This window comes from Phocoena sinus, chromosome 1 (assembly GCF_008692025.1).
Source record: "Phocoena sinus isolate mPhoSin1 chromosome 1, mPhoSin1.pri, whole genome shotgun sequence".
Classification (NCBI taxonomy): Eukaryota; Metazoa; Chordata; class Mammalia; order Artiodactyla; family Phocoenidae; genus Phocoena; species Phocoena sinus.
This window is the reverse complement of record NC_045763.1, coordinates 38,369,388-38,438,344: the sequence shown is the minus strand read 5'-3', so window position 1 is coordinate 38,438,344 and position 68,957 is coordinate 38,369,388. Positions and strand designations below refer to the sequence as shown.

Genomic DNA, 68,957 nt, shown 5'->3' with positions numbered 1-68,957 from the left:
AAGCCTGTCTTGCCCTGAAATTCTTACCTTTTTAATTCTGACTCACTTCTATACAGATTATAAATTAAATTCTAGAAACTCAATGTAGTTTAAATAGGAAAAATGTAATGAATATATTTGGCAATCTATTGGAAGATAGAAAAGGAACGTGGAGAACTGAACTTCATCACCACACTAAATAACACGACAAGCCCAGGGTTGGAGAAAGGCCCAAATTCTTTATTTGCGTGTTTCTTTGCAGCTGAATAAAATCTTTTGACTATGTTTAATTACCATAGCAATGATGAGAAACTCATATATAGAACATGCTAACAAAAAGCTACCTTTAAGTCAAAGGAGAGGAAAAGGAAGGAAATGGACTCTAATTTCTTTCCTAACTTGGCGTCAATTCTACTTTTAATTCTGAAACTATTATTTTCAAGACTGTCAATATAAGAGGCTAGTATTGAAGCTCTAAGTAGCCAAGAATTTATGCTCCAAATTTAAAAAGACGTTCAGTAAAACCCAGGAGCCACAAGTTCTGCAGGTAGAAGTGCAGGCTTGTACAACTACTGTGGAAGAAGGTGAGGACCCATGGCCAAAAACATCTGAGGGCAGAGCCTGCAAGACTCGCAATGGCCAGCCTCCAAGAATCTGGTCTGGTAGTACTCACTAGACTCTGACAGAGGCAGAGGAGAAAGCATGCTCTCACTTTATTTAGTTACTGAAAATTCATACCACCCTTTCCTTCTGATGATAGAAGAGGGAGAAGAACATCCCTCCTCCCCCGCAAGGTCAAAGCTTCCCTCTTCCACAGAGTCACTCTATCAGGTGTGCCTGATCTCTCCTGTTGTCTCAACTTCTCCCTCTCTACTAGCTCTTTCTCACCAGCATTTAAAACATGCTTAACCCCAATAAAGATGTTAAAAAAAAAAAAGCTTAACTCTCTCCTATCTCAAAAACAAAATGTCCTTTGACTTCTTATCTCCTCCCCTTCAAACTTCTAGAAAGAGTAGTCTGTCTCCCCTTCCTTATCTCTCACTCCTCCTATCTTCTGCCCCTTCCACTCTTCTGAAGTGATTCTGGCCAAGGTCACCAATGGCCTACAAGACCTTAACTCCAAGGGATATGTTTCTACCCTATCTTACCAGACAAAGCTGGCCACTCCTTCCTCTCAAAGATTCTCTGCTTTTGACTTCCATGACACCACTCTCCCAGTATTTTGCCTTTCTGGGACCTCATGCTCAGTGCCCTAGTGCACTCTTCTTCCTCTGCCCAATCCCTTTAAAAGTCAGTGTTCCTCAGGGCTCAGCCCTAAGCTCTTCTAACTGTACGTTCACATGGACACTCCAATACACTTTGTAGGTCAAACAAACTCTATGCCAATCACCCCAAATCTATTTCCAGTCCATAACTCCCTCCTAGGTACCACACCCACATCCGCAAACCCAGACATCCTACAGGACTTAAAATTGATTGTGTCTAAGGCTAAAGTCTTCATCTCCAGAGCTGCACTGACTTTTGTGGTCCTGAAGCATTTTTGCCTTTGGGGACCCTTCCTCCACAGCTTTCAAACAGGCTGTTCCCTCTATCTAGAAAACTTCCTGTTCTCTTCACCTGGCAAACTCCTCGCATCCTTCAGAACTCAACCTAATCAGCATGTCCCTCAGATTCGGGTCTCCACCAGCCTCCAGACTGTTAGGCCCCCTGTTTGCATACACCCACCACATCCGCACTTATGTCATATAGTTCTATAGGACAACAAAATGAATCCGGAATGAAAACAGTCCCGAAGGACTACACACCACTTTTTAAAGCTCAAGAAAACGATTAAACAATGTATTACTTACTGAATTATATATATATGGTAAAACTATCACAAAAAGCAAGGGATGATGAATATAATTCAGGATAGTGGCTACCTCTGGGAATGAGAAAAGGGATTATGAATTTGATGATGTTCTAGTCCCGGATGGTGGGTTCACAAGTGTTTGTTTTATATTTTATATACATTATACATATGTGTTTTTGTATTCATCAAATACTATGTGAAAATGTTTTTAAGTGTTTGCTGAATGCACAGATAACTAACCTCCACTACACATTCCCATCAACATACTCCCATTTTTCCTTCAAAATGTCCCTGTAAAGTAAAAACACAATCCTGTGTCTCCTCTACTCTCAATACTACACTTCTTCTGACACCAGATGTGTGGGTTTTCCATACATGAAGCAAATCTTCGGCTCCATGTAGGTGCCCTACAACTTAATTCCAACACTATCTTCCAGGAGAAAGCATCAGATCCTAAAAGGGTTCAGTCCCACGTGACTGCCTTCCCCAGTGCTTCAGATGCAAATCTCAAGTCCAGGTGGTTACCTGTGCTTCTGACCACAAGCTATAAATCAAATGTTCCCACAACCCCCTCCTTGGGTTCGATTAATTCGCTAGGTGGCTCACAGAACTCAGATAGTTTACTTACTAGATTACTGATTTATCACAAAGGATATTAAAAGATATGAATGAATAGCCAGATGAAGAGACACACAGAGGGAGGTCTGGAAGGGTGGTGAGCACAGAAACTTCTGTCCCAGGGGAGTTTCGGGTGTGCCCCTTCCCGACTTCCAGCTCACCAAGTCAACAACCAGGAAGTTCTCCAAACCCTCCCATACCTTTTGGGTTTGTAAAGAGTAGGACCGATTAAACATTGGCCATTGGTGGTTTGGTTCCCCTGGCAACCAGCCCCAAAGTTAAGTGCTTTACAAAGTCATCTCATTAGCAAATTCAGGTGTGGCTGAAAGGGGTTTGTTAGGAATAACAGAAGACACTTTTATCACTCTTATCACAATCCAAGGGTTTTTGGAGATGGTGTCACTCTGTCCCTCAGAGAGTTTGGAGGAAAAAGCTTTGGATGGAGCTAGGCAGATCTGACAACTCTGTAACTTTGAGCAAATTACTTAACTTCTCTGAGACTCAGCTTCCTCATCTTAAAAAATGAGAGTTACATGAAATAATGCACAGAACCTGCCACTTGATGATTACCTTTGATTTTACTAGAGGATACACGTGAAAGCTGTAGGACTCTGGTACTTCTTAGAAGCCATATGCAGAGTCAGAGACAGTTCTCTGACAGGTTTCAACACCCTGCCATAGCCTTCACTCTCCTGCACCCTCTTGTCCTCAGCAACCTGAGCCACCTGAGATCTGGTGCTCAACTAAATATGAACAAGGGGAATTCCAAGTCAGGCACACAATCTCTAAGGAAAGAGGTCAGGCCTTTTCCAGGTCCCAGAAGCTGTGGGCAGGCCCAAAGCCCCCACTAAAGCATCTGCTGGCTACTGTGTGAGGACCGAGGGAGCCTCCCTAGACAAAACAGGGCACACAAAGACATTGGCAGGTTGCAGTTAGGGCTTACATGTTGACTGCTGTCCAGACACGGTGGTCGATTCGTTAGGTGAGTCAAAGGTTTCCGAAAAGGAGACAGAAAACACTCCTGGCTCTGAGTCTCACTGCTGGATTTCCGTTTCTTAGGAGTCTAGGAGAGAGAATTGGGGAAGGTGAAGTCTGGGAGATATAGAGTTCACCACAATGGCAACTAACATTTCAAATGCTTAAGTGCCAGGCACTGTGCTAAACTCTTCACATGTACAATATTATCGTGTATCATCTTCACAGTAATCCTAAAATACACGTTTATATCCTGATTTAACAGGTGAGAAAACTGGAGCTTAATGAGGTTAAAGAACTTGCCTAATCTGAAGGGCACTAGTAGAGGTAAATGAAGTGGACCTGTGAAGGGCAAGTCCATCAGTAGCACAGAGTCATGCTGCCCGCAAATCTTCACTCTAAAAGCCCCAAGGAATACTGAGTGACCCTTTGCTTCCCTCCCTGAGTTTACCAATGGAGGGCAAGAGTTCAGCTGCTCCCAACTCCCAGGCCTCTGAGACCACTCTCAACCAGCCACACCATAGCAGTGAGAACACCAGCACTGAAAGCATTTTCTGAAGCAACCAGTAGCAGACAGCACCAAGTTCTGCCCCAAGTTCAAGTCTGAGACCCATGTAAGTGGCAAGGGGCAGCCAATGTGTCTCCCTCACAGGTAGAGGAGCCGCCTGCACACCAGCAGTACAACTACAGAGTAAGCCCCACTGAGCCATCAGGCAAGAACCCACTTGCACCAGGTTGCCAAGGTATTTGAAGCTAAGGCATACCTGAAACAGAAACACCAGGCCACTTCCGCTCTCTCTACAGGCTTTTATTCACTCACTAACCCCGCCCAAAAATGCCTTTGAGAAGTTCCTTAGCTAATCTCTTCCTCCAAAGTTCCAGTGGCCAAACACTGCTTCTTGGATTGCTCTCTGAAGTACATACTACATCTTCCTACCGATTTTGGTTACACAGGTCCTGCCCACAGCCAGCCCCAGAAAGCCTCCAAGGCAGAGCCCAGTCCAAAGTCGAACATAGTGCCCTTGAGTATTTGCAGGGACTGGAGGGGCATTACCCCTCCAATCTAGGCCCAAGGGAGCTCAGACTCTAAGGTAGGCCCAGTACACTCTACTGTTCTGTGACATTGGGCAGGTGACAAAGAGCGGGCTGCTAGTTGCTGTTGGGGAACCCCCTTTTTTTCCCAAGGGAGCCAAAAGCCCAACCCAATCAGCTCTCTGCTTTGGAATGCCCCTTCCTAACCAGGAAGATTGAGGCATATTAGCTTCTAATGAGCACCTTGAGAACAAAGATTTTATTTATGTGGTTCAATGCCTGACACATAGCAAGCACTCATTGAAGTTTACTGAAAGAGGCTTCTGGAGGTGACGGGGTTCACTCCATGTAACCCCAGAAACCAGGTCTAGGGTTCCTTTCTGCCTCAACAGCCTGCACCCCCACCTTCCCTATCCCCTTGAGGGCAGAGGACTCACCACTGCTTCAGGCCGCCAGTCTTCCTCATCACAGGGTCCGCCTTCCGGTTTTCTCTTGGCCAGCTGACTGGGAGCTAAGCTCCTCCTCTGTAAGGAGAGGACGGAAAGTGAGCCCATTAGACACCGCCATAGCGCTAGCCACAGCCTCCCCTAGGCCCATATTTACCATTCTGGGCCCAGGAACATAAAATGTCAAGTACCCATCAGCCAAAGGTCAAAGGCACCCAACAGCTGAGAACGCAGAACCAGCCTGGTAAAGAGCGGGCTGCTACATTACTGAGAGCATGGGCTAATTAAAGAGGGAGCATGGATGGAGGAATTACAGCCAGGGGCTGAGGTCTGGGCCCAAACTGTGAAAGTGTCGGTCTCCAGTTAGCCGAGGCAGCCGAGGCAGAAGAGAAGGCCAAAAAGGAAATACCCAAGCAGAAATGAGTAGAGGTCTGGGATGGGGCAAAGAGGCAAGGTAGACTGCCAGACTGAGCAGAGTGGAGTCGAGATAATGTTCCCAGGTGGACGTGAAGGCAGAGGGTAGCTGCGGGGTGGAAAGGGTAATCACAGGCCAGGAGAGAGGCTACAGCGGTGAAAATTCGAGGCCTGGGGAGGGCGAGTCCGGAGGAGTGCGGATGCCGGACTGAGGGAGGCCGAGCAGGGGTCCAGTCAGGACAAGTAGAAGACCCGGCCTTGGGAGGGTAATCCCAGGCGAGGCTGGAAAGAGCGGCAAGGATGCTCAATCCCAATCACTCCCCCTCAACCTCCCTCTTCCCAAAGCGCGCGTTAACAGCCGCCAGGACTCCCAGGTCCCGCCAGGCCCGGTCAATCGAACCTCCCGCGGTGCCGCCACCGCACCATCCATTGGCTGCGTTCGATGACTTCGGCGCTCGCGACCCAAGGACGGGGGCAGGCCTAGCGCTGTGGTCGCTGAGAGGCCTGGACTCTGGAACTGGGTAGGCTAAACGGACGAGCGAGGAGGAGGGACTTAAGCGGTAGGGCGGGGCCTGCAGTGGCGGGAGCCGTTGGGCGAAGTGGGAGGGGCGAGCGCGCCCGCCGGGTTTTTGCACCCGCGGGCAGGACCCCGGCTCCGGTCCACTGCCGTTTGCGGGAGGCCGGTGAGCTGCCTCTGATGATAACTGTTACTATTTGCCTGGGGTGGGGCAGGGGATAATTTCTTACTGATTTTTTAATTATTTATTAAATTTTTAAGATAATTGCAGATTCACATGCAATTGTAAGAAATAATACAGAAAGCTCCCATGTACCCTTTACCCTTTATTCCATTTCCCCTAATGGTAACATTTTGCAGAACTATAGTATGACATCAAGACCAGGTTATTGACAAAAATGCAGTCAAGATACTGAACATTTCCATCACCTCCTGAGAATCTCTCATGTTGCCCTTTCATAGCCACACCCATTTCCTTCCCCTTCTCACTTCTACCCCTTCCTTAATCCCTGGTAACTAGTAATCTATTCTTCATTTCTATAGCTTTGTCATTTCAAGAATGTTATATAGGGCTTCCCTGGTCGGCTAGGCCGGTGAGCCATGGCTGCTGAGCCTGTGCATCCGGTCCGGAGCCTGTGCTCCGCAACGGGAGAGGCCACAACAGTGAGAGGCCCGCATACCGCAAAAAAAAAAAGTTATATAAATGGAATCATATAATAGTTACTTTCTAAAATTGGATTTTTTCACTCAGCATGATTCTACAGAGATTCATCTAGATTGTTGAGCATATGTATATCAATATGTTTCTTACTGTTGCTAAATGGTATTCTGTGGTGTGGATGTACTTCAGTTTATTTAGCTAGTCCTTAGCTAGAAGGACATCTAGGTTGTTTCCAGCGTTGGCTATTATGAACTGCTACAAGCATTCATTTGCAGATTTTTGTGTAAACATAAGTCTTTATTCTCTGGGATAAATACCCAGGAGTGCAATTGCTAGGCTATAGAGTATTTGTATGTTTAGTTTTTTTGTTTGTTTTTTTGTTATATGCTGGCCTCTCACTGTTGTGGCCTCTCCCGTTGCAGAGCGCAGGCTCCGGACGCGGACGCGCAGGCTCAGCGGCCATGGCGCACGGGCCCAGCCGCTCCACAGCATGTGGGATCTTCCCGGACCGGGGCATGAACCCGTGTCTCCTGCATCGACAGGCGGACTCTCAACCACTGCGCCACCAGGGAAGCCCTGTATGTTTAGTTTTTTTTTAAAAAAACTCACAAATTGTTTTCCAGAGTGGCTGTATCATTTTACATTCCCACCAGCAATGTTTGAGTGATCCAGTTTTTCCGCATCCTCACAAATTTGGTGTTGTCACTATTTTTTACTTTAGCTGTTCTGATAAGTGTCAAGTAATATATTATTGTGATTTTAACTTATATTCCTCTAGTTGCTAATGACATTGAACTTTTTTTTTTTTTTTTTGGCCGCGCTGTGTCTTTTTTGCTGCACGTGGGCATTCTCTAGTTGCAGCGTGTGGGCATTCTCTAGTTGCGGTGAGTGGGGGCTCGTTTTCGTTTTGGTATGTGGACTTTTCATTGCGGTGGCTTCTCTTGTTGTGGCACGCAGGCTCTAGGGTGCACGAGCTTCAGTAGTTGTGGTGCGCAGGCTCAGTAGTTGTGGCCCACGGGCTTAGTTGCTCTGCGGCATCTTCCTGGACCAGGGATCGAACCTGTATCCCCTGTGTTGGCAGGCTGATCCTTGACCACTGTGCCACCAGGGAAGTCCCCAGTTTTTCCTTTTTATGGATCATGATTTTGGTGTCAACTCTAAGAACACTTGACCTGGGAATTCCCTGATGGTCCAATGGTTAGGACTTCGTGCTCTCACTGCAGGGACCCGGGTTCCATGCCTGGTCAGGGAACTAAGATCCTGCAAGGTGCGTGGCGTGGCCAAAAAAAAAGGGTTTAAAATTTAAAAAATTACACTTGACCTAACCCTAGATCCCAAAGATTTTCTCCTATGTTTTTTCATAAAAGTTTTATGTTTTGCATTCAAATATGTGATCCATTTTGAGTTAATTTTTGTATAATGTGTTATATTTAGGTAGAGACTCATTGTTTTGCCTATCGATGTTCAATTGCTCTAGCACCATGTAAAAAAACGATTAAAGAAGATAATTTAGGTGATACAAACTTAATTTAACACTTCATGAAGCAGACAATAGCCATTCAGAAAACTGCTAAATGGAACAAAAGACAGGAAACTTATAGGATAAAGAATAATGAACAGAAAGAGAAAAATAGAAAATATCTGATTGACTGGGGCCACATAGTCAACCCCATTTGGGGTGAGAAGGAACAGGAAATAAGTATAGAGCCCAGAGCTGGCTTGACATTTGGGGATTGACTGATGATATAGTGTGTTTCTGTTGAAGTGGAGCATCTATGGGGACATGAAGGTTATCTAAATTTCTGTATCACCACGAGCAGGAGTGGCTCCATTTGGGCCCAGACATTTATTTCAACAACCATTTTTTGAAAAGGCTATCTCTCCTTCATTGAATTGCTCTTGTACGTCTGTCAAAAATCAACTGGGCATATTTGTGAGTACATTTCTGGGATCTCTGTTCTGTTTCATTGATCTATGTGTCTATTCCTCCACCAGTACTACACAAGTCTTTTTTTTATATAAATTTATTTTCTTTATGTATTTATTTATGGCTGTGTTGGGTCTTCCTTGCTGCATGTGGGCTTTCTCTAGTTGTGGTGAGCGGGGACTACTCTTCATTGTGGTGTGCGGGCTTCTCATTGCAGTGGCTTCTCTTGTTGTGGAGCACGGGCTCTAGGCACACGGGCTTCAGTGGTTATGGCACACGGGCTCAGTGGTTGTGGCTCACGGGCTCTAGAGCACAGGCTCAGTAGTCGTGGCACACAGGCTTAGTTGCTCCGCAGCATGTGGAATCTTCCTGGACCAGGGCTTGAACCTGTGTCCCCTGCATTGGCAGGCGGATTCTTAACCACTGCACCAGGGAAGCCCCTACACAGTCTTGATAACTGTAGGTATTTGTCTTGAAATTGGGTAGACTGATCCCTCCCACTTTATTTTCTTTTTCAAATTTGTTTTAGCTATTCTAGTTCCTTTGCCTCTCTGTATAAATTTGAGAATAATCTTATCTATGTTTACAAAAAACTCTTGCTGTGATTTTGATAGGAATTTCATTAAACCTGTTTATCAATTTGGAAAGAATTGACATGTTTACTGTGTTGAATCTGCCAATCTGTGAACACAGTATGTCTCTCCATTTATTTAGATTTTGTTTTATTTCATTCACCAGCATTGGGTAGGTTTCAGTATACAAATCCTGTATAGTACATGTAGGTTTTTTTGGTTTTTTTTTTTTTGCGGTACGCGGGCCTCTCACCGCCGCGGCCTCTCCCGTTGCGGAGCACAGGCTCCGGACGGGCAGGCTCAGCGGCCATGGCTCACGGGCCCAGCCGCTCCGCGGCATGCGGGATCCTCCCGGACCGGGGCACGAGCCCGTGTCCCCTGCATCGGCAGGCGGACTCTCAACCACTGCGCCACCAGGGAAGCCCCATGTATGCCTTTTATTTACTTTTCTTGCCTTGTTGCACTGGGTAGAACTTCCCGCACTATGTTGAATAAGAGTGACAAAAGAAGACATCCTGTCTTGTTCCCAATCATAGGGGGAAAACATTGTCTTTCACCATTATGTATAGCGTTAGCAGTAGGTTTTTTGTTGATGTTCATTAACAAATTGAGGAGTTCCCCTCTATTCCTATTTTTCTGGGAAGTTTTATCATGAATAGCTGTTGAATTTTGTCAAAAGCTTTTTCTGTATCAGTTGATAAGATCATGTGAGTTTGCTTCTTTAGCCTGCTAATATGGTGGATTACATTAATTGCTTTTTGAGTATTGAACTGGCTTTGCATCCCTGAAATAAACCCTGGATGGTTATAGTATATGATTATTTTTATAGATTGTTGAATTCTATCTGCTAATATTTTGTTAAGAATTTTTGAATCTAAATTCATGAGGGATATTAATCTATAGTTTCTTTTTTTGTACTGTTTTGTCTGGTTTTGGTATCAGGGTAATACTAACTTCATAAAATGAATTAGGAAGTGTTTCCTTCTCTTCTATTTTCTGGAAGCTATTGTGTAGAATTGGTATTAATTTTTCTTTAAATGTTTGGTGGAATTCTCTAGTGAAATCATCTATGCCTGGAGATTTCTTTTATGGGATTTTTAAAAGTAGGAATTCAATTTCCTTAATAGTTATAGAACTATTCAAATTATCTATTTCATATTGGATAAGTTGTGGTAGTTTGTATTTTTTTTTTGAGGAATTGGTCCATTTTGTTCCAGTTGTTAAATTTATGTGTGTAGAGCTTATAGTGTTCCCCTACTATTTTTTTTGATGTCTGAGCATCTGTAGTGATATTCCTTATTTCATCCATAATATTAGTAATTTGTGTCTTCTCTCTTTTTTCTTGGCAGTCTTACGAAAGATTTATTAGATTGATCTTTTCAAAGAATCAGCTCTTTGTTTCACTGATTTTCTCTACTGCTTTTGTTCTTACTGTGTTTTCTTAGATTTTACATTTGTCTCTTTGGCACCCATTAATCACAGGGACAAACTAATGATTAAAGTTGTTTACATCTCCCTTGCAACCTAGCTTTTGCAGGCATGTGAAAATCATATTACAGACTGTTCAACCAATCCCAAGTCTATATGCCAACCACTTCCTTTATTTAACCCTCATACTCCAAGCCAATATTTTCCCTGCCCTAAATCACCCAGGGCCAAGTGCCAGATGAACAGGGACAAACTAATGATTAAAGTTGTTTACATCTCCCTTGCAACCTAGCTTTTGCAGGCATGTGAAAATCATATTACAGACTGTTCAACCAATCCCAAGTCTATATGCCAACCACTTCCTTTATTTAACCCTCATACTCCAAGCCAATATTTTCCCTGCCCTAAATCACCCAGGGCCAAGTGCCAGATGACCAGGGACAGACCAAAGCCCACTAGAATTATTCAAATTAGCCAATCCTAAACTGTTTTCCTGCCCTGCTGTGTCTTTCCTGTGGAAACCCCAATAAAGATTGTGCCCCTCACTCCTTTCTGCCTCCTGACCAATACTGGTGCTTCCCCCATGGTCTTGCATAGTGTGCTATGCCTCCCCTTTGTAGGGGAACTGTGAGTAGTAACATTAAACTTTTCTTTCAGTGGCATTAACTTCTCTCTATCATCATTCAGTCAGTGATCAACTGAGACCTGTTAATCAGTTTTCAATTTCATTGATTTCTGCTCTTGTCTTCATTTTTTCCTTCCTTTTGCTTGCTTTGGGTTTATTTTGCTCTTCTTTTTCTAGATTCTTGAGGTAGGAGATTACGTTATTGATTTGACATTTTTCTTCTTTTTTAACATATGCTACAAAATTTCCTCTCCACACTGCTGTAGCTGTGTCCCACAAATTTTGTTGTATTTTCATTTTCATCCAGTTCAATGTATTTTTTCCCTTGAAACTTCCTCTTTGACCAATGGATTATTTAGAAGTGTATTCTTTAGTTCCAAGTATTAAGAAATTTTCTTGTTATCTTTCTGTTATTGATGTGTAGTGATTCCATTGTGGCTAGAGAACACACTCTATATGATTTCAACTCTTTTTGGTTGTTGTTGAGATTTGTTTTATTATTGAGGATATGCTCTATCTTGGTATATGTTCAGTGAGCACTCAAAAAGAATGTGTATTCTGCTGTTGTTTGGTGGAGTGTTATGTAATATTCATTAGATTTGTTAGTTGATGGTGTTATTGTAGATGTCTATATTTTTGCTGGTTGTGTGTCGAGTTGTTCTTTTAATTGCTGTGAGAAGGATACTGAGGTCTCCAACTATAACTGTGGCTATGTTAGGGCTTAATGCTTAAGTCTGCCATTTTGTTTTGTTTTGCTTTCTGTTTGTTCTCTGTTTTTCATTTCTCTGTTTCCTTTTGCCTGCATTACTTGCTCCCTATGGGAACATTTTTAGCATTTCATTTTGATTTATTTATAGTGCTTTTGTATAAATGTATTTATTTTTATTTTTGGCTGTGTTGGGTCTTCATTGCTGCATGCAGGCTTTGTTTAGTTGTGGCAAGTGGGGGCTACTCTTTGTTGCGGTGCACAGGCTTCTCATTGAGGTGGCTCCTCTTGTTACAGAGCACAGGCTCTAGGTGCGTGGGCTTTGGTAGTTGTGGCACGTGGGCTCTAGAGTGCAGGCTCAGTAGTTGTGGTGCATGAGCTTTGTTGCTCCGCAGCATGTGGGATCTTCCCAGACCAGGGATCAAATTCGTGTCCCCCGCATTGGCAGGTGGATTCTTAACCACTGTGCCACCCGGGAAGTCCTATAGTGCTTTTGAATGTATGTCTTTGTATAGCTTTTTTTTAGTAGTTGCTCTAGGTATTACATTTTTTTTTTTTTTTTTTTTTGCGGTACGCGGGCCCCTCACCGCTGTGGCCTCTCCCGCTGCGGAGCACAGACTCCGGACGCGCAGGCCCAGCAGCCATGGCCCACGGGCCCAGCCGCTCCGCGGCATGCGGGATCTTCCCGGACCGGGGCACGAAACCGCATCCCCTGCATCGGCAAGCGGACTCCCAACCACTGCGCCACCAGGGAAGCCCTAGGTATTACATTTTATCCATAATTTGTCCCAGTCTACTGGTGTCATCATTTTACTAGTTCAAGTATAGAATCTTTAACTGTCCTTACCTCCTTTGACTCTCCCCCATTTATTATAATTGCCTTCAATATTTCCTCTACAAACACTTAGGACAATATCAGAAAGTGTTGTAATTTTTGCTTCAATTATCATAATTTAGAAAACTTAAGAGGAGAATGAAATCCTATTGTGTTTACCCATATTTTTTCTTACTGTATTCTTTCTCCTTTCCTGATGTTCTAGGGTTCCTTCTTTTATATTGTTTTCTTTATGCTTAGAGAACTTCCTTTAGCTATTTGTTTAGGTATGTCTGCTGGTGATAAATTTTCTTAGTTTTCTATTATCTGAGAATGTCTTGATGTCCCCTTCATTTCTGAATGACGTTTTTACTGGGTATAGGATTCTGGATTGACAGCACTTGAAAAATATTGTGCTACTTCCTTCTGACCTCCATGGTTCTGATGAGAAATCTGTTGTCATTCTAATTATTTTTCACCTATAGGTAAGGTGTGTGTGTTTTTTTTTTTCTTTTTTTGGTCTGGCTGCTTTTGAGATGTTTTCTTTGTCATTGTCAGAAGTTTATGATGTGTCTTGATGTGAATTTCTTTGGTTTTGTCCTGTTTGGAGTTTGCTCAGTTTCTTGAATTTGTAGGTTTATGTTTCTTGACAAATTTTGGAGATTTTCAGCTATTGTTTCTCCCAGTACCTTTTCACACCCTCCCTCTTTCTCCTGTCCTTCTTGGACTCTGTCATGAATGTCATATCTTTTGCTGTAGTCCCACCAGTCCTTGAGCCTTTTTTTTCTCTCCCTGTTCAGACTGGAGAATTTCTGTTGTATCTTTGTGTTCACAGATACTTTCCTATGTCCGCTCTGTCCATTCTTCCATTGAAACCATCCATTGAGTTTTTTAAATCAAAAGTTACTGTATTTTTAGTCCCAAATTTAGAATTGGTTCTTTATATCTTCTATGTCTTCACTGGACTTTCTGTTTCCATGCTGAGACTTTCCATTCTTTTGCATTTATTTCAAGCATGTTTGTAATGGCTCACAGAATTTTTATGATGGCTGCTTTAAAATCTTTGCCAGATAATTCTAATATCTCTGTTATTGTGGTATTGGCATCTGTTGGATTTCCTTTTCTCTCAAAAAATAGAAAATATGGCAAGTGTCTTTTTTGTTTTTTGTAACCTGGATATTTTCCTGAATGTTATGAGACTCTAGATCTTATTTAAACCTTCTGTTTTAGCTGGCTTTTTTTTTTTTTGGACACTGTTCAGGCAGGAGAAGTGAGGGCAGTGCCAAGTTACTGCCAGGTATACGTAGAAGTCCAGGTTCCTTACACAGCTTCCATTGATACCTGAGGCGGGGGACTTCTCTTTACTGCTGGGCAGAAATGTGAGTGCAGCACCCTACTTGACCTTTTCTGACACCTCCCAAGTGGGGATGTTGGGGTACCCCCCAAAGCAGGCAATCTAGGCTGCACACGTGGCCTTTGCTGACATGGGTAAGGTAGGGCTACCGTTTTTTTCTGTGTTGTTTAGCTAGGCCAGAGCACTTCTTGTCTAGACGATTTTCTCCTTGCTGAGCTGCCTCTTTTCCTTGGTCCTTTGGCTAGAGAAAACAGGCTTTTATGGGGCTCTTTTGGTCTGTACTCGTTGGCATTTCTGGTTGCCAGTTTCTTCGGCTCTAAAAAAACTCAGGGAACTTACCACCATGTCATTCCTCAGGAATTCCTAGGAATCCCAAGGTTCCTAGCCAGTCTCTCCTCTCTCTATCTTTCAGAGTCTTCTTATTTTTGTTTTATATATAAAATCCAGGATTTTTAGTTGTACTTAGTGGGAGGAATAGGGAAAAATACATCTACTCCCATATTCCCAGTAGCAGAAGTTCCTATTATTATTACTTTTAAATGACGTTTGAGCTAGGTTGTAAAAAATAAATGGAGGAATAATTAATTAATACAACTGGCAGAGAGCAGAATCTCAGAGAGAAGGAGCAGTGTGTATTAGAGCACAGGTGTATGAAAATGAAAGCTGGGATGCATGGCTTTGGTGAGAGCAGGAGACTGAAAAGTAGGGAAAGGTCACACTGGGGAAAGCCTTCCTATTGAGCTAAGGGTCTCAGCCTACTTTGCCTCCTCCATATTCTATCCCTATTCTCTTACTTATGTGGCTGACCTCCAGTAGGGGCCCCAGGAGGTAAAATCTGGCAATGAGACAGCCAAGTGAAATCTGGATTCTTTTTTTTTCTTAATTATTATTAGTAGTAATTTATTTATTTGGTTGCGCCAGGTCTTAGTTGCTGGAGATGGGCTCCTTAGTTGCGGCAGGCGGGCTCCTTAGTTGTGGCATGCAAACTCTTAGTTGCGGCATGCATATGGGATCTAGTTCACAGAGCAGGGATCGAACCTGGGCCCCCTGCATTAGAAGGGCAGAATCTTAACCACTGCGCCACCAGGGAAGTCCCAAAATCTGGATTCTTAAAGGGCTTCCTATCTGCCCTAGACACAGAAAGGAAGCCTGATGGAGGCTCCTGCCTCCCAGGAGCTGAGCTGGTGGACCCTGAGCTGGCAGACTGGAGCCAGCTGAGCTGAGCTGTGGACTGGAGCCAGGCCAGAACTGCTGGACCATGATTTCTCTTCCCCTCTCAAAAGCCTGGTACATCCATATACATACATAAGCCACAAGCCTGTACTTCATCATTGCATCTGTGGGCCACTGGAAACTGACCAGTGGTCAGAAGACTGCCTCTAAATTGATGTGTGACCTTGAGCACATCATTTTCTCTTTCTGGGCCTCAACTTCCTCATCTATAAGATGGAAATAATGGTAATTCCTGGGCAGCCAGCTTCACAGGACTATTGTGAGGATTAAAGCTGAACTTATGGGCTTCCCTGGTGGCGCAGTGGTTGAGAGTCCGCCTGCCGGTGCAGGGGACACAGGTTCGTGCCCAGGTCCGGGAAGATCCCACATGCCGCAGAGCGGCTGGGGCCGTGAGCCATAGCCGCTGAGCCTGCGCGTCCGGAGCCTGTGCTCCGCAACGGGAGAGGCCACAACAGTGAGAGGCCCGCATACCGCAAAAAAAAAAAAGCTGAACTTATGCCAAATGTCCATCAACTGATGAGTGGATAAATAAAATACAATGGAATAGCATTCAGCAGTAAAAAGAAATTAAGTACTGATGCACATTACAACATGGACGAACCTTGAAAACATTACGCTAAGTGAAAGAAGCCAGACACAAAGGCACACATTTTATGATTTCCCTTTACATGAAATAATCAGAATAGGCAAATCTATAGAGACAGAAAGTAGATGAGTGGTTGCCTGGGGATAGGAGGGGGGCAGGGAAGAGTAGGACTGCTTATGAGTGCTGGGTGTCATGTGCAGGTGACGAAGATGCTCTGAGATTGATTGTGATGATGGCTGCCCAACTCTGTGAATGTACTAAAAGCCATTGACTTGTACACTTTAAACAAGTGAATTGTATGGTATACGAATTATATCCCAATAAAGCCATTTTTAAAAACAAAAAGATGAACTAATAGCCACAATTACATTAAAATCATAATAATACTCGTAGCTGACTTTTAGTCAGCATTTACCATATGCCTGGCACTTTCCCAAGCACTTCCTACATATTATTTAATTCTTACAAAAACCCTGTTGGTAGGTATTGTTATCCTTATTTCGTTTATTTATTATTTTTGGCTGCATTGGATCTTCGTTGCTGCACACAGTCTTTAGTTGGGGGCTACTTTAGTCGGGGCGAGCGGGGGCTACTCTTTGTTGCGGTGCACGGGCTTCTCATTGCGGTGGCTTCTCTTGTTGCGGAGCACCAGCTCTAGGCACACAGGCTTCAGTAGTTGTGGCTCAGGGGCTCTAGAGCGCAGGCTTAGTAGTTGTGGCACACAGGCTTATTTGCTCTGTGGCATGTGGGATCTTCCCGGACCAGGGCTCGAACCCACATCCCCAGCGTTGGCAGGCAGATTCTTAACCACTGCGCCACCAGGGAAGCCCTATCCTTATTTTATAATTGAAGAAATTGAAGCTCAGAGAGAGACCAGTGCACCTCTTTCACTCAGTGACATGTGCCACCACAGACCAGGGGCAGCCCAGCTGCTGAGACCCCACTAGGCAACCCCAGATACTAGAAATGATTGGGCCTGCACACACTTTAGGCCCACATATGGCTTCAGCTACCTTCAGGCCACAGGTGTGGAAGCCTGGGGATTTCCATTCATTTCACAAGTATTTATTGAATACCTACTCACTAAACAGGCATCTATGAGAAGCGGGATGGAGTAGTAGTTAAGAACTAGATTGCCTGGGGACTTCCCTTCCCATCCAGTGGTGAAGACTCTGCGCTCCCAATGCAGGGGGTGTGGATTCAATCCCTGGTCGGGGAACTAAGATCTCTCATGCCACATGCCACATGGCGTGGGTGCAAAAGAAAAAAAAAAAAAAAGCTAGACTGCCTGGGTTCAAATCTCAGCTGTCCACTTATTACCTTTATAACCTTGGCATGTATTATGTTCCTTAACTTCTCTGAACCTAAATGAACATAGTAATGGAGTAATAATAGCCACCTCATACCTATAACTCATAATTACATGTTATGTATATAAAACACTTAGGACAATGCCTGATACATATAAAAGTGCCAGATGTGGTTACTACCATTATCATGTGCCAGGCACTCTGATGTGAGGCAGTGGGGAAAGAGTGTTGAATAAGATATAGTCTCTATCTTCATGAATATTATAACCTACCTTATTTATGAATTTATAAACTCTAGTCCTTCAGGGAGAAAGGAGCTATATTAATTACAATTAGGTTTGGCTGTAAGTTGTAGAAAATCCAAAATAACAGTACCTTACAAAAGATAAGTTTATTTCTCCTTCACAGAAAAGGCCAGAGACAGGCAATTCAAGGCTGGTAGTGTGGGTTTTATAAAGTTGTCAGCTTCTTTTTTCTTCCCCATCTTCAGCATGTGAATTCCACCTCACAGTCAAAATTGCCTGTTAAATTTCCAGATATTCTGCCTGCATTTAAACCAGCGGGAAAGAGGAAAGGACAAAGAATTGGACTTTCCACGCTTTAAGAAAACTTTCTGGATGTTGCCCATCAAGGTAGACACAGGGATGATGTAAGAAATGACTTGCTGTCTGTGATGGCTAATTTTATGTGTCAACTTGACTAGACCACATGGTGCCCCGATATTTGATCAAACATTCTGAGTGTATCTGTGAGGGTGTTTTGGAGGTGATTAACATTTGAATCAGTTGATTGAATAAAGCAGATTGCCCTCCCTAATGTGGGAGGGCCTCATCCAATCAGTTGAAAGCCTGACTAGACCCAAAAGGCTGACCCTCCCCTGACTAAGAGAGAATTCATTCTGCCTGACTGCCTTCAAACTGGGACACCTGTTTTTTCCTGCCTTCAGACTTAAACTGAAACATCAGATCTTCCTGGATCTTGAGCCTGCCAGCCTTCAGATTAGAACTACATCATTGGCTCCCCTGGGTCTCCAGCTTGCCAATTCACCCTGCAGATCTTGGGACTTGTCAGCCTCCATATAGTGTGAGCCAATTCTTTATAGTAAATCTCTCTCTCTCTCTGTCTCTCTCTCTCTGTATATATACATATATATATATATATATATATGGTAGATAGATATAGAGATAGGTACATGGATATATATAGAGAGAGATAGATATAGATATTCTATTGGTTCTGTTTCTTTGGAGAACCCTAATGCACTGCCCATCTGTAGAGAATGTGGTTATTATCAAACAGCCTCTGGCAGTTGGCTCCTTCATGCTGCACAGACCCACTTTACTTGGGGTCATACTATTCCATAGTAGCTTGCGTCAGGTGACTGAGAGAGTGAGACTGTAAAGGCCCAACAATTTGGGCCCAACAAGGTACACTCTGACAGGCAGTAAGTGATACAGAGCTCCCCACTGAGTTGCCTGCAGCTTCACAGTTTGACTTCTTTCTCTGCCCATTCCTGTTTCTGCACCCTTTTTCTCATAGCTGTTCATTTGTAATGAGTATCTAGCACCCCAAATTCCTTCTCAGCTTCTGACTCCGAAGAACCCGACCTGAAAAACCTATATTATATTACCTCAGCCACATATAAATGCAGAAGCTGGGAAATATAGTCTTTATTCCAGATGGCCTTGTGCCCATTGAAAAACAGGGAGTTCCACTACTTGTGAAAAAGGGAGTGTTGTAGTAGCTCAGGGGGGCCCAGGGGTGCCCAATGTGGAGTCAAAGGTTCGTAAAGGAGAAGAGGCTCCCTGAACAGGTAAAGAAGGTTTCAGGCACTTGGAAAACGTAGATTTTTGCTTTGCCACAGCCAAATGAAGTATTTCTGGTTCTGGTTTCCAGTGATGGCAGATAAGTTCAGTCAGACTAACCTTTCATGAATAACAATTACAAAATTTGAGGAAAAAATTTTTTTAATTATTTGAAGGCACTGGAGAGTGACCAAAAGTAAGCAAAACTGGAGGTAAGTAACCTTGGAAAACAACTGCAACTGGTGAGATTTGTGAATCTGTGGCATTTTGCTGAGAGCATTCCCCAACCTGCAAGCAGCTCTGGTGGGGAAAAGACACAGCTTTACTGCCTTGAGGTGTTAGAGATTAGAGTTTGGGGCTGGCAGAACAGCCAGAGTTAGAGGAGAAATCCTGGAAAGCAGAGAATAGCAGGGCGGGGGATCCCCAATATTTGCATAAAATAATCCCCCCCAATCCTTGTTTGACTGCTAACCTACACATGCATAGGGTTAACACCAGGCAGCCCAGTTTAAAAAAAAAAAAAAAAGCGGGCTTCCCTGGTGGCGCAGTGGTTGAGAGTCTGCCTGCCAATGCAGGGGACGCGGGTTCGTGCTCCGGTCCGGGAAGATCCCACATGCCGCGGAGCGGCTGGGCCCGTGAGCCATGGCCGCTGAGCCTGTGCGTCCGGAGCCTGTGCTCCGCAACGGGAGAGGCCACAACAGTGAGAGGCCCGCGTACCACAAAAAAAAAAAAAAAGCAACAGCTAGAAGGTGAAAGAACTGGGTGAGGATATCAGCTTTTGCCTGCTGGAGAGAGGATTTGGAGTTGAAGTCTAGCCAAGCTAGCTTCCTGCAAGAACAAAAACCATTCTTCAAAGGAACATAACAGAATCTAGAATCCTGGGACATATCATTCTTAATGTCCAGTATCTAACAAAAATAGTGGGCAAGTGAAGAAACAGGAAATGTTATAAGTCAGTCAACAAAATCCCCAAGATGACTCAGATGTTAATTTAATTCAGCTGTTATTAAGTTTCAAAGACATAAAGGAAATGTATGCAAACGAAATACCACTACATAGCTACTAAAATAGCTAAAATTAAAAAGACAATATGTTAAGTGTTGGTGAGGATGTAGAGCAACTGGCATTCATATACATTGCTGGTTGGAGTGTAAAATGGTATAAGCATTTTCAGAAAAGTGTTGGTAGTTTCTTGTAAAATTATACTTACCACATGACCCATCCATTCCACTCCTGTATTTATCCAAGAGAGCTTTTATTTGAGAAACAAATGTTTACAAAATAGCCTGTACATGAATGTTCACAGAATCTTAATTCATAAGAGCCCCAAACTGAAAACAACACAAATGTACATCAATAAGTGAATGGATTAACAAATTGTGGTATATTCATACAGTGGAATACTACTCAGCAATTACAAGTAACAAACTTTTTTTTTAAGTTTTATTTTTTAATCTTTATTTGGCTGCGTTGGGTCTTAGTTGCGGCAGGCGGGCTCCTTAGTTGCGGCTCACAGGCTCCTTAGTTGCAGCTCGCCAGCTCCTTAGTTGTGTCATGCAAACCCTTAGTTGCGGCATGCATGTGGGATCTAGTTCCCGTACCAGGGATCGAACGTGGGCCCCCTGCATTGAGAGTGTGGGGTCTTAACCACTGTGCCACCAGGGAAGTCCCAGTAACAAACTTCTGATCCATAAAATATGTATGAACCTCAAAAACATGATGCTGAACAAAAAAAGCCACACATAAAAAAAGTACATGTTGTATTATCCTACTTACATGAAATTCTAAAACGAAATACTAATCTTCATTAATACAAAGCAGATCTATGGTTGCTTGGGGCCAGGGCAGTAGAGAGACTGGCTGCAAAGGGTCATGAGATAAATTTTTGAGGTGATGAAAATGTTCTATGTATTGATTGTAATGATGATTACATCAGTGTATACATTTTCAAAACTCATCAAACTGTAACTTAAAATGGGTTCATTTTCTTATATGCAAATTATATCTCAATAAAGTTTATTTTAATTAAAAAAAACAAAATAAAGACAATTTCAGATCAATAAAAACAGAAAATCATCACCACCAGATCTGTACTACAAGAAATGCTAAGGAAAGTTCTTCAGACTAAAGGAAAATGACACCAAATAATCCACAGGAAGGGAGATCACCAAAAATAATAAATATGTCAGTATTGTAGGTGGAATAATGACCCATTAAAGACATCCCTGACCTAAATTCCAGAATCTATGAATATGATAGGTTACAAAGGAGAATTAAGATTGAAGATGGAATTAAGGTTGCTGATCAGCTGACCTTGAGATCAAGAGATTATCCTGGATTATGTGACCCAGTGTAGTCACAGATGTCCTTATAAGTGGAGGAAGGAGGCAGAAGAGTCAGTGTCAGAGAGCAGATGGCCTCTAGAAGCTGGAAAATGCAAAGAAACAGATTCTGCCCTAGAGCCTCTAGAAAAGAATGCAACCCTTCTGGCACCTTGACGTTAGCCTAATGAGACCCATTTCAGACCTCTGACCTCCAAAACTGTAAGGTAATAAGTTTGTGCTGTTTTACACCACTAAGTTTGGTAACAAATTTGTGTTGTTTTACATCATTAAATTTGGTAATTTGTTACAGTGGCCATAGGAAACTAATACTGTTGGTTATTATAAAAGTCTGGCTTAAAAAAATTTTTTTCTTCTCTTAGTTTCTTTAACATGCATATGACATGTTAAAACAAACATTATAGGGCTTCCCTGGTGGCGCAGTGGTTAAGAATCCGCCTACCAACGCAGGGGACACAACTACCGCCAAAAAAAAAAGGCTTTCCTGGTGGTGCAGTGGTTGGGAGTCTGCCTGCCAATGCAGGGGACACCGGTTTGAGCCCTGGTCTGAGAAGATCCCACATGCCGCAGAGCAACTAAACCCATGTGCCACAACTACTGAGCCTGTGCTCTAGAGCCTGCGACCCACAACTGCTGAGCCCATGTGCCACAACTGCTGAAGCCCGCGTGCCTAGAGCCCGTGCTCCACATCAGGAGAAGCCACCACAATGAGAAGCCTGTGCACTGCAATGAAGAGTGGCCCCCGCTTGCCGCAGCTAGAGAGAGCCTGCACGCAGCAACAAAGACCCAACTCAGCCACAAATAAATTAATTAATTTTAAAAAAAGATGTTAAAAAAACAAGAAAAGAAAAACTCAGTACTATCTCAGGCAAATAACATTCAAATCTTCTTTTTTTAAAAAAATTAATTTATTATTGGCTGCATTGGGTCTTAGTTGTGGTGCGCAGGCTTCTCATTGCTGTGGCTTCTCTTGTTGTGGAGCACAGGCCCTAGGCACATGGGCTTCAGTAGTTGTGGCACGTGGGCTCAGTAGTTATGGCTCACGGGCTCTAGAGCACAGGCTCAGTAGTTGTGGCACACAGGCTTAGTTGCTTCACAGCATGTGGGATCTTCCCAGACCAGGGCTCGCATCCGTGTGCCCTGCATTGGCAGGTGGATTCTTGACCACTGTGCCGCCAGGGAAGTCCCCGTTGAAATCTTTTGACCTGAATCTCTTGCCTCACCCAGCGTACTAAAAAATTGACAGTGGTCCTAGTGCCTTTCCTATCAAATCTAAAATTTGATCTTCCTTCAATCTTAAAATGTCTTTACTTTGGTGCCCCCACTTTAAGCAAGCCAGTATGCTTTTTTTTAATCCCACCATTCCTTGCTTCCAAGGCCATTTTATATATCCTATGATGTCCCTACCCTCTTGGCCAATTGTTACTAGCCAAATGCACAAATCAGGTCTCCCTGAGAAATTTTTTCCAAACTTAGTCCCCATCCCATTCAGATGATATATTTATTTGTTTTCAAATGTATGTGTATCTTGTTTTCAGCACCAAACTGTATATTCCTAAGATACGTTGGCATCTGCTCAGGGGCTCCCCATACTGGACTCAAGAAAAAAATCAGTTATTATCTAAGCCAGGGGATTCCAATCAACTGGTCAAGTTTAAGACATGATTAGTTGAAGCTACTGATGGTCACACTCTTGAAAATGTCTCTCTTTAATACGTTTCCTTAGTTCTTGCACATGAGCTCTCATTTATTCCTCCTATAGAACCATTTATTTGTGATATATTAGTATAACTGTGTGCTCAAATAAGTTTGGAAAACAATACTTGCTCTATATCATGTCCTTTTAAAAATGTTGATAAATAACAATATATGTTTCATATAATAAAAAAAAAAGAAAAACTCGGAAATGAGGTGACAGGTCTCAGGAAAGAATTAGAAATGAAAGAAAAAAATCATTTTAGAAATGAAGACCAAACTAGAAAGTACACAACAGCAAATAAACACAATAGATAATGCCTTAAATAAAATGGAAAAGAAAAAATTTTAAATCAAAAAGAAATGAAGAAAGGTAAAAAGGATTTGAAACACAATGACCAATACTGAAAATAGGCAAAGAAGACTAAAATATAGATAGATAGACAGTTAGATAGATAGATAGAGAGATAGATAGAGTCCCTGAAGAAGAAAAAAAAAGGAACAGAAAAAACACTAAAAACTATTGAAGAAAATTTTCCTGAAATAAAGAAAAATTTGAAGCTACACATTCAAAGATCATACTTCAAAGCTGAGAATATAGTCCCCAAATGACCAGCACCAAGACATTCTAATAAAATGACTGAACTTTAAAGAAAAAAATACTTTGGCCATCTAAAAAAATACACAACACATGACTTAGAAGGGAAGATTAGATTATCATTAGACTTTTCAAATACTTTATGAATGAAGTAACATATTTAAGAGACTCAAGAAAGTAAAGTGTGAACCTAGCAAAAGACTTAATAAGTATGAAGGACACAAACTTATCAACATGTAAGATCTCAGAGAATACTGTTCCCAAGGGCTTTTCGTGGGGAATCTAGTAGAAAACTAACTTCAGATAACCAAAATGAGTAGAGTGACTTAAGGACTGGAGGTGAATATTATAAGATTACTTGTAGAACTAAAACTACATAGAGGCTAAGAAGAAAAAAGAGTATAGCATATCATGACTATATGCCCTGACAATGTAGATTCACTACAAAGTTGTTTAATGAGGTGGAGAATGGCAACTGCATTTGCAAAATACTTTTTTAATGTTTTCAGTAATCATATTGGTGGTAGTATTAATATTGTTATTCTGAGAGTGCTTTGTGTATGAGATAAAAGAAATGAGTAATTATGGAATATTCTATCATCTCCTGTGTCCTTAAAAACTAAGATTCTCAGTATGGAAGAAAGGAGCCAGAGAAGAGATTAAGTAAATGTTCTTGAGTCTTTAATTTGAATTGAAAGTATCACTATGTACTCCTGAATTATTTTAGTGTGTGTATGTGTGTGTACTATATATATAAAGTCTATCCACTGAATCTGTAGTTCTGTCCACTGAAAAGGCCTGGCGGTGGTCTTGAAATATAATTTCTTACTTAAAAAACTGAAGGCTTCTTAGAGGAATGGTTGATTGCAGTCTGGGGCAAGAAGTATAGAAGATGACCCAGGAATATTTTGTCAAACCAAACAGAAGGAAAGCTATCAAAGATTACTAGAGTCGGGACCTCCTTCGTGGCACAGTGGTTAAGAATCTGCCTGCCAATGCAGGGGACACGGGTTCGAGCCCTGGTCTGGGAAGATCCCACATGCCGTGGAGCAACTAAGCCCGTGCACCACAACTACTGAGCCTGTGCTCTAGAGCCCACAAGCCACAACTACTGAGCCCACGCGCTACAACTACTGAAGCCCGCTTGCCTGGAGCCCATGCTCCACAACAAGAGAAGCCACTGCAATGAGAAGCCCATGCACCGCAACAAGGAGTAGCCCCTGCTCACTGCAACTAGAGAAAGCCCAAAAGCCCATGCGCAGCAAAGAAGACCCAACGCAGCCAAAAAAAAAAAAAAAAAGATTACTAGAGTCACGTCAAAAGAACCAAGGAGCCAGTATAATGAGACTCCACTGCCAAAGTTGGGGCACTTGGCAGTTCAATAATGACAACAATTCTAATTGATGATTGAAACCCATCAAATATATATAAATCCATAGGTTCATAATGATATATATTTTTTTCATAGTGGTATTTTTTAAAGTGGTCAACTTTGGAGGATGATAGGGATTCAATTCATTATCTTCAAAACTGGTGAAAAAAGAATCAAACATTTATTCTGCCTTTCCTATGTGAACCGTACCCTCAGAAACCAAATAGTAGGTAAGAGGATGTTTCTCTTTATGAAAGTATTTCAATGAATAAATAAAATTGTAGAATTAATGGCATCCTCAACGAATAAATGGCCACCGGCAATAAACATCAACACCTGAAAAGAATTGCAAGCATAGAGACTGTATTTATATGCTTCTTAGAGTCTTGCCGAAGTCATCAAATCTGAGTCTGATTCAGCCTCTGGATCCAGCTGCCAATTTGCAGGAAATATTGAGAACACAGGACCATTCAGAACTGCATTATGAGTACGTAATCAGCAAAATCCAGACTGTGATAAACTCTATACTTCAAATGGCCCAGGTTGTTCAACAAATAAATTGTAAGGAATTAAGAAAGGGATGAAGGGGGGACTTTAAATTAAGAGACTTAAAAAGACATCAAATGTACTAAGTGAAGTAAATCAGACAGAGAAAGACAAATATCATATGAGATCACTCATTTAGAATCTAATTTTTTAAAAAAATGACACAAGTGAACTTATTTATAAAACAGAAACAGATTTACAGATATCAAAAACAAACTTATGGTTACCAAAGGGGAGACGTGTGGGGGAGGGGTACATCAGGAGTTTGGGATTAACATATACATACTATGTTGGTTGTCTAAGATAGAAAACCAACAAAGACCAACTGTATAGCACAGGGAACTCTACTCAGTATTCTGTGATCAGCTATATGAGAAGAGAATCTGAAAAAGAATAAATATATGTATATGTATAAGTGAATCACTTTGCTGTACACCTGAAACTAACACAACATTGTAAATCAACTACACTCTAATAAAATAAAATAAAAAGATATCAAATGTTTTCAAGTGGACAAGACTATAGTATCTAAGGATGTCCATTTGGATGATAAAGATATAAAATAAAATACAAAGAAGTGAATACTGTAATCAGGAAATGGTTGCTTATCAGCAGAGGAAGGGGATTATAATTGGGATGGGGCACATGGACAGGACTTGTGGGTGGGTTCTAGTTCTTAACATGGCAGTGGTTATAGGAGTGTTTGCCTTAGAATAATTCATTAAGCCTTACATTTGTTTTGTGTGTTTTCTACACTTGTGGTTTATTTTACAATGAATACTTTTTAAAAGAATAGCAAGGTGCTCGCTTCGGCAGCACGTATACTAAAATTGGAACGATACAGAGAAGATTAGCATGGTCCCTACACAAGGATGACACACAAATTTGTGAAGCGTTCCATATTTTTTGAAGATCCATGTACAAAAAAAATAAAAGAATAGTAAGGCAGTATTATGACCAAATTCATGCCAATAAATTCAACAACTTAATTGAAACAAATTCTTTGAAAAACACAACTTACCAAAACGAACTCAAAATGAAATTAAAAGTTGGAATAGCTCTATATGTATCACAGAAATTGAATTTGTTATCAAAAACCTCCCCCACAAGGAAAACTCCAAGCCCGTATTATTTCACCGATGAATTCTATCAAATACTGAACAATGCTACCAATCTTACACAGATGCTTTCAGAAGACAAAGAAGGAGGAAACAATTCTAACTTCTTTTAAGAGGCCAGCATAATCCTGATACTAAATTAAAAAAAAATTTATCAGAAAATTGAATAGTTATATTTTATTATATTGAGGAATTACTAATTTTAGGTGCCATAATGGTAATAAAATTCCTTATCTTTTAGAGGTACAAACTAAAACATTACAAATGAACTGGAATCATATCTAGTTTTGCTTCAAAATAATCTTGGTTAGGGGGAGAGTAGCTGAGGGAATAAATAAACCAAGATTGGCCAGAGTTGATAATTACTGAAGCTGGGTGATGGATGCATGGAAATTCATTATACTATGTTCTCTACTATTGTTTATACTCAAGATTTTTTATAATATAAAACAAAAATAACTACAAATGATTAAAAGACATTAAATAAATAAAAGCTATAAGTTCACAACAATAATTTATTTATTTATTTTCCGTACACGGGCCTCTCACTGTTGTGGCCTCTCCCGTTGTGGAGCACAGGCTCCGGACGCGCAGGCTCAGCGGCCATGGCTCACGGGCCCAGCCGCTCCGCGGCATGTGGGATCTTCCCGGACCGGGGCACGAACCCGTGTCCCCTGCATCGGCAGGCGGACTCTCAACCACTGCGCCACCAGGGAAGCCCCACAACAATAATTTAAAGAGAAAGTGAAACAAAACAAAATCATTAAACACCAAGTTGCTAGGACATCAGCTTACTACTTTGAAAGGGATAAATAAGGGAAGAGATTTAAGCATTTATCTTGCCATTCTGGTCTGAACTTTATTTCAGGGTAACCAGATGGTCCTGGAGGATGTGAAAATGTTTTTCTGTACAAAATTAGAACTAATAAAAGAAAAATAATAGCATTAGGAAATCATCATTTTGTAATTGCTAGTGAAATAACCAATTAATAAAATGGTCATTAATGGATGGTAAAACAATTTGGTGAACAGTTGACAGGGAACTTTATGATGCAGGATCAGGCTATCACCACCTGAAAATGGAAGAAGCCTGGGACCTGAAATGGGCAGTGAAGGAGAGCCGTACAACCAAGAATACCTGTGCTCCTGTGTAAGTGAAAAATAAATCTTTATTGTGTTAAATTACTGTAATATGGGGCAATTCATTATAAAGGCTGGCTTACTATTTATATATATTAAAACACATATGCACATAATTATTTACATTTTCAAAGATACATATATATCCAAACACATACTGAACACATTAACGTGTATGCCTGGGTCAGGGAGAGGAATGACAATAGGGATCAGGGATTAAAAAAAGATCAAACAAAAAGAGACTTAGTATCAACAGATGACAAGAGTTCACCCCGCTCTGAGGAGAATGGTTTAACTATTAAGGAATAAAAAGATAATAATTTAAAAGAGAGACAACTAATCTACCCTTTCTAGAGAGAGCCCAGGCTAGTTACCTGGTAATTATCTTCTGCCTTGAGGGGGAGCACAGAATGGTTGTGGAGAGGAGGCAGTGTTGAAGATAGAGCCTGTTAGAACCCTCCACCATGTTCACCAGGGACGTCTCAGTCCTGAAAAGTTCCCTAAACTGAGAATTTCTCCCAAGTCTGACCTTCACTCTCAGTTCTCCTTGGTAGTGAAGATGAAGGAGGCACTCGCCATTCTCCAGACATGGGGCCTGGGCCTGGCTAGCTCCCCTTGGCACCACCTCTCACTCCAGGCCGAAGGAGGCTAGACAAAGCATAGAGGCTCCTTCTGGGTGTGGATGCATCCTCCTGCCCACCCTCCATCTCTGCTTGTGGAAGGCTGAATAGTGGTCCTTCCTTCAAAGATGTTCAAGTCCTAATCCCCAGAATCTGAGAATATTTTACCTTATATGGCCAAAAGGACTTGGAAGATATGGTTAAATTAGGGATCTTGAGATGGGGAGATGATCCTGGATTATCCCAGTGGGCCCAATGTAAGCACAAGGGTATCTGATCACAAAGTAATCCTCCTAAGAGGAGACAGAATTAGAGAAAGATGTAAGAATGGAAGCAGAGATCAGAGAGGAGAAATACTATGCTGCTAGCTTTGAAGATGGAGGAAGGGGCCATGAGCCAAGGAATGCAAACAGCCTCCAGAAGCTAGAAAAGGCAAATAAATGGATTGTCCGCTAGAGTCTCCAGAAGAGACTCCAGAAGAGGCCTGCCAACACCTTAACTTTTAACTTAACCCAATGAAATTGATTTCGGACTTGTGACCTCCAGAACTGTAAGATAACACATTTGTGTTGTTTTAAGCCATTAAGTTTGTCACAGCAGCAATAGGAAACATGTACACTGGCCCTGCTGCTGGGCAGCATAACCTGTTCTAGAGGCGTAAGGTCTGTGAGAGAGGGGAGTGAGGAATCAGAGAAGACTTCCTGGAAGCCCCTGCAGTCAGACTGACGTAGGTTCCTACCATAGTTCACTTATGATCTGTTAATAATGCATTGTTTACAGTGTTGCTAAGAATTAAATGGAATAATACTTTAAATTACCTATTACTACCTAACTAACCACTTTTTAAATTATAAGTCACATCTCTTCGTGGGTTTACATTCATTCCTCCATTCATTCAACAGGTATCACTGAACATCCAGTATGTGCCTGGCACCATGCACAGAGTGAGCCTGCATCCAATGCAAGAACCAAGCATTTCTCACCTAAGCTGCCACTGAGCTTCCAGTCAGTCCAGTGCGCAAGTTCACCACCCCATCCTAAATGCAGGCTCTTACACTTGCCCATTCACATGGTCTCATCTCCTTGGTGGACTCATCCCAGCCAGCACCACCCCTTATACTCCCAGGCACTGTTTCTGCAGCTGCCAAGAGCTCTGTCATCTCTGCCTTTACCCCGAGCCCTGACAAGTCCCCAGCCCACTTGGAGGATAGTATGCTCCCTCTGATCATATCTTCAAGCCTCCATTTTCATCCCATTCTCTTTTGTCTCTCTGCATCTTTCTCCCTTTTCACGCTTTACTTCTTTGAGCTCCTAAACAGGTCCTCCTCATAACCCGGAAAGGTCTAAACTAACAGGAGAGGTAAGCCTTAAACAGTCAGTCCAGAGGCAGGTAGGAGGGACCAAGAATGTGTGCTTGCCAGGGTTCCTGGGCCTCTCTAGTAGTGAAATGGAGTCTAAGGTATTGAGACGGGATGTCCAGGCTACCTGGAGTTCCCAGGCAGCCCCACTCACCCACCTCTGCAACCCCTCAATACCCTCAGATGCCAGTCCAACTGAGCTGTAATCCCCTGACTTTGGAGCTCCCCATCTCCACAGGACCCAACTGGATTTCTTTATCTCTCATCTCCCACCCCTATCCCCTGCTTCTCACGTCCAGGTCTGGAATGTTGAATTCTGCCCCCATGATGTCTGGGCCTACTCACCCTACCTTCCCAGAAAAATGGTTGGTCCAAGATTGATCTTCCTTATATCTGTGGTCCATATTAATGCACCCTTTACCCAATCCTGGTCCAAGGGTCTCTTTCCTCAGAGCCTGTGGCTCTTTCTCTAAATACCGAGCTGCTTCTCTAGGGTGGGGTAAGAACCTATTAAAACAGGGAGAAAATTGCTTTCAGATCCTTTGGGCTTGGGTGGTGACAGGGTGGGGTGGGGAAACAGTCTGGCCAAGTGATGGAATTGTGGGTGGACAGGCAGGCAGGCGGGCGATCTGGGTTCTTTAACCTGAGCATTGTCACAGATTTACCATGGGTGACACTGGTAAAGTCTCTGCCTTCTGTAGGCCTGTCTCTCTAACCTGTCTGTGCAATGAGAGGGCTGGTCTTCTTTAAGGCTATATTTGAGCCTGAAGGTTTTTCAGCTATTCCAGCAATGGTGCATAATGGCCACAAGAGGGCGGACAACCTCTTCAGCTCAGAAGTTTATAGATTAAATGAACAAGCAAGCTTTGAAAAGGAATACAATAGTTCCAAGTGGAAAGGTAGTTACCCATAAGTCACCACAAAATGGCAATAGAGTCAGGGTATTGGGAAAGGGTATTTGAATTCCCAGCCTGAGGGGAGGTCAGGAGCCCCAAGACCTAGAGGGGTAAGGAGAGGGCTGGTGGGCAGCAAAGAAGAGACTTACAGATATTCTTTAGAGATTTCAATCACTTTGAGAGGAGAGGAGGAAATGTATTGCCCCAAAAGGATTGGGGTGGGGGGTTGCAGAACCAGACTTGAGGAGTTTAGGGGAACTGGAGATAATCAACTTGGCTTCTGTCCCTTCCTCAGCATAGAATGAACAGTAGAGAAATTGCAGGAGTTATTCCAGGATTTGAGGAAGACTCCTCCAACTCACGAGGGCACAGCAAATAGGCAAGGCTCACCTGACATCCTTTTTTCTCCTTTTTGCCTTCCAATAATCTAGTTTCAGGGCCCTGGAAAGACAGGGACCAACATAGGGGCAGTTACCTGGGGTTCAAAGGGTTAACCTCCAATCATGCATATTCTGACATCAGCCACAGCCTTTGTCCCCTCCCTCTCTCTGGGCCTGTCCCCTCCCTGAGCCCCAGGTTGGCAGGTTCCCTGAGTCCCTCCTTTGGTGTAATTCACTAGGGCCCTGGGACCCAGGCCCAGAGCCAGTGCCCTGCTCCCTCAGCAGGTCCAGGGAGTCTAAAGCTTGCTCTAAGGGAGGAAGGAAAGCAGCTTTTCCCTCCTATTCTCCCCCCTCCCGGGATGTGGGCCCTAGGACCAAAGAGCCTCTGTCTTTCTCTGCCACACCCCCCATTGTAACCTAGACAAGGGGATTCCTTGTGTCCTGGCTTCAGGCTGGCATCCTAGTAACCAAATGGTGGAAGGTCTGGGGCAGGATGGGGGCAGGGGAATCACAAGATCTGAGAAGATACCTCCCCCTTTTGGAGATTCTGGTACATCCCAAGCTTCTCCTCCCTCTGGCTCCCATCAGCGTTGGAGAGAGAAGGCTGAGGGACTCATCTGCATATAAAAGGTCTGAGGCCCAAAGTGGAAACCGAGAAGGTGTGGAGACACAAAGGCTGAACCTCCTGGCGGACAGATTTGGAGCCAGAATACAAGAATGGGGGCAACCCAGGGACAGAGTAAGACAGGGGACTGTGGCAGGGCAGGCCAAGCAGACTTTTGAGAGCTGTAGGTGGAGGCTCCTGCCAGTTTCCTCCCTAAAAGCACAGATATAGGAATGCTGGCAGCAGACAGGCGTGTGGTCAGAGAGGAAGTGAGAATCCCTAGGATAAAATGAGAACTCCCTGTTTAAATACTAAGAACCTCTCTGAGAAGAAGTACAGACATCTGACTGAGAAACCTTCCTGCGAGGAGGGTGGCATGTTCCCATTCACAAGAAGTAATGGTAGGGAGAATAAATGATATGGTCTCACTTAGCAGCAGGGGCTCAGACACCCCTATACTGATCTATCATCACTAAAAGACTGGTACAGAAAGGCTAATCCATCCTGGCAGGAAATGACATCACTCACCAGACAGGAAGGGGTGGCTCTACCAACCCCAAAGGCTTCTGGGAGGGCCAATCCATGGAGGGTTGGCCTTGAATGTCCATGTCCCTCCACAATCCTCCATCTTGGCCAAGAGGGGAGCCAAGGCTCCTAGATGTTGGGTGAGGCAATTATACCCCCATCTCTTCATCAGTGATCTCGCAGGGATGCTAAACCATCAAATCCCAGTTGGGAGGAAAGGGGAAGAGATACCATCACACCTGGAGCCACAGGTCAAGCCTCTAGAGTCAATGTATCCATGAAAATAGCTCTAGGGACCCAATAATTGAAGGATAAAGGCAGAGCCTCCCCAGGGACCAGATGGTGAGGCCAGGTATCCATGGTAACTGATTTCAATGCAGCCTCTTCCTAATCCCAGATTGAGGGAGAATAAATTTGAGGGAGACCAGGGCCTAGCGATGAAAGAGCCATAGGAGTACAAAAGGGTGGAAGAGTTGTTACAGGAAGGTCACATCATCCTGGCACTGGCCCCAGTACCAGTGGGTCTCAAAGCCCAGCTTTGTACTCTCATCCTCTGGTGGCTCAGGAGGTCCACCTTGGAGCCCCTCCCCTGCGGGCTTCCACACAGCCCTCAAGCTTCCTAGCCTGGTGGCTGTCAGGTCCACCTCAGTCCTGGCCCTCTCCCCCCCGGGTATAGCCTTTGCCCAGTCCATCTCGGGACGGGGAGCCCCGGGGGGGCCCTGTTCATCCAGCTCACTGGGGGCCACTGTGTCCAGGAAGCTGCCAATGGAGACACTGTCCAGTCGGTCAGTGGAGCTGGTGTCTGGGAGGCTGTCCCAGCTGCCTCGCCTTGAACGGCCTGGGCTCCCGCCTGTCAGGCTATATTGGCTGCTGGTGAGGCTGCTGCAGTGGCTGGTCAATGTCCCCCGCTCCTCCAACAGCCAGCGCACTGCCTCAATGCCCTCGTTCAAGGTCACCAGCTGCTGTAGGATCTTCACATCGATGGCTCGCAGGTAAGCCTAGGGGAGTGGGAGAAGGAATCAGTTCCAGGTTCTGGGCCACGGGTTTCCGCAATGTTTCTAGAGGCCTCTACCTTGTGATCCAAACAACTATGCTTCACTTTCAAGAAGCATGGAAATAGAATGGTTTGGAGTGTAGGCTTTAGAAGCAGAGAGACTGCTGTTTAAAATCTCAGCCCTACAACTGATTAGCTATATGACTGTGGGCAACTTTCTTACCTTCTTTGAGCCTGGGTTTCCTTGTTTGTGAAATAGGGTTAGGTCAGTCACCTCACAGGGTGGCAGGGAGAATTCTGTGATGTTGTTTTTTAGGCACTGAGCACTGTGCCTGGTACAGAGTAAAATCTCAGTAAGTGTTAAGTATTAAAATCCAATCCTACTGAGATTTGAACTTCACAGATAGGGTATTAACTATTGAACCAGTCCAGATTCACCAGTAAGACTTAGAAGCAGTCATCCGAAGAGTAGCCTGGGGCTTCCCTGGTGGCTCAGTGGTTGACAGTCCGCCTGCCGATGCAGGGGACACGGGTTCGTGCCCTGGTCCGGGAAGATCCCACATGCCGCGGGGCGGCTAGGCCCGTGAGCCATGGCTGCTGAGCCTGCGCGTCCAGAACCTGTCTGTGCTCCGCAACGGGAGAGGCCACGCAGTGAGAGGCCCGCGTACCACAAAAAAAAAAAATCCCCTGTTCAAAGAGTAGCCTGATAGGCAGCCAAGTGTTAATTGGGAAGTAGACTGGGCCAAAATGAGGCAGGAGCTGGGGGGGTAAAGAAGGCACTAACCTGGTCCTCCTTCAGGATGTTGGTAGCAGCTGCTGTGGAAGGGAAGGGTTGGCTAGAGCTTCAAAGGGTCAGAATCTCACTGGCTGGGAATTCGGGGCTTCCCTCTACTATACACCAGTCTCCTTGTCTGCACTGGGAGTAAGTTTGACTTACTGGGTAATCTCTAGGGTCCCTTCTAGCTCAGATGCACTGAGTTATCTTCCCCAAGCACAAGTGTGAACTTGTCGCTCCCTTGCTCAAGAACCTTTTCAGGCTTTGCACTGCTCTTAGAGAATAAAATCTAAGCACTTTAGCAGCAGGTCTTCAAAAGCCTGTCATAATACAGCTCTTGCCCATCCCTCTAACTTCACCTCTAGGATATTTCTGTGGGAACCCCAGGTCCTGCCACACACAACTTTTAAAATTTCATTTTATTTAGCTTTACTTTTTTTTTTTTTTTTGGCCACACTGTGCAGCATGTGGGATCCCAGCTCCCCGACCAGAGACCAAACCTGCAGCCTCTGTAGTGGAAGCCTAGAGTGTCAACCACTGGACTGCCAGGGAAGTCCTAGGTTTACCTTTTTTTAAAAAAAATATTTATTTATTTGGTTGCACCAGGTCTTAGTTGCAGCAGGCAGGCTCCTTAGTTGTGGCTTGCTGGCTCCTTAGTTGCAGCAGGCAGGCTCCTTAGTTGTGGCTCGCTGGCTCCTTAGTTGCGGCTTGCCAGCTCCTTAGCTGCAGCATGCAGGCTCCTTAGTTGTGGCATGCAAACTCTTAGTTGCGCCATGCATGTGGGATCTAGCTCCCTGACCAGGGATCGAACCTGGGCCCCCTGCATTGGGAGTGCAGAGTCCTATCCATTGCGCCACCAGGGAATTCCCTACCTTTACTTTTAATAAAAGTTATAGATGCACATAGATTAAAGAAGCAAACAGTTCTCAAAGATTTATTATGAAAAGCAACAGTTCCCCCATCCTAGTCCTAAATCCCACTTTCCAAAGACAGCTACTATCACTTTTTTAGCTGTTTATTTTGGTACTTACCTTCTAGTTCCCAAATAACTACTTATTGATTTTTTTTTTTTTTTTGGCACGCGGGCCTCTCACTGTTATGGCCTCTCCCATTGCGGAGCACAGGCTCCGGACGCACAGGCTCAGCGGCCATGGCTCACGGGCCCAGCCACTCCGCGGCATGTGGGATCCTCCCGGACCGGGGCACGAACCCGTGTCCCCTGCATCGGCAGGCAGACTCCCAACCACTGCGCCACCAGGGAAGCCCTCTCTGAATGTTTTTTTAATAACTTCCTGTTTTTGTTCATGGCTGCAATATTATCTCATCTCTTTAAGGATATAATTAATGATTGTTTAAGTTCTTATCTCCCTGAATTATCTCCATTTTATTCAAGTCGCTTTTTTCTGTTTGTATAGGTCTATATAGTTAAAGGGCTTCATCAGATGTCTTACAATCTTTAGCTGCTGCTTATACTTCAGAGTGGTCTCTAAAAAGCTGATTGGAAACTCTCTGTGCCTGAGGCTTGCCAGCTCTGAACCTCACTAAGGGTTATTTTGCTAGGATGTTTGATTGGTAAGGCCTGTAGGTAGTACCTTGCGTGTGTGTGTGTGTGTGTGTGTTTTTTTTTTTCTTGGGTTCATCACATTCACTATATTATACGCATCTAGAGAGTATAATGTAAGCAAAGCTGCCAATGTTCTGGGAGCCAAGTAAGGGAAAGGCTGGGAGGGGTATTACATAGTATTTAGTATATTTTAATTTAATCCCTCTTGCTCTCAAACTTTGCTTGGTGTCTCCCAACCTGGAGACCTTTGGTTCTATTATTTTTTAAATATATATTACTTGATAAATGTTTATTGAATTATTCAGGAAATAACTGCTTTAGTCACACCTACAGTGATAAGCCAGAAATCAGACCAACTTTGTACACTGAGAAAAATATAGGCACTGGAATTAAAGAGACCTGGATTCAAGTTTCAGTTTTGCCATTAATGAGTCATATGAAATTGGAATTTTTTTCCCTTTAAACCATCATTTCTTCATTGTAAAAAGAGGATACTATCTAATTTAAAGGTTTATTTTCAGAAATAGAAGGAGCATTAACAGGCATAGCATACTGCCTGACAAGTATTCACTAATCAATAAATGGTAGCTATTTGGCTTTACATATTACTATGGTTAACTTATCTACTATGGCATAAGCACAGAAAATTTTGTACCTGAAATTATTTGTGTTTTTGGAAGAACATCACAACATTTGGAAGAATATTTGTTGACTTCAATTAAACAAATGATTATTGGGTACCTGGATTTTCTAATAATTACAAAGATAATGGAGAAACTCTCCCTGCTTAACAGAAGCTTACAGTTTCAGTAAGGAGATGTGGACATAAATAACTGAAGTACCACAGACTGCACAGACTATTAATGGCACAGGATAAAAGAGATCATCTTCAATTATTTCGTGCTGGGGACAAATTTATTAACAGTGAAACCATGTAGTCCATGACCAAACTAAATGTATTAAACAAAATTTTTCATACTAAAAATGCTTCTCCTGCTTTGTTTTCTCCCCCCTTCCTTTCCTCTTTCCTCTTTCCTTCCCTCCTTCCCTCCCTCCCTCTCTTCCTTCCTGCCTTCCAGTTTTCTTCCCTTCCCCTTCCTCCCTTCCTTCTGTTCTATTCTTTCCAAAACTTACATTTCCAGTTTTCTGCGATGATAAAGGAGTTCTGGGCACTTGGTTGCCCAGTTGGGGAGGGATTCTTAGAGTATGATTCTTTTTTTTTTAGTATTTTATTTATTTAGTTTTTGGATGCGTCAGGTGTTAGATGTGACACGCCAGGATCTTTGATTGCGGCGCGGGCTCTTCGTTGCAGTGTGCGGGTTTCTCTCTAGCTGTGGCATGCAGGCTCCATAGCACATAAGCTCTCTAGTTGTGGTGCACGGGCTTAGTTGCCCCGCGGCATGTGGGATCTTAGTTCCCCGATCAGGGATTGAACTGGCGTCCTCTGCATTGCAAGATGGATTCTTTTTTTAAGATGTTGGGGGTAGGAGTTTATTAATTAATTTATTTATTTTTGCTGTGTTGGGCTTTCTGTGCAAGGGCTTTCTCTAGTTTTGGCAAGCGGGGGCCACTCTTCATCGCGGTGCACGGGCCTCTCACTATCGCAGCCTCTCTTGTTGCAGAGCACAGGCTCCAGATGCGCAGGCTCAGTAGTTGTGGCTCACGGGCCTAGTTGCTCCGCGGCATGTGGGATCCTCCCAGACCAGGGCTCGAACCCGTGTCCCCTGCATTAGCAGGCAGATTCTCAACCACTGCACCACCAGGGAAGCCCCGAGATGGATTCTTAACCACTGGAACACCAGGGAAGTCCCAAGTATGATGCTTTTTTTAAAAAAAATTTTATTTATTTATTTATTTTTGGCTGCGTTGGGTCTTCGTTGCTGCACGCAGGCTTTCTCTAGTTGCGGCTAGTCAGGGCTACTCTTCGTTGCAGTGTGCAGGCTTCTCATTGCGGTGGCTCCTCTTGTTGCAGAGCATGGTCTCTAGGCATGTAGGCTTCAGCAGTTGTGGCTCACGGGCTCTAGAGTGCAGGTTCTGTAGCTGTGGCGCACAGCCTTAGCTGCTCTGCGGCATGTCGGATCTTCCCGGATCAGAGATCAAACCCGTGTGCCCTGCATTGGCAGGTGGATTCTTAACCACTCTGCCACCAGGGAAGTCCCTTTTTTTTAATATTTTCTTTTTTTTTAAGATTTTTTATTTGTTTATTTAATTTATTTTTGGCTGCATCGGGTCTTCAGTTGCAGCATGCGGGCTCTTCGTTGCGGCGTGCAAGCTTCTCTCTAGTTGTGGCACATGGGTTTTCTCTCTCTAGTTGTGGTGCGTGGGCTCCAGAGTGCGTGGGCTCTGTAGTTTGCAGCATGTGGGCTCTCTCGTTGAGGTGCGGGAGCTCAGCAGTCGTGGTGCGCGGGCTTAGTTGCCCTGCGGCATGTGGGATCTTAGTTCCCTGAGCAGGGATTGAACCTAAGTCCCCTGCATTGTAAGGTGGATTCTTTACCACTGGACCACCAGGGAAGTCCCCTGAGTATGATTCTTCTTTTTTTTTTCCCAATTTTATATCACTAATATAAATGAAAACCAGTATTTTTTTTAAATTTATTTATTTTTGGCTGCGTTAGGTCTTTGTTGCTGCACGTGGGCTTTCTCGGGTTGCGGTGAGTGGGGGCTACTCTTCGTTGTGGTGTGTGGGCTTCTCATTGCGGTGGCTTCTCTTGTTGCGGAGCACAGGTTCTAGGCGCACAGGCTCAGCAGCTGTGGCTCATGGGCCCTAGAGCACAGACTCAGTAGTTGTGGCACACAGGCTTAGTTGCTCTGCAGCACGTGGGACCTTCCTGGACCAGGGCTCGAACCCATGTCCCCTGCATTGGCAGGCGGATTCCCAACCACTGCACCACCAGGGAAGCCCCCGAGTATGATCCTTAAACAGACATTCATCAACCCTTTTGTGTTCAGCTCTATTTGCACCCTCAGATCTAGAAATATCTGAGACCAACTCCTGAGACCTTTGAGGTGCAAAATGGGTTGCTTTTCAACTCTCCTCATTGCTGGCTTGGAATTCAGCTTTTTTCAAGTCTACTAAGTTAGTTACTACTCTTCCTTCTGCTTTCGGCTTCCAAAATTTTGTTCCTGTCATATTCTCTCCTGTTCTTGTCATAATGGCTTCACAGCTTTAAAAATAATCTTTCTACTGGCTTTTAGTGGAGTTTCAGGGGGGAATGGAGGTAAACGCATGTGTTTAATGTGCCATCTTGAACTGGAATTCCCACTGACTTTATTCAAGGCACAACTCAAATGCCACCTCCTCTAGGAAGTCTTCCCTACACTTCCTTAAGGTGGAATTAAGCCATTCAGTCATGGAACAATATTTATTGAGTGTTTCTTATAGGCATGGCATTGTGTAGATAAAGCAAGAAAAGACCATTTCTTGCCCTCAGAGAGTTCACAGTCTAGTGGGTTAAGATAAGACAATGACACAAGCACTTAAAATTCAGTGCAGAAAGGGCTTCCCTGGTGGCGCAGTGGTTGGGAGTCTGCCTGCCGATGCAGAGGACGCGGGTTCGTGCCCCGGTCTGGGAAGATCCCACATGCCATGGAGCGGCTGGGCCCGTGAGCCATGGCCGCTGGGCCTGCGCGTCGGGAGCCTGTGCTCCGCAACGGGAGAGGCCACGGCAGTGAGAGGCCCGCGTACCACAAAAAAAAAAAAAAAAAAAAAAAAATTCAGTGCAGAAAATGCCAGGGGATGCAAATGCTGCACAGAGAGCTGTGGGTACCTAGAGGACCATAACCAGAGTAGTCAGGAAATGCTTCCTAGAATAAAGGACATGAGCTGAGACTTGAAGGTCATGTGGGACTTAGCCAGACAAAGCCATGGAGAGTCATTCCAACCAGAAGAAACAGCTTGTCTTCTCCAGTTCAGTTGTGCCTTTCCAGAGCACAAATCTGACCATGTCACTCTATAATGAAGACTCTTCCAGGAAGTCCTCCCTGAGTTCCAACAGCACCTGTGCCAGAGTGGCTAGTCTGTCTCTCTCTTCCTTAACCCAGACTATGAGCTCCCTGGAGCAGCAGGTCCTGCCCAGTTCGTTTATGGTGCTTAGCCTAGGATTGGGTAGGTCAGATTCAGTTCTATGATTCTCTTGTCTTTACAATCCTTGGTCCCTCTGCTGGTCCCAGGGTTCAGGGGGCTGGGTTTTATCATGTTGGCGGCAAATGAATCTGAGGACCAGATTCTATAGTCCTGTGACAGTGGGATTCCCTGACTGTGACAGCATCACTGCCCAGAATAGAAGAAAGCAAGGCTTTCTTGCCAGAAAAAGAAACAGTCATTTCACACCATCTCTTTGGAAACAGAAAGGGGATAAACAGCTCAGGAGAGATGCAGCCTCAGAGGCCACTCCAACCCAATTCTCTTCCCAGGGGGATTCAGGTTCCCCATTCTTCCCCTTAACATGTACACACCAAACCCTCTGACCAGCCCTAAGATCACAAGTATGGCTCACTCATGGCTCAATCTAAATGAAGCCCTGGGATAAAAGCCTACAGATCTCAGTCCTAGCTCCCTGGTTTTAGAATGAGATTCCCAGACTATTGTTACCCCTCTCTCCCCTCGCCCTCTCCCCCAGGAGGTAGAAAAACTGAGGCCAAGAGAGTCAGGGCTCTGCTCAAGATCACAAAATTATTCAGGAGCAGGGCCAGGACTTGAACCCATGCCTTCTCTCTCCTTGCCTAAAGCTTTTTCTCAAACTGCTCTGTGGGGGTGGGTTGTCATAGCAACAGTTCTCTGGGTGGGAGGATTAAGTAGGGGAAGTTGCCATTGTTTCCCCTTCCCACAAATCCCCGAGTCTGTCTGGTTCAGTCAACTTTTGGGGAGGGAGTAGTAGGGGAGGGAGAGGCTTAGAGGCAGTGATGACCTTGGCCTCAAGGGCAGGCCTGCCCCCTCCCTGCAGGAAAGCTGAGTGAGGGACAGTTGAAGGACAGTACTTAGAGGGCTTGGACTAGTTCTGCCACAAGCGGCTCCAGGGGAAACCCCCTGCCCCACCCTTGTCCCCCTGGGTGCCACCCAGTGTGTAGGGCAGAGTGCATAAAGAAACCTAAGATACCTCTGCTGAGGAGGGAGAAAGGAATGGAGTAGGAATCCGTGGGGCACATAGGGAGCCTCTCCCTGTGCTGGACCCCAGAAGGCTCCCTCCCTTGAGTTCTTCGTGGGCAGCCTCGGGCCCCAAGCCAGGCTAGGTCAGGAATGCAGAGAGACCCAATCAAAATTAAAATGTACCCCTTAAAGTTTATGAACAGGTAATCTGCACCAAAGAGAGAAAAGAGAGCCAGAGCGACTAGGCACGGCTCCTCCCAGTATGAGCTCAGGCAAGCCCCTTAACACCTGCAAGCATGTTTGCTCTGTGAAATGGGAAAATAATGACTGCTTTTCTCACTCCAGTGACATGAAAGGCATTTAATGCATCTGGCACAAAGCAGGTCTCAACAGTGAAGATGTAAAGTGTAGGCAAATCACCTGGGTTCAAAGCCTGGCTCTGCTTTTTACTTTCTGTATGACTTGGGCAGTTACTTAACCTCTCTGTGCCTCAGTTTCTTCATCTATAAAGTATCACATACCTAATAAGTCTCTGTGAGGACTAAGAGAATATCTTGTAAAATGTTCAGCATGATACCTGGCACATGCACTTGGTGAAAGTTAGTTTCCAAAGCAAGACATTCTAAGTTAGCTCTTTCTGGGCCCTGAGCTAAAGTTTGTACAGTGAGGCAAAGCCAGACCCCTCCCTTAGGTGGGCACAGTTACAGCCCTACTCTGGAGAATTTGGCAATAGCTTCCAATCTTCAAGGCCAAGTGCACATATGGCATTCAAATCCTTCCCCCAGGGAGCCTTTCCTGATTGCTTTGCCCACAAATCTCTCCTCCCAGCCTCTCAGGCTGTCAGGTAGCGCCCATGACCTCCCTCCCAAAGGCACCCCCTACACACACACACACACACACACACACTCACACACACACACACACCCCTCAGCCTGGCACAGAGTTGGGCACAGTGGGGCTCCAGGAAGACCTGTTAGCTGACACACTCACTGTGGGCTCCTGGTTCTGTGCCAGAAAGTGGCTGGCAATTCCTCAGTTCCCTAGAATTGGCCGCAAAGTGGTGGCAGGTGTAAATCACCCCCTTCAACAGAACCAGGGCCCTAGGGAGCCTGGGAGGCCCCAACTGCCCTTTTGGCTCTGAATCTAGACCAGCAGCAACAGGGAAGGGGTTGGGTGCCTGTTTTCTCCTCTTCTCCCCAAGGAAGTGCAGATGAGATGCAAATATCCAGTGTACTTGGGGGTTGGTAGGAAGGAGACTGAGTCTGCAGTGATGGGACCAACACGGCAGGTGCTGCTACTCTGTGTCTGCTAAGGTTCTAGGAACTTTCAAATATTTTAAGTGGGTGTGGGGGAACGTTGGGGAAAGAGGATGTTTTTAGTGGCTCTAGCCCAGGCAGTTTTCACCCACATCTCTTCTGTGCTGAGTGTTGTGGTGGATACTGGAGCCTCTGAGGAACAAACCCCGGGCCCAGTTTGCAAGAGGAGAAAAAACTGGTTGCCCTATAATGGTGGCTGGGGGCAGAGGTGGCCCCAAAGTGAGGGGAGAGGGGGAAGATTTGTGCTGTGCTAGGTTCTCAGTGCTTCCCAATCCTCACCTCTCCCCTCCCAATTATTTGGCAAAAAAAAAAAAAAAACTGAAAAAACCCAGAGCCTCCCACCCCAAGTGCTCAGGGTCCATCAGTACTCCACTCACCCTTCCTGGGGAATGCAATTAATGGACCCCAGGGCTTAAAGATTGATCTGATAGGAATCCTGAGGACTTAGGTGGGGAATTTTAACTCCCTCCTCTCCAGCCCAACTCTGGGGACGCGAGTCCATCCCTTCCGGCCCCATGCTGGAGACTCCGTGACCCTGGCCCGTGTAGCCCACACTCACCAGCTCCATCCTCAGCGCCATGATCTTGTCCCCCAGGCTGTGGCCAGTGCTAGGCGCCCCCGGGAGCAGCAGGGCGCCAGAGGTTCCCGGCTCCCACTCGCCTCGCAGCCCGCGGAGCAGCCCTTCAGGGGTCTTCCTGCCCACCTTGCCCTCCACGTCTCGCAGGTCAGGCGTCTGGGACTCCGCAGTCCCCTCCATGCGGGCCTAAGCCTGAACAGGGTTGGGCGACCGGACGCCGGGATCCCGCTCGCAGGGGTCCTCCTTTCACAGCAGCTAGTGCAGAGCGGAACCGGTGGGTCCCCGCCCGCGCTGTGTGGGGGCGGGAGGAGGGCGCCGTAACACTCAGAAAAGCCGCGCAGAGGGTGTGTGTGTGTGTGTGTGTGTGTGTGTGTGTGTGTACATTCGAGTGCTGCGCACACACCTCTGGCTCCGGAATGGGTGAGGCTGGGCGATGCTGGATGTGCACCTGAAAGAGCTCAGCGCCTTCTCCTGACACTGGCTCCGGAATGGGTGAGGCTGGGCGATGCTGGATATGCACCTGAAAGCGCTCAGCGCCTTCTCCTGACTCTGGCACTTAGTCCAGCCAGGCACTCAGCAGGTGCCCAATGAATGTTTGCTGAGTGACGTTAAGCATCCTCAGTTAGGGAAGTGGGATTTTAAGGAACATTGGTAACAGAACTACAGAGGGTTTTGGAAGGCTTCCTGGAGTAGAGGAGCTGGATCTAAAACAGTGCTTGGAATTTAGCTAGCCACTGATACACACACATCCAGTGTAGCCACTGAATTTAGACTAAAGGAGCAGCCGGTATTGAAGCCGAAGAGGGCTACATCATGCTTGATCTTGTAAAGTGATGCTTCTTAAACTTGACTGCGCATACATGAATTATCCGGGAATCGTTAAAATGCGGATTACAATTCGGTAACTCTGGGGTGGGGCCTGAGATTCTGCATTTCTAACAAGCTCCCATGCTGCTGGTCCAGGGACCACACTTTGAGTAACAAGGTTATAAAAGATGGTTCTAAGGTGCTGGCATTTTATTCTATGGGCAATGATGATCCCTAAAAAGCATTTTATGTTTTGGCTTGATTTTGGTTTCTTTTTCTTTTTTTTTTGCGGTACGCGGGCCTCTCACTGTTGTGGCCTCTCCCATTGCGGAGCACAGGCTCTGGACGCGCAGGCTCAGCGGCCATGGCTCACGGGCCCAGCCGCTCCGCAGCATGTGGGATCTTCGCGGACCGGGTCACGAACCCGTGTCCCCTGCATCGGCAGGCGGACTCCCAACCACTGCGCCACCAGGGAAGCCCCTTGATTTTGGTTTTTAATCCAAGTAATTCCAGCCCATGGTTACAGAAGGATTTATAATGAAAAGATAGTTACAGCAACCTATTCTTTCCCACCTCTAGTCCCACTCCCCAGAGGCAACCACTTTCAGCTATTTTTTCCTGGTGTTTATACTCATAACTCCACAATAGACTTATACCACTATGTCTTAATTTTAAACATTGTCTACTGACTTCCTATTATGATAAATAAGATCTACCTCACACTGTACTTCCTTCTTCCATTGGCCCTATACATTTCTATCATTATTTTTTAGCTTGTTACCTTTGTAATTTTAAGTAAAATACTTTTCCTTAGTATGCCTTGAACCATGGAAGGGTTTTAAATCAGAGATTTACAAAACAGATTTGCCTTTTTGAAAAAATACTCTGGATTTTGCAAGGAGAAAGAATTAAAGGGGTAAAAATCTGGAGTCATGGAGACCAGCTAGAAGACAAGAAACTAAAATGGCCTGGACAGCGGCTGGTGGTAAGGTTGGAAAAGAATTAGACCTGAATGGAGGAGGACTCTTTAGGAGGTAAGATTGACAAGACTTGGTGACTAGTAACATTCATTTGTTTATACTGGCATTTGATAAATATTTGTCCAGAAAACGAATGATTTCAAAAAATATTATGGAGAATCTCCTATGTTCTAGCCATTGTGTGTGGTACAAAGAATACAATGGTGAGCAAACAGACCTGGACTGGTTGCTGGAGAGAGACAAGGAATCGAGGGTGACTCCCAGCTGTTTGATCTGATGCCATTCATGAAGGAAGGGAACACAAGAAGAGGACTGGGAGTGAGAAGAGTTGATTCTAGCAGGAGCTATGTTGAATTGGAGGGACCTATGAGAATGCCCAGCTGGTAGTTGAACACAGGTCCGCCTGGAGCTCAGGAGAAAGGTTAAGTCTACAGATATGAGTTTAGGAATCTAGATGGTCAGAGAGCTCATGAGAGTGGATAAGATCTTCTGTGGAGAGTGAGTTTGAGGAGAGAAGAGGGTCAGGGAGGAACCCTGCGGGACACCTTTCTAAAATGCCTTTTTAAAATGTGTTGGGATTTCTTCTATTCTAACACATACTTATTAGGAGAAATCACTGATTGCCTCAACTACTGAGACAAGCACTGTTAACATTTGGGGGATACCATCCCACCATTTCAGGAAGCAGATGGAATATGGAGAGCTCAAAAAAAATCTATCTTCTGGCTTCTTCCGTCTCCCTTTCATCTGTTATCCACAAAACAGTAAATGTTCTCTTAAGTTGGATTATGTTGCTTCCCTGCCTAAAACTGTGCCATGGCTACCCACTCACTTCAAATAAGCATCACCATCACCTAGAAACTTTTTCGAAATGCAGTGTTCTGCTCTGCCCCAGACTCCTGAATCAAAAACTCTAAGAATGGGGCCCAGCAATCTGTTTTAACAAGTCCTCCAAGTGATTCTGATGCAAGCTGAAGTTTGAGAACCACTGTGTTAAGCTAAGTGCTTCGCGTGTGTTAAACTCTGTAAGTGTTATTATTGTCAGTATAGTGAGGGGTTAAGAGTGGAATCTGGAGCCAGGCTGCCTGGGTTTGAATTCTAGCTTTACCAACTTCGTGATATTGGGCCTCATTTTCTTTGTCTAAAAGATTGGGATAGTAACAGTACCTACCTCATGGAGTTGTTGTGGAATTAAATTAGTTAATATAGTAAGATGCTTACTTAGAACAGTGACTGCCAGGGAGTGTCATATGAGGTCATACTCATTTCACAGAGAAGAGAACCTAGGCTGAGACGTGAAGTGACTTGCCCAAAGTCTAGGTGGGTGGTAGAACCAGGTTTTTAATTCCCCCGTAGTCTGCAGTGGCCTCGCATGCTCTAGACCTGGGTGCAGCCTTGCCCAGGCAAAGGGAGGGGTATCTGGGTCCGAGGCCTGTAGCCCCTCTGACCCTGGCGTGCCCTGCGGTCTACTCCAAGGCTCTAGGACTCCGACCCCAATCGGGTTTGCCACCACGCAGTGTTGGGAGCGGGGAAGCTGCTCTCCCCCAGCCGCCCACCCGGCCAGCCAGCTGCAAGGCGGCCGAGGCACCGAGCATTACCGCTACTCGCTGCGGGAAGACACCAGCCGCCGCCCTAAGCGCCTCCCGCCGCCCTCTCACCCCGCGGCGGCGGCGGCGGCGGCGGAAGCGGGGAGGCGGGCCGCCCGGGCCGGGGCGGGGCCGCGAGCGGCATGGAGGAGGCGGAGGCCGCGGAGCGCCGGGCCGAGCAGTGCGGGCCCGAGCGGGGCCCGAGCGGGGCCCGGGCCCCCTGAGCCGTGAGTGTCTCTGGGCGGGGGTCCGGGAGGGGTGGCATGGCCGGGGCGGGTCCCCGAGTGCTGGGGCGGCCCAAGGCGCGGGAGGAGAAGAGCAGGGCCAGATAGGAGGGGGCGAGGGCGGAAGGGGGTGGAGAATGGGGGGGGGGGGTCGCTGCCCTTCGCTCACCCTAGGACTAGGAAGGCCTGGGGCTTGGTTCTTTTAGGGATTGATGAGCCTTAAGAGCCGATTATTTGGCCTCCAGCCTTGGGACAATGGGCAGTCCTGTCAGTTTCCCCAGCCCCAGGGGAGTTTCCAGGTGATCTGACCCCTCTGAAGGTTTCCTTTCCAGAGAAGTTGAGCCACTTTTCCCAGGTCACACAGCATGGATGCTGCAAGGATGGGTTACTGGGGGGTCCTCCTTCATCTCCCCAAGAAAGCATCAGACTTTGGGAGGAAAACTTTACCCCACGTGACCCTCTGGTCTCCTCAGATTCCTGAAGGCATGGGTTGGCCAGGACAGTGGTGACCCCCCAATCCGGCATGGACGACTGGAAGCCCAGCCCCCTCATCAAGCCCTTTGGGGCTCGGAAAAAGCGGAGCTGGTATCTTACCTGGAAGTATAAACTGACCAACCAGCGGGCCCTGCGGAGATTCTGTCAGGTATAGAGGTGTCCCATATCTCCTAGGGGCTCTCTCCCAGCTTTACCCCAGCCTAGACTGTGGGTACTGGGACCTACCTTGGCTGCCCCCACCCTGGAAAGAGGGTGGGAAATCTCTTTGTCTCATGTCCCTACCAGGTAGTGGGTTGGGTCCAGAGTTCTGGAATCAGAACCCAAGTACAACCTCCTAGGCTTCTGACAAACCTGAAGTTGGATCAGGAAGGCTTTGCCCAGGACCCACACCTGTCAGGCAGTCAGGGCTAGGACCCAGGTCTTCTGATCCCCAGCATGGTTCTCTGGGACTGGCTCCATCTCTAGGAACTAATTGTGGAGGAACCAAGGGAATCAAGGCTCAAATGGAAGAATACAGGAGTTCTGGGTAGGGAGCGCCCTGATGAAGGGGGAAGGGTCAGGGGAGGGTCCCTGAAGGAGGTGGTCATGAAACTGAACCCAGGTCTGGGGGAGTAGAGCTGGTCAGACAGAGGGAAGAGAGGCAAAACCCAGGTTCTCCCTGTGTCATCACTTCAGCCAGAGCCCTCCTTTCAGCAAGACCCGCAGTGATCTTTAGGGGGTGCCCTTCTTTAGTTGTCCCCACCCCTCCCCTCAGACAGGAGCTGTGCTTTTCCTACTGGTGACCGTCATTGTCAACATCAAGTTGATCCTGGACACGCGGAGAGCAATCAGCGAGGCCAATGAAGACCCGGAGCCAGAAAAAGACTATGGTAGGACCAGACTGAGGATGGGATTGGTGGTGGAGGGGGCGTCCCCTGGGATCCTGTGGCTGAAATGGTGGGCAGATCCCAAGGGGTGAGACACTGCTGGAGGGACTATCTCCATGACCTGTCACACACCCACAGATGAGGCCCTGGGCCGAGTGGAGTCCCCACGGCGCAGAGGCAGTGGTCCCCGACGGGTCCTGGATGTGGAGGTATACTCAAGCCGCAGCAAAGTGTACGTAGCAGTGGACGGCACTACGGTGAGTGGGCTGGTGTCTAGTGTACGGTCACTGCATTCTACTTACGGTGTGGTCCGCTGGCTCTGGGTCCACTGCCTGAGTGGGAACTGCAGCTCTGCCAGTTTCTAGCTGTGTGACTTCGGAGGCCTCAGTTCCTCATCTGTAGACTGGGACTAATGATTTCTGCTTGTCAGGATTAAATGTAAGGTATGTGAAATGTATTATATGTAGTGGGATATTATCAAAAGTGATCAGTAGTATTAGTAGGCAGTTAATTCAGTGATTTATTTATTTTGTGGTCCCATTTATTTATTTATTTCCTGGTCCCTTCTTTGGCCTTGGCCTTGTCCTGGACACTGGGAACCTGGAGGTAGTCAGCCCTGGCCCTACTTTGAGGGGCTCCATCTGTTAGACGGTGATACCTCCAGCATGAGGCTGAGATAGTCAAGGGCTCTAAGAGTCGTGAAAGCTGGTGGGGGGGTCGGGAGGTGTTGTAGAAAGATGGGATCTCTTTTGATGGGGGTGCTATGGAGGCTTCCTGGAAGAGATGGCCTTCAGGCTGGGTTGGAAGAGAACTGTGTGAACAGAAGCAGAGGAAGGAGGGGAGGTTTTGTTTCATGCAGCTGTTTTTTTTAAGTGCCCATAAGACAGAGAGACCTCAAATGCCAGAGTGAAGAGTTTGACCTTGTCTCTGCTACCCTGTAGGTGCTGGAGGATGAGGCCCGGGAGCAGGGCCGGGGCATCCATGTCATCGTCCTCAACCAGGCCACGGTGAGGTTCTAGGGGTAGGGGACCTAGAGGGCCAAAGCTGAGCCCTCCTTGCTGGTGACACTAACTCATGAGAGGTGTGTCTCCTGCCAGGGCCATGTGATGGCAAAGCGGGTGTTTGACACGTACTCGCCTCATGAGGATGAGGCCATGGTGCTGTTCCTCAACATGGTGGCACCTGGCCGAGTGCTCATCTGCACCGTCAAGGTCAGTGACTCTGCCTTGGCCCCGTTCCCAACACCCCTGCTCATGGCCCTGGATTCTGTGCCCCTAATATGGCATAGTGGCAAGAGCCTCTGGAGGAAGGTGACCAGGTTCCAATCCTATCCTTGTCAATGGAGAGCAAGACAGAGTCCCTACCCTTATGGAGCTTACACCAATAGGGCAAGAGCAACAAAAAGCAGCCAAATAAACCTACCATGTCAGGAAAAGATAACTTGTGTGAAGAAGAAAATTAAGCAAGGGAGACAGGGTGATGGGGGTGCATTTTAGAAAGGGGAGGCCTCTGTAAGGACATGACCTGTGCACAGAAAGCTGGAGGAAGTGAGGAGTGAGCCATGTGAATATCTGGAGGAAGAGCAGTCTAGATAGAAAGAATGGCAGGTGCAAAGGCCCTGAATTGGTAAGGTGTTTGGTGTGGAACAGCCGGGCTGCCAGTGGAGCTGGAGTAGAATAAGGGAGGGGAGGAGAAGGGTGGTGAGAAGAGGGCAAAGAGGTAGCAGGGGACAGAGGTGCAGACTGTGTGGGATCATGTTAAGGACTAATTAGCCTAGTGACCTTGGGTGATTCTCAGAATCTGTCTAAGCCTTTAATTATCTGTGAAATGATAGTAACCACAAAGGGTTGTTGTGATAGTTTAATGAGCTAATTTAAGTAAAAGATTTTACATGGTGCTTGACATGTAGTTAGTGTTCCCTGATGCTAGGTCTGCTGGAGCTGTGCCAGTCAGGCTGACCACCTTTTCTGGTCTCCCAGGATGAGGGCTCCTTCCACCTCAAGGACACAGCCAAGGCTCTGCTGAGGAGCCTAGGCAGCCAGGCCGGCCCTGCCCTGGGCTGGAGGGACACCTGGGCCTTCGTGGGACGAAAAGGAGGTGCCAGCACCATAGGCCATCCGCCCTGTAGTATTAAGGGGCTGAGAGGAGCAGAACTCCAGGAGATGGGGTGGGCTGGGGGGCAAATAGGAGTCGGTGGTGGTAGGCTGGATGAAAGTGGGCCGGGAGATGGGAAGAAGCTCCAGAACTGCAGCCTGGGCCCCCATTGCCCCTCATTTCTGCCCCCTGCCAGGTCCTGTCCTCGGGGAGAAACATTCTAAGTCACCTGCCCTCTCCTCCTGGGGGGATCCAGTCCTACTGAAGACAGATGTGCCGCTGAGCTCAGCTGAAGGTGGGGTTAGCGGGCGCTGGGCTCCAGGGCAGTGCCTGGGCTGGGGATAGGCATTTGGGTTCTCTTCACGGGGCTCTATTCTTGACTGGGTGCCTGGTGTTCTCCAAACCACACTGGCCTCATGCCCTCATCCTGTTGACCTCATCCCTCCCTCAGAAGCAGAGTGCCACTGGGCAGACACAGAGCTGAACCGTCGCCGCCACCGCTTCTGCAGCAAAGTCGAGGGCTATGGGAGTGTGTGCAGCTGCAAGGACCCCACACCCATCGAGTTCAGCCCTGACCCAGTGAGTGGGGCCTTGGGCAGCGAGGCCCGGACTCCTTCCCAACTTGGCAAGGGGCCCCAGGAAAGGTCCAGGTTGGGCTTTCCCTACCCCAGCCTGGGAGGGAACCAGGAGCTGAGGATTTATACTGAGCTCTGAAAGACGGGGCGTCTTGGTTGCGGGGAAGGAGCAGGCCATGTGAGCAAAGGCCTAGAGTTGGAGTTGGGCTGAGTGTGTGGAGGGGCCAGGACAGGGAAGACCCTCTGCCTTTTCCCTTGAGTCTCCCTCTCCCTCAAGACTCTTCCCCAGGTGGGGATCCCAGTTTGAAGAGAGAGTGAGGCAAGTGCTGAACACTATTTCTCCCTCAGCTCCCAGACAACAAGGTCTTCAATGTGCCTGTGGCTGTCATTGCGGGGAACCGGCCCAATTACCTGTACCGGTGAGCCTGGAAGGGGGCTGTATCCAGCACTGAACAGGAGGGTGCTCAGTGGTGGGAACCCGAGGCTCATGTACCTGCAGGGGGAACTCTTGAGGTGGGCGGAATGGAAACAGATTCTAGGTGCATTCACCTTTGGTGGTGAGCGTGGAGAATCTGGGCCCATCTGTAAGCACAGGGGAGTCCTGATCTGGGGGGACAAAGAGGCCTAATCCAACCCTGGGCTCCCCAGGATGCTGCGCTCTCTACTCTCAGCCCAGGGGGTGTCTCCCCAGATGATAACGGTTTTCATCGACGGCTACTATGAGGTGAGTAGGGCTTGGGGGCTTTGGGTGGAGCAGAGTGCAGGGTTGCTGGTGCTGAGTAGCAGTGATCACAGAGGACTGGCAAGGGAGACAGCCCGGGCAAGGGCCTTGAAATGTGCAGGGCTTGGTGTGTCAGCGCCTGCAGGGGTGGGCAGGGGGTGGGTGGCTCACATGATGACCGGCGGCCATGCCCCTTAGGAGCCGATGGATGTGGTGGCGCTGTTTGGTCTGAGGGGCATCCAGCACACTCCCATCAGCATCAAGAACGCCCGTGTGTCTCAGGTACCGCCTAGACAAGGATGGAAGGGGTGGACACCGGGCCCCACTGTCCACCCCAAAGCTCATGTGCCCTATTCCTACTCCCCACCCAGCACTACAAGGCCAGCCTCACTGCCACTTTCAACCTGTTTCCGGTGAGTAGTAAAGACAAAACTCTTGGACCTAGAGAGGGGAAACATGGGCATAAGTCTGGTCTTATTATATAGCAAGCTCTTTCTCTCTCTGGGTCTCATCCTCCTGATGTGGAAAATGGGGGTAGTGCTGCCTGAGAAGTGGGATGGAGGTGGAAGAGATGGGATGAGAGAGTCCCCCTTGGGATCATGTTGTCCCCCACCCCCTACAGGAAGCCAAGTTTGCTGTGGTTCTGGAGGAGGACCTGGACATCGCTGTGGATTTTTTCAGGTGAGGGAAGTGTCCCTCCTTGCAGCTCCAAGCTGCGTAGGGCCTCTGTGCATGACTGGGTCTCCAGGGAGGAAGGCAATGAGGGGTCTTGGAAAGCTTTCCAGAGGAAGCAAGCTCCAAAGTGGGGAAAAAGCCTGAGCAAAGATAGGCTGGTGGGGATTGGGGCTGGAGTAGAGAGTAGAAAGGATGAATGGAGACAGTGGGGCTCTGGGGGAAGGAGGCATGACTCCGGAGTCCCATCTCCAGTTCTTCCAGCATCACTGTGTGACTGGGTTTGTCCTTGCCCCTCCCTGAACCCCTGGACCCTGCCTCTCAGTTTCCTGAGCCAATCCATCCACCTGTTGGAGGAGGACGACAGCCTGTACTGTATCTCTGCCTGGAATGACCAGGTAGGCTGAGTGGCCAGGGGTCAGCTGCGGAGTTGGTAGAGGCCCTGAGCTAATACCTCCCATCACGGCCCCCTGTCCCCAGGGGTATGAACACACAGCTGAGGACCCAGCACTGCTGTACCGCGTGGAGACCATGCCTGGGCTGGGCTGGGTGCTCAGGAAGTCCTTGTACAAGGAGGAGCTTGAGCCCAAGTGGCCCACACCGGAAAAGGTACCCTGGCAGGGTAGGGTGAGTGGGCTGAAGTCCCCTACCAGCTTGGAAGCTCGTAACTCTCAGAGTCTTCCACGCCCCCAGCTCTGGGACTGGGATATGTGGATGCGGATGCCGGAACAACGCCGAGGCCGAGAGTGCATCATCCCTGACATTTCCCGATCCTACCACTTTGGCATCGTTGGCCTCAACATGAATGGCTACTTCCATGTGAGTGGGAGGCAGGGGTGTTGGGGCATAGGGCACAGTGTGGTAAAAGGGGCAAGAACATGGACTCGAGCGACCCCAGCTCTGCCACTCACTAGCCATGTGTAGCCTTAGGGAAATTACTTACCTTCTTTTGCCTCAGTTTCTTTATTTGTGAAATGAGGATAAAAATACTCCTACCTCATAGGGTTGTGAGGTTATGAGGTTTAAATGAGTTAATATGTATAATATGCTTTGGACTGTAAACATTATATAAGGATTAGCTGGTATTATTTTTATCATTACTATTTTTAGCACTAGACTGTGGGTGTGGGGAGGATATTTCGTCTGCCACGCACTCATCCAGCCCAGCAAACTCTGCCCTCTCCTGTCCTTGCAAGTGCTGAGGCCTAAGCCTGAGCCTGAAGTGAACAGAGAGGGCCCCAGGTCCCCACCCCTTCATCGCTGTGTCCAAAGGGCCACTCCCCAGTTATAGCCAGGGAGGCCTTGAGACAACCCAGTGTAAAGAATGGAGAGTTTCCAGCTTGGAACCTCCTAGAAGCCAGAAGGGCCTTCAGGGGCTGATTACTACAAGACCCCCACTCATCTCCGAGAGGGACGGGGAGTGACCTCATGTCCTTCACCCTTAGTACCTTAGTCATAGCAGTTTTCTCCCTCCCAGTCCAGCCTGTCCCTTTGCAGGGGCCATTCCTGGCTTCTGTGGCCCTAGAACAGCAGGCCCAGGGAGAGCCACTGGGGGCAAGGACTAGCTCAGGGGTCAGTAGCATGAGATGCCAGTATGAGCATGAGCTCTCTGGCAATGGTGGAGCCAGAGGGACCTTTATAGATCTAGGACTTCATTTGTGGGCCTCGTGGATATGTGGTGGGTCAGCAGGCAGGTGTGGGCCAGACAGTGTAATGCCCTGATTTTCACCTTCACGTCCATTCCAGGAGGCCTACTTCAAGAAGCACAAGTTCAACACGGTTCCAGGTGTCCAGCTGAGGAACGTGGACAGGTGGGGGCTGGGGACGGCCAAGGAGAGGATATTTAGGGGCCTTGATAACCAGTGCCTGACAGGCCCTACTAGCCCTGCGGTCTGTGTGTTTACCCCAGCCCTGCTGCCCCCCAATCTCCATGTCATCCCTTGAGGGGCTACTCCCTCCCCTGACCCATTTCTCCTTCTCCTTTAGTCTGAAGAAAGAAGCGTATGAAGTGGAAGTTCACAGGCTGCTCAGGTATGGCCTAGGGCAGTGGGGTATATGAGGCAGGGGGTAAGGAGAAGTCAATACTGGGAGTCTTGGCCCCATAATTTGTGGGGCCCACTGCAAAATGAAAACCAAGCTCCCTTGTTCAAACATTATTAAGTGGGACTTCCCTGGCAGTCCAGTGGTTAAGACTCCACACTCCCAATTCAGGGGGCACGGGTTTGATCCCTGGTTGGGGAACTAAGAGCTCATGTGCTGCGGCCAAAAAACGCCAAAAAACAACAAATGTTAAGAATTCCAAGATGGCAGCAGTAGAGCATTAAAAGCACAGGGCCTGTGTGACACACTCATGAGGTAGGCCCTGTCTTGGCCTTTCTCCCCCACTCCCTGCTACAGTGAAGCTGAGGTTCTGGACCACAGCAAGAACCCTTGTGAAGACTCTTTCCTGCCAGACACGGAGGGCCACACCTATGTGGCCTTTATCCGAATGGAGAAGGATGATGACTTCACCACCTGGACCCAGCTTGCCAAGGTGCCTCAATACCACACCTACCCCAGGAATACCCCTCCCCAAGATACAAGGAGCCTTTCTGGAATCTTCCACCTCAGAACCTTCTCTTCATACTCTCAGAGCCTCTCTTCTAAGCCCCTTTACAAATCCATATTCTTGAAGATGCTACCTCTTGCAAACTGAGGAGGCTGCTGAGGAGAGGGGGTTGGCCAAGGGCCCTCCCCACAGCTCTCCGACTCTTGCCTTTGCCCCACCCCACCCCCACCAGTGCCTCCATATCTGGGACCTGGATGTACGTGGCAACCACCGGGGCCTGTGGAGATTGTTTCGGAAGAGGAACCACTTTCTGGTGGTGGGGGTCCCAGCCTCCCCCTACTCGTGAGTGACTCTATTCTGTCCTTGGAAATGGAAGACTAGTGGGGTTAGGGGACGTAGCTAATGACCTCCTCCCTATTCATTTTCCTGTTATCTTCCCAGAATGAAGAAGCCACCATCAATCACCCCAGTTTTCTTGGAGCCACCCCCAAAGGAGGAGGGAGCCCCAGGAGCTGCAGAACAGACATGAGACCTCCTCCAGGACCCTGCAGGGCTGGGTACTGTGTACCCCCAGGCAGGCTAGCCCTTCACCCAATCCTGTAGGATTTTGTAGACACTCTCAGGGGCTGGGGCTGGTTTGTTTTTAACATGAGACTTAATTACTAACTCCCAGGGGAGGGTTCCCCTGCTCCAACATCCCTGTTCCTGAGTTGGAGGTCTATTTATTTACTTCCTTGTCGGGAAAGGGCAGGATAGTACCTGGGAATCTTTGGGATCCCTGGGCAGCTGATCCTGCCCTTTGTATACTCCCTCCTCCCAGGCCTGGCTCAGAATCTAACCTATTTATTGACTGTCCTGAGGGCCTTGGAAACCGGCGGAAGCCTGTAGGGCCTTGATTTTTTTTTTGGACTGGGGTGCTGCCCTGAGGGTGGGGCGGGCTCTTACTCAGGAAACTGCTGTGCCCAACCCATGGACAGGCCCAGCAGGGGCCCACCTGCTGATGCAGACTCACTCAGAGACCCTCAGACACTGAACCAGGCCTCTTTCAGCCTCCTCTCAGATTTCCAAAGCTGGATGAGGTGGTCATTGATTAAAAAAGGAGAAAAGCTCTGGGGATTATCTTGTGACTTGTGTGTGTGTGTGTGTGTGTGTGTGTGTGTATGTGTGAGAGAGACAGACACACAGAGACAGAAAGAGAGAGAGATGGGTAGGAGAGAGGATGGTCATGATGGACCTTTACTGTCCTCCACAGGTTTATCTTCCATTTGGGACCATTTGGCCAGCAGGGGATGCCCAAGTCTCAAACTCCAATGTTTTTACCCTAGAACAACAGAGCCTGACCTTTGCCCCACCCTACTTGGGGCTGAGCTCAGAGCGGCCACCCTATACCCCATTCCCACTGTTTAATTAACCATCAGGCTGTTTTCTGCCTAGCTCGTGTCTGGGCCAGGGCACCTGTCCCCAAAAATGGAGCAAGAGAGAGTAAAAAGGGATACCTGGGGATGGGGGGTGGCGGTGATAGAGAGCAGGTGAGTATAGTGGAGGTGGGAAGGAAGTGGATGAGACAGAGCTGAATGGGCATCATTCAGGAAGTGAGGACTGGGCTGCAGGTGGAGACATAGGAACAAGGATGTCTATGGTCCTTAGGGTACTTTGTATGCAGACTCCATATCTGGGCATTTTTCTGGAGAAAAGCCATCATTTTCATCAGATCACCCAACCAGTGATCCAAAGAAGTCAGGAAGATCTAAGTTAGTCACACTAGCACCAGAAAATGGATGAGATTGTCCAGAGGAAGTGGTTGAGATAGCCCAAGGCACAGGGCATGACATTTAAGGAATCTGTGAAGGACTTAGGTTCAAGAGAGTAAGTGTAGGACACTTGGAGAAGGGGTCTGCCTGCAGAGCCCTTGCAAAGTGAGCCTCATGAGCTCCTTATACAGAGCCTTGGCCAGGGAGGCAGGAGCTGGCTGGAGCTCTGCCCTGTCACCAGCTCTCTGCCCTCGCCTCTCCAAGCGGTGCCTGGAGCCCCGCTCGGAGATGGCACGGGTGGTGTGTGGCTTCAGTGTTTGCTGGAGGTAGAGATAGCGCTTGAGGTGCCACAACAGCCAGGTTGAGGAACAGTTAGCTCATAATGAGGTGGAGGAGGCCCACCCAGGGCAGACAAATCCCTTGTAGCCTCTATATAGGTGCCTGGGGGTGGGGTAGTGTGAGAGGCATAGAAAGGTGGCAAAGGTGGGAGGGGGCTAAGTGCTCTACCTGCCCATCCTCCCAGCAGGCTGCTGATCTGGGCCTCACAGACCAGCTCTCAGGCACTGCACTGCACTGGCTAGGTCGCAGTTCCTTTTTGGATTCACGAGGGGTGATGGATCTGGGTTGCCCTAGCAAAACCTGGGAAGAGGAATCCAGGGCTCAGAGGCAAGCAAGGAGGACTGGTTTGCCAGGCTGGGCTTTGCTTGGTAGTAGACACCATATCCTCTGGCCACAGCCTTCCACCTTAGTGCTATGTCTCCTGCAGCAGCAATCGATCAGGTCTATGTCTGGGACATTCTGGCCTAAAAGTAAATCATGTTCCCATGTCAGCCAGGATCCCACCCGGCTCTGGAGTCAGATGTCCTGGACCCACATCCAGGCTCAGGTCTTCATGGGAGGTTGTAGGCCTGGAGCAAGTCACTTGGCCTTTCTAGGCCCAGTTTCTGGAACATGGGGGTGGTTAAGACTCGACAAGAGATCAAATCTATAGAGCCCTGGGCGACCAAGACCGAGAATAAATGAAATTCTTTCTGAAATCCCTAAAGCAGGGACAGGTCGGGGGCTGTGCCTGCATGAGAAGGGTAGGCAGCTTGGGTCCCCTGATGGGGGCTTCTGGAGGGCTTCCCAGAGCCTAAGGAATGACCCTCTTCCATCGCCCTGGCAATATTTCTGCTCTCCCTGCCCCCACTTGGGCACAAGCTTTTTATTTTCATAGCTTTCCAGCCCAGTGCACCTACCCAGGAGAGGGCAGTTTCAGGCCAAAGTCCTCCCACATTACAGGACTGCAGACTGGCCCAGCCCCTGCTTTCTCCCCCAGTGTCCTCTTGGCCATCCTTGCTAGGCTCCCTCCCAGGCCTGGCATCCGAATAAAGGTGAGAAATATCCACCCACCTCCGTGCTACTTCCATTCTGCTACATTTCTAGGAGCCTTCTGAGTCAATAGCCCCACAGGAATCTGAGGCCAGTTGAGGCATGATGGGGTCCCTCTCACAAAAAGAGTCCAAATGGAAACATTTTAATGGGTTTTTGAGTTCTGAAGTGCTTTCTACACATCTGCCTGGTGACTGCTGATCTTGCATATGCTCGTGTTATCGGTGCAGTGCCTTTAATCCCCCCTGTGGAGTACTGGGATCACCAAGAGCACCCCACCCCCTGGCCTGAGAGGGTATCAAGGGTTTAAGAAACAGACTGGAGGAATGGGCAAGAGGATTGGCTACCTTAGAGGCTCTGAAATAGGTGGACCCCAACATCACCAATGGAAGGACAAGTCTGGCACAGGTTCAAGGGGGTGGTGCCTATTTGGCCCCAGGCCCACTCCAGCCCAAGTGACACTGTTAGATCCTGTCCCCACGCTGATCACTGCCTCTTGGCAGTGCTGGGGTGCCTCTTCTCAGTTCCTGTATGGCAGCAGCAGTGGCGGAGGCAGAAGCCGACTTATTTCAGATTGCAGTACAGATACATGGACACAATCATGGCAGCCAGCTGATGAGAAAGGAACAGGCAGAGAGGAAGAAACATGATCAGGGTCCTTAAGCTTTAGTCCCCTGGCCCCCAGACATTCGACATGAAGCTTTGTTAGAAGTCTGTCTCTTCCAGAAAGGCCTCAGACATGGGTCAAGCAGCCCTGAGCCCATGGGGATATCCTGCCCCAACCTCCTCCCCTCCTTACCTCTAAGCCCGCAATTCCAGCTGCCACACCACCCACGGTAACTGCATTGGTTCTGATGTCATACAGAAGCTGATTGAAGCAACCCTTGGAGGGGAGAGAGCATCTATAGTCAGCAGCTGACCCCACTCACTTTCAGCTCTCCGAGGCCATTAAAGCAGCCCAACCTCCCAGGCCAACCTATACCTCTACTTTCTGGTTCTGGGCCTCGACCCTAGTGCAGGGTTCCACAAATGTGCCATTGCCATGGTCAAAGCAACAGTATGGGGGAAAGACGTTGTTCTCTTTTTCATAGGGAGAGTCCTCAAAATCTGTGTAGTTGTTGAAGCCACAGCACTTGAGCTGAAGATGAGAAGAGATGGTCAGTGGGGCCTTGCTTATTTCTCCTCACCCCCAAATCTCTCCCAGCCCACCTTACCCCTTCCATGGTGGAGTTCCACACTTGGGTGAAGTCTTTTTGGGAACCGTACTCTTTCTTGATGGTGGGCACTACCATCAACGTCAGGAAGTTCTCAGCCTGGGTGGGGAAAGTCAGTGTTTAGGGCCTGGTAGGGAGGGTGGCCATTCGCAGTGCTTTGCCCAGTTGTTCCCCCCTTGCCCCATCCCCGCTCCTCACCATTGTGGTGTACACCAAGGCAACCACAGCAGCTGCAACCTCAGCAATGAAGATGATGAGGAGGATGAAGAAGAACTGAGTGGAGAACAGGGATCTTGAGTTTTAGGGAGAGACAGTCCCTCATGCATTCCTTGCCCTAACCCACCCCCACATGAAAACAAGTCAGGGGCCCCACTGGCTGAGGCCCCTGGAGTCCAGAGCAGGGCTTGGGGATCCCCAGGGCCTGGTGTCAAGGGTGAGGGACCCTGGGTCTCGGTTACGGGCCTGTGGAGCTGGGTTTGACACACCATCATGAGAGCACACTTGTTCTCAGTCTGGGCACCATAGCAGCCCAGGAAACCAAGAGTGAGGAGCACAGCGCCAGCTGCGATGAGGAAGTAGCCCACGTTGACAAACTCCATGGCACTGGATGATAGTGGCCCGAAGATCTTCATGAAGGATGGTCCATCGACTGACACCCAGATGCCCACTGCCAACAGGGCCACACCACACAGCTGGAGACAGAGAGGCAGACCTTGAAACAGTGCCATCAAACAGCTCCCTACCACACAACTGAGTTAGGGAGATGGGAGATGAGAAACTTCCCCCTTTATTGACTATGGAGTCTAAAAACTCATCCTGTAGGGAGGAAAAACATCCTTTAGAGCCAGAAAGATGGGAGCTGGAACATCCATAGCCAGCACCAGGCTGCACACCTAGGCAGATATAAATGGGATCAGGGATTCCAGAAATAGCTCAAGGGTGGGGGGAGGGGCAAGGCTTTCCCTCACTGTTGCCAGGGTCATGCCACATAGCTAGGGGTGAAAAAAGTAGGTGAACATCCCCCCCAGCAGCTTCCCCCTCCCTCCCCCCGCCCCCCTCTCCATTCCCCCCTCCAGGTGCCTGGAACAACTGTCCTCTGATAGGTGGGAACAGGGGGGTGGGAGCCTTGAGCAGTCTCCACAGTCACCATAGCAACAGAGGCATGGCTGAGGTTTACACCTGCTCCCAACGTTGGAGAGGGCGGTGGTGAGAAGGGATACCCATGCCAAGGCCCCATTTGGCTCCCCTCCAGAACCAGCCTAGACCTCTCCTTGCCACCCAAGTGGAAACTGAGGCACCACAGAGGAAGTACAGCCAGAGCTCTTAGAGGCTCTCTGGCTCAACCCCCAGCTCAGAGGGAATCCTGAAGCCTAGACTGGGGAGGAGGGCACTGCCCAGTTCCCACAGCTTAGAGCAAAGCCTTGCTGATCCAGAGCTTCAGTGGATAAATCAGCCTGACTCTGCCTAGGTAGATGTCCAGTCCCTACTTTCCGGCTATGGAAACTGAGGCTAGAACCAGGAGTGAGGTGGCAGATTGTGGGTGGATCCCAGCATGTTTGCCCAAGGACAGAAAGCTGGGCTTTTAGCCTACAGGGTCAAATTTCAAGGAGTCTGAGGCCTGCCCTGCCCAGTCTGGCGAGGCAAGGGCAACAGAAGCAGAAACCAAACCAGATTTGCCTTTAACCGCCTCGGACCAGAGCCCCTGCTCTCCAAATCCCTGCAATCCTGTTGCCTTCTTCGGATACATGGATAAAGTCTAGTTCCCTGAAACCAGAGGAAGCCCAAGGCAAGTCTAGTTCCCTGAAACCAGAGGAAGACCACATCGGAGTCAGAGTTTACTCACCCCCAGCCCAATTCCTCCAAATTCATCTATACTTCATGTCTCCATTTCCTGCCCTTTCACTCACTCCTACCCACTCTCATGTGGCTCCAGGGTCTCTGGTGACATGTGCTTAGTCATGGGTGGATCCTCTTTGACCTCCCTGATACCTCGTTTGCTTCCTGCTGCTCTTTCTTCATTTGCTTCCTGGTGGCCATTTCCCTGTTTATCCCTTGTAAGCTGAGTTTCCTGGAGTTCACTCTCCCTGAGTGCTCTCACCCCTCCCATGGCTTCAACAATCACCTATGGGCACATGACTTTCAAATATCCTGAGCTGCAACCCCACTGGGTACACAGCTGCCTGCGAGATATCCCCCAGGTTGTTCTTGCCAGAGACGTGGTCATCATCTCCAAGACGATGTCTCCCTTGCCCCTTCTTCCATCCCTTAGCCACCATCCAAGGGCTTTGTCCTTTGTCCATTTTGTCCATTTCTGCCCATCTCTAGGGTTCATGCCTCATTGCTCAGCTTCCTCAAACATGCCCTATATAATCTGTTCCTGGTTTTCTGAACAATATCTGATTTCATTGCCTTTGGGCCTTTCTGCATGCTTTACCGACCCCCTCACTCAGTGCAAATTCCTAGCCTCAGCTATTTCCTCCTAGAAGTCTTCTCTGACCAGGCAGGGTTCAAGCCCCTCCTATGGACCCCTGTGCTAAGACCACGTATACTATGTCGAAACTGTCTGCCTATCTGGCCTGCTGGACCTGAGATCCCCAAGGGCAGAGAAAGGGCTTGCTTACCTGTCACCCCAGCACTCAGCACAGTGTCTTAGGCAATGTGTTTGTTGAATGAATAAGGGCTGCTTGCAGCTGACACTCTGCTCCGATGTCTCTGGGCCTTCTGTGCTTTTGGTTCCCCATCATACAGAGGCCACTGAATTTCCTTCCACACGAGGTGACCTTGGGCAAACCCCTTCCCCGCACTGGGGCCCCAGCCTGTTAGCCTACTCTGCCCTGCTGTAAGCCTGCCTGAGCTGAAGCTTCCTGGAAGGGAGAGGATGCCCCTAACCTTCTCCACCCCAACTGTGTGGCAGCCAGGCTGCTACTGGGACCAGGACTCAGCATTTGGGGAGACTTCTGCACCTCCTCAACTTGCAGGAAGAGTTTGGGCATAGCAGTCTCCTCTTCCCCAGTTCGGGCTCTGCTCAGGTTAAGACCTACTCCTATAGGGAACCCCAAAGAGCCCATAACCCCGACACTTACAAAGATGAGCATATTGAAGAGGATCATCATGGTCTTAATGAAGCTGAAGCACTGCATGGTGGCTCCTGGGAGGCAGATGTGTGTGTTAGGACCTTGCTCCCTGCCCCCACCCCCAACCTGGGCTGACATACCAGACTCCAGCATCCTGGACTCATATAATCACCAAGCTTTTCCTGCATCTGGACTCTGACACCTCAGGACTTTTCCCAATTCCCATCCTGACGCTCCTATCCCTCTGTACTGCCCAGGCCCTCTACCAACACCTGGCACTCTGAAATCCTAACATCCCAGGTTCCTCTACTGGCACCCCAAGCCTGACTCCCACGCTACAGTGTCACTCCATGCCCTTCCCTGGCACCTGTGTATCCTGGGCTTTCCACTCCCCCCGAAACCAATCCTAGACTCTTCCAAGACCCTCCCCATGGCCCTTCCAGCTCCCCAAACCTGTTTCCAGATTGATTTCACTTCACGGGATAGTCTCTATCCTATGCCATCACCTGTTCAGGGTTCTTGGTAGTGAGTTCTGAAAGAGGGATCTGCTGAGGCTCCAGAGGGAACTGCAGCTCCGGGGAACTGCCACTGAGTGGGCAGGCGGGGAGACGGAGCTGGCTCTCACACAGCACTGCTCACCTGTGGGCGGGGCAGGTGCTTTAAAGGCCTCCTTCTGCCCGCCCGCCTACCCCACACGCAGCCAGTCAGCCTCCTCCAGCGCCTGCTGCCCCCCTGCTGCCTGGCGCTCCGTCCTCACAGCCCCAGCCGCCTCGGGGCTCCTTCTGGCAACGCCAGCCATGGGCAACGCCCCTCCTGACCTGAAGGAGAGAGAGGTCTGTGGGTGGGGCAAGTGACCCCCCAGAACTGTGTGCCTTCCACCACGACAGCGCACAGGCGTTTCCTACCCTGCACCTGCTGATACTGTCATACACACCCTGCATGCTCGAGGCACGCACATCTGCCCAAGCTGTATATTCAGACACACACACACAAACACCTCCTAGTGCTCTCGAATGCACACTCACACACGCACACACACACTGTGAACTGTGTGGACTGACTCCCAGCAACAATCAACAGAGCAACACCTGAAGTACATACTGAAACATTCTCTCTCTCTCTCTCTCACACACACACACACACACACACACTCTCACGCAGACATGCCCACACATGCTTTCAAGGCAACGGCCAAGGCTTGGAGTTTTCTGCCCCCTCCTCTGAGTGGAAAAAGACTCCTAATCTTCTAGTCTTTTTCTCTCCACAAAACTTCAACCCCACACCATTGTAAAGCAATTATACTCCAATAAAGATGTTTAAAAAAAAAAAAACCTTCAACCCATCTTTCTCCTCCCTGAGTCTTTCCTCCTCACTCTTCTCCCTCCCCACCCTTTCTCTCTCCTCAGTCCTCTCAGCACTCTGCATACACCCCTTCCATTCCTGCCAGCAGGGGGCACCATGGTCCCACAAAAGCCCTGACCCCATTCCTCCCCCGACCCCTCCCCACCAAGTTCTACAGCTCGGTAATCCCCATCATCGTCAATCCTTCCGGGGCTGCTGGTCCTGGAGGTCGAGGTGCTGGGAAAGTTCTGGCTTTTAAGTCACTCAGACCAAGTGCTCGAATCCTGGTTCTGTTGCTTATTAGCTGTGTGACCCTAGGGGCATTTCTTAGACTTGGGTTTAAGCCTCTGTTTCCTGGTCTGTATAACAGAATAGTTATGGGGTTTTCAAGTGAGATTTAAAATGAGATTTTTCTTCCCATTCTGGGACATAAGGGAATGACCACAGAGTGAAAAGTTCAGCATAAGGAGAGTCACAGCCAGAGGGGGTGTGGGATGGAAGATTTTTAAATTTGTTTTGTTTTTATAATGGGAGGAGGCAGTTGAAGAGACAGGAGAGAGAGGAAGGCTGTTAACACTAACATTTGTACATATCATGTTTTAAATGCATAACTTATATAGTAAGTCTTTTTTCTCCTTTCACAACAGTCTTATGAGATAAGACTCTCTTTTCGTCTGCTTTTTAAATATGGGGAAAGAGAGGCACAGAAGGTTAAGTGCACATTTCTGAATGAATGAATGAATGCTCACAGAGTAGCAGGAGTTAAACGTCTGGGCTTTGGGCCTCGGCCATCCCGGATTTGAATCCCTGCCTGCCTCTAATTGTGTGAGCCTAACTGAGCCTCAGTTTCCTTGTACAGTTGATCCTCATTATTCATGGATTCCATATCTGTGAATTTACCCACTCACTAAAAATGATTTAAAACTCCAAACCAATACTCACAGCACTTTTGTGGTCATTCATGGACATGCGCAGAGCTGCAAAAAATTTGAGTTGTCTACCATGCTTGTTCTCAGCTGAGGTTGAACAGGGGGATGCTCTGCCTTCTTGTTTCAGCTCTCACAATGTAAACAAGTGTTCTTTTTGCGGCCTATTTAGTGTCTGTCATGTTTTTTGCATTTTTGTGCTTTTTGTTGGTGACTTTGCTATTAAAGACTCCCTCCAGCGTAGTGCTGAATTGCTCTCTAGTGTTCCGAAGTGCAAGAAGGCTGTGATGTGCCTTATGAAGAAAATACATGTGTTAGATAAACTTCATTCAGGCAAACGTTGGCCATTTGTTGGCTGTGAGTTCAATGTTATTGACATCAATATATTTTAAATGAAGTGGCTTTAACAGAAACACAAGTAAACTAGGTTATTGTTCAGTTGACAAAATGTTGTGACCAGCGGTTAGTGTGAATCTAATCCTGTATTCCTCCTGGGAGCATTGGCTCAATATTTGCTAATACAGTGTTTGTGGTGACTTTATTAGGGCTAACTACCACGAATAACAAGAATCGACTGTATATGAAATAGGAATAATGACAGAATCTCCTTGTAGGGTTGTTGTGGGATTAGATGAGATTATGTTTGTAAAGGACTTGGCACTGTGTTTGGCACATAGTAAGTACTCAATAAACATTGTTAAAAAAAAATAAAAATAAAAATAAACATTGTTAATGTGGATGAGTGAGAAAATGAGGGAGGGATTTTTTTACTCAGAGTTCCTTTTTTCCAAGGGGCCAAGCTGGCTCTTTGGCTGGACCCATGGAGAGAATTGTGAGGGAGCCTGACCCCTAAGGGAGGGGTTGGGGATCAGGACCTGTAATAAACAGCATTACTCTTACATAGACTCTGTATGTCATAGAGGCCTCAGCTGCCCTGGCCAGTAGCACCATCAGGCACACGACAGAAGTTCCCTGCGCCCATGGGGCCTTCTCAGCTTGTCTGTGCCCCTCGGCCCCAGGGCTTGTTATATATTTATTTATTTATTATTTATTTTTGGCTGCGTTGGGTCTTCGTTGCTGCGCGTGCGCTTTCTCTAGTTGTGGCGAGCGGGGGCCACTCTCCGTTGCGGTGTGCGGGCCTCTCACTGCGGTGGCCTCTCCTGCTGCGGAGCTCGGGCTCTAGGCACACGGGCTCCAGCAGCTGTGGCACATGGGCTCAGTAGTTGTGGCTCACAGGCTGTAGGCACGTGGGCTTCAGTAGTTGTGGCACACGGGCCCAGCTGCTCTGCGGCATGTGGAATCCTCCCCGACCAGGGCTTGAATCCGTGTCCCCTGCATTGGCAGGCGGACTCCCAACCACTGCGCCACCAGGGAAGCCCGGCCCCGGGGCATAATTTCCCCCTACCAGAGGCCAGGTATGGGCTGACCTCGGCTCCGGTTTCCCAGGATGTTTAAGTGTAGCCGCAGAAGGTACCGGCAGAAATCCCAAGGCCCAACTGCCACCACTGCAGCCACCAATCTTGCCACCATGGCCACGGATATCAACGACACCCACACTGCCACCACTAGGGTGTGGATCCTTCTACTGCAAGGTTAGCCGAGGGCCCTGAGCCAGGGTGGGGGGTGAGAAAAACGGGGCCACTCAAGTTTTCCCCACATTAGCCCTGTGCAGGCACTGTCGGGGACACACCTTCTGTGAATTATCACCCCAAAGGTATGGTGGGGTCTTGATGGCAGGCATCCCTAAGGCTGAGAGCCTTAACGGAGGATGTATTGGCTGGAAGTGGAGAGCCTGGGGAAACGAGAGAATCTAGGAGCAGTGGAGCTTCCAGAACTTCTGCCTTCCTCACACTCTTCCCTCTCCTTCCTCTCCTCAGTACTCAGACACCTTTGTCAACGTGGCAGCTTTCTGATCCTCTAGAAATGCCCAGAAACTAGTCCAGAAGCTTGGCTGGCTCCGGACCTGCATCTCCTAAGGGGCACGGGTGGTAAACAGCAGGCAAATAACAATCCTTTCTGCTCCAACTCTTTACTCCACTCCAAGGTGTTTCCAGCTGACTATGTAGGGTATGAGGGCAGGGTTGGGACTGAATGCTCCCAGGGATAGGCTTCAGCGACAGCAGCAGGCCTCAGAGTAAGACAGTGGAAGGACAGAACAAGGTCAGCAACACACACCGTCTTTGGCCTCAGCTTTTGATCTGCCCTGCGAGGTGGGGGAACTTCCTGCCTTGCACTCCCATCTGCACAGGGAAAAGGATCTCCGGAAACACCTTGGAAGGTATAAGAAGCCAGATCCTTGGAGAGGGAGGTAGAGGCACAGATCAGAAAAGGATAGCATGAAAGACAGATTTCACTGCTCCAGTGTAAACCATGAGTGCCTGAGTGAGAGGGGTATGTGGCTCTGTGTGCCTCTTATGGTCAGTGTTTGTGAGACCAAGAGAATGGGGATCTAAGCGGACATGTGGCTGAACGTGCCTTTGCAAAGAATGTGCCTGTATTGCCAGCTGCGTGTGTCAAGGTGTGTTTGTGAACATATGAGCGGGTCGGAGAGAGAGGCATCATCTCCGCGAAGAGGAATGAAGGTCAGGAGGCGGGTGCGGGCGGCCGGAAGGAGGAGAGTATCAGCTTCTGAGCGGGGTGTACCGTCTTCAGCCCCACAGCCATTCTCTGAGGTTGGTATTTTCCAGGACTAACAGCTTAGCTGGGGTGTTTGTGGGTGGGGTGAGACTGAGTTAGAGTCCAGAAAGTGGGACTCAGGCCTGGGGATTTTCCACTTGGATTTCCGCATGTGCGCCCATGTGTCATCGGGTGTAACTGAGTTTACGTGGGGTGTGTCTTCATGGAGTTGTGTCTCAGTGGCAGGAAACATTGTGAGGGACTGTGTCTCTAAGGTGTCACTTTATGCACAAGTTAATGTGTGTCCCAATGTCCTGAGGTCTGGCTCCAGTTCCAGGGCTCCCTTCCTTGAGGGTTGGGCGTGGGAGTGAACACTGAGACCTTTGGCCTGGCCCCCTGGGAAGCCTGTGAGGAGAAAATGAATTCTGTCTGCTTTCATTCACTCCAAGGCTTGCCAGAGACTGGGACCCTGAGAGGAGGAGAGGGGGCAGAGAATTCACTGACACATCGTGCCCAGACAGCACTGGCGGAGGATCAGGCTTCTCAGGGTTTAGGGGGAAGGTGCTGAACCCCAGTCAGAGCTGGAAGCTAGCTAGGCTAGTGCCCAAGGCCCACAGGGGGGCCCACACATATAAAGACACATGACAGGAACACATGCAGACATGTAAATACAACTGGCCTCACAGATACACAATGCAACAAATTCACACATGCATACAAGTACATGCCTATAAACAGATATGTGCACTGACACAAATGCATATAAACCTCTCCACATGACACATGTAACAACACATACACATGCCTACAAATGAGCACACACACACACACAAACATGCATGCTCCTAGACACAGCACACAAGCGTATAGACAGACACTTGCAATCACACTCATGCAAACCCGGGTACACACACACATACATGCAAACACACTCGCCAGACTTCCCTGCCCCTGCAGCCCTGGGACCCAGAAGAGCCTCCCTCCCCTATATGAGTGTATGTGTGTGTTTGTGTGCAAACGCATGCATGCATGCATGCCCACACTTGTGTCTGTGTGTATCTGGGGCTGTGAGAGTGTGTGTGCATTTGTGTGTGTGTGTGTGTGAGTGAGCGGGGTGCTGAGCTGTGGGAACCCGATGACATCAGCTCTTCTGGCTATTTTTAGCTCCCTCTGCAATGATGGCTGCTTCACTGCCCCTCCCCCTCCCAGGTTCCCATCTCTCCTCCCCCTTCAGGCTCCCAGCAGCAGCCGCAGCCAGTGGGCACCCACCACCCCAGTCTAAGTGACCCCCCGGTTGACCGAATACAGTTCATTCTCCCTCACCCCAGCCATAGCTCCCTGGAAGCTGAGAACACCGGGCTCCCAGGCCAGAGGAGGAGGCTTGGGCAGTCTGGCAGCCCAGAGAAGGGGCCTGGGTTAGGTGAGCTGACCTGGCCGGTCTCCAGCCCCTAGGGCGCCTCTCCTTCTGCTTTTCAATCTGAAACTGTGTCTTGGTCAGTAGTGCCTGCTGTGTGCCAGGGAGGATGCCAAGTTCTGGGGACAGAGCAGTGAGCATGACGGTGGGCGTTCTTCCTGGCTGGTGTTATGGCTCGGTGGGAGACAGACATGACACAGAGCACACAGGCACCGCACTGGACCGCGGCGAGGGCTCTGAAAATTGGTAACGAGGGGATTTAGTCTGGGGTGATGGTCTCTGTCTCTCACAGAGGTGACCTGAGGGAACCAGAGGGGCACTCCCTTTACCTTGCACCTCACACCCCAACAACCACACCTCCAGAATCCCACAGAGTACTGCTTCCTTCTCACACCCCACTCTCTGCTCCCAGCACTGCAGCAGCCCACCATCCAAGTGGTGGCCCACTGCTATTTGTGTCTCTCTTTTCTTTGGAGCTTCCCCACAATCGATCCCCAGGAAGCAGTCCAGTGTTTCCCATCTCTAGATGAGAAAACTGAGGACCAGAGAGGGGTAGTGCTGGACCACACCCCTCAATGCCCAGGGAGCAGCCCAGGCGAGATGGCAGGCAGGTGGAGGAGGAAGTGGTGGTGGCACCGGTGTAGAAGGAGCAGGGATGAGGTCAGGAGGTGGGAGAGGGGAGGACCGCAGCCTGAGGGACTCATGCCTGGAGGAGGGCTTCCTGCTCTACCCAGCCAGGGCAACTGCTGGAAAATCGGGTTTGGCAGCTTCAGCTAAGCCGCAGGGCTGGAGGAGTGGTCCAGACCACACCTGGGAGGTGGCCTGGAGGTGGGCCCATCCTCTAGCATGGAGTCTGGCCAAATGGTCTCATCGCGGAGCATTTTATAATACTGGGGCCCTTTGGAGTATGTGGAAAATAGCTCTGGGCTGAAGTCAGGAGCCCAGAGTTTCAGTCATTGTTTTGCCCCAGACCCCAGTGTGATCCTTATAAAGTCCTGCCCCCTTTCTTGGCCTCAGTGGGCCCTTCCGGGAAGGAGCTCTAGAGGATCAGTTTCCCCACCCCCAACTCCTGCCCTCTGTGTTTTCCTGGGAGTCTGACTTAGGCACAGGAACACAAAGCCAGTGGGTAGGGGCTGACCAGACAGCCTCTAGGGCGCCAGGCTGGAGGTCCCTTGTCACCAATGGATCAATGGCCGGAAGCCCAGCTCCAGCCCCACAATGCAATACCGGTCACCCCACCCTTACCAGTGCCCTCGCCCCCACCCCCACTTCCGGTCTCTGTTCCTTCCTCACCTTCAGGGAAAGCTGCAGGGCTCCCTAGG

The 68,957-nt window shown here is 47.8% G+C and overlaps 4 protein-coding genes and 1 non-coding gene across 11 annotated transcripts in view; 2 read left to right on the top strand and 3 right to left on the bottom strand.

Moving 5' to 3' along the window:
- The window catches only part of RAD54L (RAD54 like), a 30,645-nt gene extending 24,827 nt beyond the window's left edge, over positions 1–5,818 (bottom strand). For 4 of the 6 annotated variants that reach the window (XR_004349111.1, XM_032626072.1, XM_032626084.1 and 1 more), the window contains exons 1-3: positions 5,717–5,818; positions 4,894–4,980; positions 3,393–3,512 (exon numbers count right to left, since the gene is read on the bottom strand). Coding sequence is in view for 4 of the 6 variants with exons in the window: in XM_032626072.1 (XP_032481963.1) it covers positions 3,393–3,512; positions 4,894–4,980; positions 5,717–5,746 (237 nt within the window). In the remaining 2 variants the exon portion in view is untranslated. Of the gene's footprint in view, positions 1–3,392; positions 3,513–4,893; positions 4,981–5,059; positions 5,693–5,716 lie in introns of those variants that run through there. The other 2 variants (XM_032626093.1, XM_032626103.1) reach the window with 2 other exon arrangements.
- Positions 5,819–26,207: 20,389 nt separating this feature from the next.
- Positions 26,208–26,314, top strand: LOC116745706. Its single transcript, XR_004347530.1, has one exon. It is a non-coding gene; the product is annotated as a U6 spliceosomal RNA (small nuclear RNA).
- Positions 26,315–27,431: 1,117 nt separating this feature from the next.
- On the bottom strand, positions 27,432–42,587 carry LURAP1 (leucine rich adaptor protein 1). Of its 2 annotated transcripts, XR_004351741.1 has the most exons (3): positions 42,343–42,587; positions 32,052–33,046; positions 27,432–30,980 (listed from the first exon to the last, which is right to left on the bottom strand). XR_004351741.1 is itself a non-coding variant. In XM_032645280.1 (2 exons), exons 1-2 carry the CDS (start codon positions 42,538–42,540, stop codon positions 32,525–32,527), a joined length of 720 nt encoding a protein of 239 aa, XP_032501171.1. In that variant the 5' UTR covers positions 42,541–42,587; the 3' UTR covers positions 27,432–32,524. The 2 variants fall into 2 exon arrangements, 1 of the variants encoding a protein (XP_032501171.1); XM_032645280.1 differs by having other exon boundaries at positions 27,432–33,046.
- Positions 42,588–45,836: 3,249 nt separating this feature from the next.
- On the top strand, positions 45,837–55,044 carry POMGNT1 (protein O-linked mannose N-acetylglucosaminyltransferase 1 (beta 1,2-)). The gene is made up of 22 exons (XM_032645268.1): positions 45,837–45,960; positions 46,431–46,600; positions 47,207–47,321; positions 47,457–47,575; positions 48,260–48,325; positions 48,416–48,529; positions 49,298–49,415; positions 49,609–49,707; positions 49,864–49,991; positions 50,336–50,406; positions 50,636–50,711; positions 50,907–50,990; positions 51,080–51,121; positions 51,331–51,389; positions 51,706–51,778; positions 51,861–51,989; positions 52,074–52,199; positions 53,127–53,191; positions 53,367–53,411; positions 53,778–53,913; positions 54,161–54,270; positions 54,370–55,044. The coding sequence occupies exons 2-22, from the start codon at positions 46,481–46,483 to the stop codon at positions 54,455–54,457; spliced, it is 1,983 nt and encodes a 660-aa protein (XP_032501159.1). The 5' UTR covers positions 45,837–45,960; positions 46,431–46,480; the 3' UTR covers positions 54,458–55,044.
- A 2,135-nt stretch (positions 55,045–57,179) lies between these two features.
- Positions 57,180–61,988, bottom strand: TSPAN1 (tetraspanin 1). Its single transcript, XM_032645655.1, has 8 exons — positions 61,845–61,988; positions 61,348–61,412; positions 58,750–58,956; positions 58,463–58,537; positions 58,265–58,363; positions 58,033–58,188; positions 57,850–57,933; positions 57,180–57,662 (listed from the first exon to the last, which is right to left on the bottom strand). Exons 2-8 carry the CDS (start codon positions 61,402–61,404, stop codon positions 57,615–57,617), a joined length of 726 nt encoding a protein of 241 aa, XP_032501546.1. The 5' UTR covers positions 61,405–61,412; positions 61,845–61,988; the 3' UTR covers positions 57,180–57,614.
- Between the last annotated feature and the right edge of the window lie 6,969 nt (positions 61,989–68,957).

Excerpts from the sequence above, each read along its gene's own strand:
- TSPAN1 (XM_032645655.1), bottom strand. The coding sequence starts at position 61,404 with ATGCAGTGCTTCAGCTTCATTAAGACCATGATGATCCTCTTCAATATG. Across the intron at positions 58,538-58,749 it reads ACAAGTGTGCTCTCATGATG|TTCTTCTTCATCCTCCTCAT; the intron begins GTGTGTCAAACC and ends TTCTCCACTCAG. Across the intron at positions 57,663-57,849 it reads CTGGAATTGCGGGCTTAGAG|CTGGCTGCCATGATTGTGTC; the intron begins GTAAGGAGGGGA and ends CTTTCTCATCAG.
- POMGNT1 (XM_032645268.1), top strand. The coding sequence starts at position 46,481 with ATGGACGACTGGAAGCCCAGCCCCCTCATCAAGCCCTTTGGGGCTCGG. Across the intron at positions 50,991-51,079 it reads AGAACGCCCGTGTGTCTCAG|CACTACAAGGCCAGCCTCAC; the intron begins GTACCGCCTAGA and ends CTCCCCACCCAG. Across the intron at positions 54,271-54,369 it reads GTCCCAGCCTCCCCCTACTC|AATGAAGAAGCCACCATCAA; the intron begins GTGAGTGACTCT and ends TTATCTTCCCAG.
- LURAP1 (XM_032645280.1), bottom strand. The coding sequence starts at position 42,540 with ATGGAGGGGACTGCGGAGTCCCAGACGCCTGACCTGCGAGACGTGGAG. Across the intron at positions 33,047-42,342 it reads TGGCGCTGAGGATGGAGCTG|GCTTACCTGCGAGCCATCGA; the intron begins GTGAGTGTGGGC and ends CCACTCCCCTAG.